The 72,089-nt window shown below is 39.5% G+C and overlaps 2 protein-coding genes and 4 long non-coding RNA genes across 8 annotated transcripts; 5 read left to right on the forward strand and 1 right to left on the reverse strand.

The window, feature by feature from the left end:
* The first annotated feature begins 8,774 nt into the window (after nt 1-8,774).
* LOC143885426 (geraniol 8-hydroxylase-like) lies at nt 8,775-10,724 on the forward strand. Its single transcript, XM_077389593.1, has 2 exons — nt 8,775-9,777; nt 9,918-10,724. The coding sequence occupies exons 1-2, from the start codon at nt 8,896-8,898 to the stop codon at nt 10,521-10,523; spliced, it is 1,488 nt and encodes a 495-aa protein (XP_077245708.1). The 5' UTR covers nt 8,775-8,895; the 3' UTR covers nt 10,524-10,724.
* A 7,355-nt stretch (nt 10,725-18,079) lies between these two features.
* On the forward strand, nt 18,080-19,997 carry LOC143883703 (uncharacterized). 2 transcript variants are annotated; one of them, XR_013252486.1, is made up of 3 exons: nt 18,083-18,915; nt 19,115-19,394; nt 19,543-19,997. It is a non-coding gene; the product is annotated as an uncharacterized LOC143883703 (long non-coding RNA). The 2 variants fall into 2 exon arrangements; XR_013252485.1 differs by having other exon boundaries at nt 18,080-18,915; nt 19,115-19,674.
* Nucleotides 19,998-21,213: 1,216 nt separating this feature from the next.
* Nucleotides 21,214-23,164, forward strand: LOC143885427 (geraniol 8-hydroxylase-like). Its single transcript, XM_077389594.1, has 2 exons — nt 21,214-22,234; nt 22,375-23,164. Exons 1-2 carry the CDS (start codon nt 21,290-21,292, stop codon nt 22,978-22,980), a joined length of 1,551 nt encoding a protein of 516 aa, XP_077245709.1. The 5' UTR covers nt 21,214-21,289; the 3' UTR covers nt 22,981-23,164.
* Nucleotides 23,165-30,014: 6,850 nt separating this feature from the next.
* LOC143883704 (uncharacterized) lies at nt 30,015-31,251 on the forward strand. The gene is made up of 3 exons (XR_013252487.1): nt 30,015-30,780; nt 30,894-30,989; nt 31,076-31,251. It is a non-coding gene; the product is annotated as an uncharacterized LOC143883704 (long non-coding RNA).
* Nucleotides 31,252-42,789: 11,538 nt separating this feature from the next.
* On the reverse strand, nt 42,790-45,385 carry LOC143883705 (uncharacterized). The gene is made up of 2 exons (XR_013252488.1): nt 44,951-45,385; nt 42,790-44,847 (listed from the first exon to the last, which is right to left on the reverse strand). It is a non-coding gene; the product is annotated as an uncharacterized LOC143883705 (long non-coding RNA).
* Nucleotides 45,386-45,599: 214 nt separating this feature from the next.
* On the forward strand, nt 45,600-48,907 carry LOC143883706 (uncharacterized). 2 transcript variants are annotated; one of them, XR_013252490.1, is made up of 4 exons: nt 45,600-45,987; nt 46,065-46,617; nt 46,876-47,289; nt 47,402-48,040. It is a non-coding gene; the product is annotated as an uncharacterized LOC143883706 (long non-coding RNA). The 2 variants fall into 2 exon arrangements; XR_013252489.1 differs by lacking the exon at nt 47,402-48,040 and adding an exon at nt 48,626-48,907 and having other exon boundaries at nt 45,612-45,987; nt 46,876-46,918.
* The last annotated feature ends 23,182 nt before the right edge of the window (nt 48,908-72,089 follow it).

The following is a 72,089-nucleotide window of genomic DNA, read 5'->3' on the forward strand; positions in this document are numbered from 1 at the left end:
AACATAGATGCTTAGGACTTGGAAATTTATCGAAAGTCATGCACAATGGATTCTCAAACATCTAAAAGACTTTTGTTTTGCAAATCAGGTACATTGTTCATGTTCGAATAATAGGAAAGCTTGCTTTGAACTATCATGCTTCATTATGCATGGGAATTTATTATCATGCTGTGTTATGCATGGAATTTGCTATCATGTCCCGTCATGCATGGGGTCCATTTATATGCTTTCACTCCATGGGTTTTATGTAATGATTGGAAATGAAAAAGATCGGTTTTGAGATTGATATCTATTAGGCTATGATCTGAACTAATCCTGCCATTGGGAGGTTAAATTTTGACCTTGTCGACTTGTTTCCTCAGAAATTGATTTCCACCTGAACTGCCGTACAATGGCAGGTAATCATTTGCAGTACCATAAGGTATCCCTGAGCTACTAGCTTAATAGAAGTTCTTACCAGATTTGTAGCACCGCGGGGTGTCCCCGAGCTGCCTGCTTAATGGCAGTCGTATGGTTCAACAAGATCTATAGCATGTGTGCATGGGATGGTTCATTGCATTTTTATTTGTTGATTGCATTGTCTATTTACTATTTTTCCGGGTTAGGAAAATAAGAGTTTTTATGTCATGCTGATTGTGGATTCATCTATACATCATGTTGCATTTAATCAATTGTGTTGGCATCTTGGTTTTTCGGCATGGTTACACTTGCTAAGTGTCTCTTGTGAGACTTGCTGAGTATTAAGCTCACTCCACTTCACGACACGTGCATGTAGACAAGATTGGTGTTGGTTGTGTATAGGAGGAGATGTACAATCTCGACCCCAATCAGGAACTTTTAAGGTCTGCAAAGGACCGGGATATCATATCTCCCTGCTCCTTAAGATCTGTGAATCCTTGAGCATGGTATTCATACTTTGCTAACTAAGGACTAATATGTAACGAATAACATCACATCACACATATTCAATCATTTATTACCCATTAGATATCATGAAATTAAACCTTTATTAATATTAATGTGACAAGATATACGAAATTTACTGGCTTTTAGGACACTAACTATAACAAAAAATACAATGAAAAAAGTCCACCCAAATAACTTTGAAGAAAAGGAAACTCCGACATCTCTCCCAACCCATCTACAATCAAACAGAACAAAAAAACCAAAACTGAAAAGAAGGATCAGCTCAAAGGCAATGAAAAACTAACAAAAAGACATTACCTCCTCCTTCTTCTTCTTCTTCATATGTCTGATGGACGGTGATCTTTCCCTTTCTTCCTAGCGATTCTTGCCAGGTTTCCAACAACCCTAACCCTTTCTTGCCAGGTTTCCAACAACCCTAACGCTTTCTTGCCAGGTTTCCAACAACCCTAACCCTCAGTGATAAATGTGGAGTGAAGTCGTTGCAATGGGAGAGATAGAGAGTTTGAGGGAGAAAATCCAGAGGAAAATCAAGGATATAGTTCCAGAGAGAGGGAATTTAGGCCTTTTTATGGATTTTCATTCCTTTTTTAGTTGATGCGAGATTGTCGATATGAGAGGCCATTAGGGATTTGCAAAATCTCACCAAGATTTCGGGGTTTATTCTCGCCCAAGGTTTTAAATTTCGGTTTCGGTACCGGTTTCGGACCCCACAAAAATCGAAATTTCAACCGAAATTTTGAAATTTCGGCCGAAATCCGATGAAACCAAGAAAATAGTATTTTACTCAATATAAATTTTCGGTAATTTCGGTCGAAATTTCGGTAAACTATTAAATTAATTAAGAAAAAACCAGGTTCCCATTGAGTTTGAGTCCTTTTTTTTCGTTATGCCGCTCCGCGAGCAGAGCGATAGAATGAAGTGGGTTGTGGTCATGGTTTTAAATTTCAACTTAAATTTTGGATTTCGGTGGGGACCGAAACCGAAATTTCCCGAAATTGGAAATTTCGCAAAATTCAAAATTTCGGCAGAAATTTCTGAAATTTCTGTAATTTTGGTCCGAAATTTCGAGAAAATGCCATTTTTTATTTTTTTTAAAAAATTTACAAAATTTCGGTGGGGTTCGAAATCGGTACCGAAACCAAAATTTAAAACCTTGGCTGTGGTGATGTCGGAATTTGCACCTATTTGTATCTATTTAGTTATAAGTCCGCTAGTTTCTTTGATCCCACTTGGGTGAAATTTCGGAAAAATCGAAATTTCGATCGAAATTCCGAAATTTCGGATCAAATAAAATATTGTTTCTGGTTTATGTCATTTCGGTGTCGGTCTCCACCGAAATCCGAAATTGGACCAAAATTTTGGATTAAATTTCGGTCGAAATTTAAAACCATGTTCTCGCCCCAAGATAAAGACGGGGAAATCTGCAACAAAGCGGCAAGATTTTCTCCCCGAGGCGTTAGAAAGCAAGGGATTTTATGGTTTTTTTTTTTTGGAACGAATCGTCAGCGTGTGATATCGAGAAGGGTTATTATTAGAATCTTAACCGAGGGGTGGGAAACGAAAAGCAAATTTAGCAGAGGGATGGAATAGGAAAAGAGGAAATACAGGATATACAGGGCCACGTGGCACACTCCCCTCCATGTGGGCTATTAGCTCAGTGGTAGCGCGCCCCTGATAATTGCGTCGTTGTGCCTGGGCTGTTGATTCATGTAACAGGAGAAAGATTTCTCATTCCTTAGCCGGAAAGATATGTGGCCATGAAAGAGGCAAAACCTACGGGCTTTCGGGGGTGAGTCTTGGCTCGGATGCCCGCCGAAGCTCCGTTTGTGGAGTATGTTATTATTTCAATTTCTTATCAACTTCCATGAATGATAAATCATAGGTCGAACAACAGAATCAGAAAAATTGGGTGCTATCATATACCTTTGTATCGGCTAAGGTCACGAGCTGGTGATAAGCGGACTCGAACCGCTGACATCCGCCAATTCTATTTTCAATGAAAATATTACTATAATCAAAGGGCAACTGGTCCGGGACAATGCCAAATGGAAAGAAGCGCATCTGTCCCAATGATCCGTCACTTACTGAAGAGATTTTCTCTCTCGACGCCAAGAATGATTTATGTGTCCAGGTCGATCAGAGCTTCGGCTTGCTTCTCCCCCACCTTTTTTGCGTTCTGGGGCCCGAGGTAAGCATCTGAACGAGAGGAAGGGTAATCATCGGAACCAAGAACGCCCAATTTAATGGAGGAATATGATACAATTCTAGACAATTTAATAGCATAAAAGGAAATAAATACCATTAGTTGCATACAATTTATTCCGATTTTACATCTTATTTGAATCGCCACATCATAAATTAGTTGCCACGTAGACCTGAGGAAGGAAGGGGAGGGCTGCCACATCACCTTGAACATTGAAACAACCCTTCCTCCTTATAATATATAGATTAGATTATTAGATTTATAATTAAATATTATAAAATTTTAATTATTTGCTTTGGGACAGGTGTTGCACTTAGAGATAAATATGGGAATAAATAAAGATAAAATTTGGGGAGAGATAATCCTAATCGACTATGCTGCCTAATTTAGGCCACTACCTAATCGACAACCCAGGCCAGTAATCCGATGAAGGGATGGATCTGATATATTCTAACAGGAACATGCATGCCTGTATAATCCATGCCATTGATCTCATTTCTAATGCCAAATTGACATCCCATTCATAAGAGATTAAGGCCAAGAAAAATCAACGGGGTTCGATGGACTAATGGGCTTGGTTCATCTGATGAAGGTGGGATCAAGAAAAAAAAAGGGTTACACAAGTGGTTGCCGAACGGATCAATGGACAACAAGTTGTGGATCATATCAACGGGCCTGATTATATCCACGTGGCACATGGTGGCCCAAAAGGTATCCTTAGGGAAAGAAACAAAATCCATTGTCTTTTTTGGCATTTTCCTACCGGAAATTGGAGTCTCAAAAAGTGACTTCAAGTAAAGAAACAAAAATCCGTTGTTTTTTAGCATTTTTCGGAAGCAAATTGGTACCAAACAGCAATGGGAGTGGATCCCGTGAACGTCCATTAAAAGTCCGCATTAAAAGTCCATAGTCCATGTTTGGCACGGAGTACGATTTTAAGGGGATATTTGTCTATTATAGCCACTCAAAGTGTCCTTGGATGCTTCAACTATGAGATGAGTGACTATTCATCTCTCTCGGGCCAAGCCCCGAAGGCTAATCATTTAAAGAACTAAACAGGAGGACAGTCTGACTAATAGAGTCGTGTGGTGTTGGCATACACTTTAGGGTTTGGATTTTTTCGGTCGACCAGCGAGAGATGAGCTGAACTTGGCTAAGGAGACAACATGCCTCTATAGGACATTGATTGAGAGAAGTAAGTATCGATATTGTTAATTTTTTTTATTTCATTTGTCAATTGATTTAAGACATTATGCTTTCTTTTTATACGTAGGCTCTTCTTCAAAGATGGCTCGAGGGCCTACTGCCGCGGCTTCGACATGTGGAGATTAGAGAATCGTGTCATGAGAGTCTAAAAACACTATCTTCAAACTCTGTCCGATGTAAATATAATCTGTGAGTTTTTGTATTTATTATAAGTTATTACTGCGTGCATATTTGTTTAACTTGAATCGAATTTTTGTTCAAAAAAAAAAATCAATGAATGACTCAGGAAAAGCATATGTTCTTTCTAAAGTCAACAGTGCTAGAGAAAAAGAAAGAACAAGTTAAAGACGTTAGCCAAGGCAGCGGGTCATACTCCAGCGGCTCAGGCTGGTGTTCGACTAGATTACATACCTGTGAAACAGTACTAGTAAATGTCCTAGTACCGATGCTCGCATACGTGAATTTAATGTACTTATTTCCTTACCAATTGCTTTAAAAATACCATATAGATACAATCCAAGGAATCAGTAAGACTAGTAAACAAAATCGGGCAAAGAATTAGATGCCCACCACTGTAAGCTCGAAGTCTACTGCATGGTTGAACGAGAAACAGGTAATTTAACTTTTTATGGGATTTGTTAGCGTCCATTGCAAAAGGCTTTTCGCGGATGGTCTGTTGCATCTAATAGCAGCCACAGAGTGAATGAAGATAAAATCTGCAGAAAAGTGAGCCTCTGTGGTTGCTGTCAGATGCAATAGACCTTCCGCGAAACGCCTTCAGCGATGGACGCTAGCAAATCCCACTTTTTATTGTCCGACTTTTTTACATACTTCAAAATTTGATGGTAAAATATTAACTCAAATGTCGGACGGAAATAAAAGGGGGGACCAAACCAGTAGTGCCATCAATACGTAAGTTTTATAAATATATTTGTGTGTTAGGGGCAGTGTAAGTTTTATAAGTTTATTTTTCCGTGGCCAAATCTTTATAATTAATTTATTTAATATGTATAAAGCGTGAATCATGGGTTATTTTCTTCCTCCCTTCTGCCTATATTCCATCCACGTCCCATTTGCATTATCACTATGCTTTCAATAAGACCTTATGACATTATCTATTTTCTTTAGCCTATTTCTGTCCTTTTAAGCAATAAATAACCCCTCTACAATTGTCCAAAATATCATTAGCACAATGTTTTTGTTAGTTTTTCTAAGATGAATACTTCATTCCACTCTACAGGTATCATTCCCCCCCACCACCACCTGTCTTCCAGTTTAAATATGCTGCTTTCATCTCTATGCACACCTGTCCTTCAGTTTTTTCTCTTGTTGTTCTACCTGTCGCATATCATCAACCCTTCCATACTATCCAAAACCATCTGTCCATCAGAACCATCCTTTATGTTGACTGGCCTACAATCAATCAAATCTAATCCTAAATTGGTAATTTATATTTAAGAGGAAATGACATCAGCACCACAATGTTTTGCACTAAATAGTCTTGTCTTTTATTATATAAAGTGTTTTAAAGGGTTATTTCACTTCCCAAAAGGTTCTGATGGGCTAATTGCAAAATAAAACACACGCTAAACTTCTGCAGTTATAAAACGGAATTACATTATGGACATTTCTATAGACCAGAAGGCTGGGATCATTCTAAGGAAATGATTTTTGAGGCACAACCTATGTACATTGTGGCCCATGCAGCCCAACAATAACAATGCCGCCTGCATGGTTTGGGTGATCTAAACCATTCATTTGTTGGGTCCTAGAGTAAATAGGTTGTGCCTTGAAAATCTTCTCCATTAGGTTGATCCCAACCCTCCGAGCTGCTGAGGTCTAATTCCTCTTATAAAAAAATGCAACGTACATTTCTATCTTATTGAATACATTTGCAGCAAAGAGTGGTTAACTTTTTTTCCTTTAGGATAATATAAGATATGAGACTTAAAAACTTTGAGAGTGTTACTTTTGGGAAGTGAATTCTTCCACTCTACCCCTCATGATACAGCCCCAAATATCATTTCCATAGGTTGATCCTTACCATCCGATCTATGATCAACCCTCTAATGTGCGGTCCTCCTATAGATCGGATGTTTAGGATCAACCTACATAAATGAATTTTGGGGCACAACCTCTTTAGGTTGTGTCCTATCTTATGGACGGTTTGGATCATCCTATTGTGCGGGCCATACAGAAAAAAAAAGGACTCTTAAGGCCTTTCATCAAAACATGGGAAAAGAGGTTTACTTGTTTGTGGAGAAACTGAGAAGGTATATTTTATAGTTTACATTGACTTTCTTCTTAATTTGTTAGCTTCAGATTATTACTATTTTTCATAGATGTAGATGTATTTAAGTTTAATGGCTCATTCCTTCTTTACAGTTTCTGGCCTCTTCTATTTGATGTGACCTTTAGAATCAAGAGCAACCATTCATCAACAAAAGTAACACAAGGACAAGTTTGAATTTGCAAGGGGAGGTTCATTCCACTCTGACATGATTATTAGTTGATATGGAAGCTCATATTGGAAGAAGTTTTGACCTTACAAAGATGAGGGGGATCTTCAAGTCAGGAGATGGTTAGCTTTGTGTGTACACATCTGAATGTTATGCAGTGATGTTCCATAATTTAGTTTTAGCCTTAGAGCCATGTGGGAGGCAATGCCTAGGCAACATGTGTGTATGTACATAAATGTGTTTAATATTTGCAAGCTCGAAAAGCACTCTTTACATTGTAGAAGAGTCATATGAAAATATAGATAGGTTACAAATCAAAGATTCCAACCAGTACTTCCGTGAAATGATCCATTGCCATCAATTGAGTTCAACCGAGTTCAACTAGACATAAGTAATTAAGTACATAGACATAATTATAGGAAATGGATTGCAATGCATTGCACGTGCATTTAAATATTCATGAACTGACTTAGTACAAACTCCGAATAACAAAACTATAGAAAAATTATATTCAATAAGAATATGAATATAAAGACATGGCTAATTCGCCTCTTTTCTTGATTGTTCATTATGGTTTCTATAGTGGTTATGTGTCTTATGGTTTTTTTGTTTTGATCTTGATTTGCCTAGGATACAAATGGTTTTCATGCTGAATATGATTAGTTCATATATGATCTTATTGTTGCAGACATTTGGGATCTTTTTTGGCCTAAAGTCATTCCAATCAAGCTATGTTGCCTTATCATCTAAGTTGTAGGAATATTTTAGTACTGACTATGATTGGGTGATCCCACCTTTGATTGTTCAAAACTAGGGCTGCAACTCGAGCCGGGTTTTACCCGACCCGAAAATAGCCTGGGTTGGGTTCAGGTTTCATGGGTTTCGGGTCGAGCCGGGTTGAGCATTCAAAAGCCCGCATGAATCTCGGGTCGAGCCGGGTTTGAAGGGGCCCGACCCGAGTTACATAAGTTATAGTATGTACATTTTTTTCTATTGTTAGTTAAAAGTTAAAAGTGAAAACCCATGCACCCACTGTTACTGTATGTGAGTGTAATTTCTGCTTCTATGAGTTGAGTTGATTCAAGTGTTTGATTCACCATAGTTTGATTGTAATTACAACATTGTTTAATTACAGCATTGTTTGATTCAAGTGTGATGTGAGTATAATTACATCATTGTTTGATTCAAGTGTGAGGTGAGTGTAATTTCTGCTTCTGTGAGTTGAGTTGCCTTGCCAAATAAGAATTTTCCTTAAAAAATTTAAAAAATTGCGTCAACGTGAAAAAACCCGACCCGACCCGAGATTTATCATGGGTAGGGCCGGATTTGGGAATCGTGGGTTTTCCGAAAAAAAACCCGACCCGACCCGACCTGAGATATTTCTCGGGTAGGGTTGGGTTCTCCAAAACCAGACCCGCCCGACCCGAGTTGCAGCCCTAGTCAAAACCATTCATTTTATAGACCTTGCTTTCTTTAGGCCCTGTTTGTTTTTTGTTTTGAGAATTGATTGAGAGTCAAAACTAACTATTAGAGTCTCATTGTGGTGGCAGAAGCTGAAGTCAAAGTTACATCGAAAGCCACACTTACAGGTTTGTCAATCTTGATTATACACTATTGCAAAACAGGGAAATGAAATGCACGTACATGCGTGTGATTAAATGGTGACAGAGTAGCAGCCACATGCGATGGTAATACCGATGGAGTACTTTCTAATGGGATATGGGCTCTACCGTATCCCATTAAATGGTGACAGAGTAGCAGCCACATGCCAGCTGAATTTTTCCTGCCATTTTTTTTCTCTTGGCAATAAAAGTTTTGCTAACCATGGTGGCATGATGCAGACACATTGTAAGAGAATAGGTTGATTCATTGAACAGAGACAAAGAGGATAATTCAAGCAAATCAAATAAGATAAGTAACTTGGTTGCCTCTCGTTTCCTATATTAATGATGTGTGAGCTCCATAATTCAAGGAAATTAAGGCATCATTGAGAGAGAGAGAGAGAGAGAGAGAGAGAGAGAGAGAGAGAGAGATTGTATGCCAGTAGGAGGAACTGAAGAGTCGGTTTGAGGAGAGAGAGGGGAGAGCCAAAAATAGATAATGGATTACTCAGATTTAGTGCTATGGATTTCATTATTGTATTCATGCATCCATGTTCTTCTTATTCTTGCAAGAAAGCAGTCTGGCAAAGGGAAGCTCCCACCAGGACCCGTTCCTCTCCCTATCATCGGAAACCTTTTCAAACTCGGTGACAAACCCAACGAGTCACTCGCCGAGCTGGCCAAGACATATGGCCCTCTAATGACTCTCCGGCTTGGCTGTATAACAACTGTTGTTGTTTCCTCTGCCAACATGGCCAAAGAGATCCTCCAGAAGAATGATAAGGCCTTTGCGGGTAGAACTGTGTTAGATGCAGTTCGGGCACTTGACTACAATAAGGCATCGATGGTATGGCAACAACCAAATTCTTGTTGGAGGCAACTTCGGACGATGAGCAATACACAGATTTTCACCACTCAAAGGCTTGATTCAAACAAGGAGCTTCGATGGAAGAAGGTGCAACAGCTCATCGATCACATAGGCAAGAATTGTAAGACAGGACAAGCAGTAGATATTGGTCGAGCTGCTTTTGCTTGTACCCTTAATTTGTTATCGAACACAACATTTTCTGTTGATTTGGTTGATCAAAACTCCGAATCTGCACAGGACTTCAAGGCTTTAATTTGGGATATAATGGAAGAGGTTGGAAAGCCCAACTTTTCTGATTACTTCCCGGTTCTTAGGCTGATGGATTTGCAAGGGATAAGGCGCAATACGACAGCTCATTTTAAGAAACTCTATGTGCTTTTTGATGGATTGATAGAAGAACGTCTACTTTCTAGAGCCTCATCTAACTCTACAAGGATGAACGATTTTCTCAACACACTTCTTGACTACAAGCAAAATAGTGATGACAATTTTGATATCAAAGCTCTACTTCTGGTACGTTTTTCATTCCATTGCATTTATTTCCTCATGAGAATGAGCAATTTGATGTGTCCATATTTAAATCCTACTATCACCACTATTTGCTAATATAAGTACTCTAAAAAGAGCTTCCTAACCATAGATTCAACCAGCAGGATATATTGGCCGCGGGGTCTGAAACTAGCTCAAACACCCTAGAATTTGCGATGGCAGAGTTGCTCCGTAACCCACATACCATGGCAAAGGCTAAGTCCGAGCTCTTGCAAACCATCACCTTAGAACAGCAGGTGGAGGAATCGGATATTGCTAGGCTCCCTTACCTACAAGCTGTGGTGAAGGAAACCTTGCGTCTTCATCCACCTGTTCCCCTCATGATACCCCACAAAGCTGAATCTGATGTGGAAATTTGTGGCTTTACCATACCAAAGAATACCCAAGTCCTAGTGAATGCTTGGGCTATCGGTAGAGATGCCGATATTTGGCCAAATCCGAATGATTTCATTCCTGATAGGTTCTTGGACTCTCAAGTGGATTTCAGAGGCCAAGACTTTGAGCTTATCCCATTTGGCTCAGGTCGAAGGATCTGTCCTGGCTTGCCTCTTGCGTATCGGATGGTGCACCTAATGCTAGCTTCTATTCTTCATTCGTTTTCATGGAAACTTCCGGATGGGATGACGCCGGAGGACATGGACATGCAACATAAATTTGGGGTCACACTACAGAGGGCTGTCCCTCTTCGTGCTATTCCCATTCAAGATTAGTATGTGATGTTGATATTTCTGTTCTTATTCTAGATATTGCCAAGATTTCTATTTTATTTAATCAATGTTGTACTCTACTAGTGCCAACTAGAAATCATTGGCCCATGTTGTAGTTTCGTAGTTTGTATTTTGCCATTTTGGACATGGGAGCTTCTACGCGCGTAATATAAATATTGGTGAGTATATAAACAATTTCTCAAATGCAATTTAACTGTTTCTGATTTATCTCTGGTAGATGGAAGAATACATTTCTAAATTTTCAGTAGCTCTTGCTTCTTGAAAGTAAACGCTAGTCAGGCTCATAAGTTTTGAATGAGAGATGAAACAGTGCCATTATCCGCTAGGTGAAACATACACTAGCGGTCCAAAAAAAAAACTAGCGGTCCCATTATCCTGTAAAGGTCTTTACAGGCGGATTAGGAGCGATCACGAGGTGTCCAACGAGTACGGCCTTGGTCTATTCGGAGATGAAATGGACGACCTAAGAACTAGGGGTGGACATGGTTCCGGTTCGAACCGAGGAACCGAACCGAACCGGCACATATGGTTCGGTTCGGTTCGGTTCCATATTTATATGGTTCGGTTCCGGTTCTGATATCCTGGAACCGATGGAAATTCGGTTCGGTTCTGGGTTTGGGATCCCGAAACCGAAAACCGAGAACCGACCCTCACCTTAAAACCCAATGCCTCATCGCTTGATAAAATCACCCCACCCCCTTTTAATTCACCCATCTTTAACGTGTTGCTTTGCCTTTAAATTTTTAATTCACCCCCGAAATTTGTGCTTGATTATTCCAAATTTGTGCATGTTTGTAGGTCATATATAATTTTTGCATTGCCCAAATTTGTGCAAATTTGTGCGCAAATTTGTGCCTGATTATTCCAAATTCGTGCATGTTAGTCTTTGTAGTTCATATATAAACAGGACCGAATCGATTATAAATATGTTTAGGCAAAATATCTACATTTCGTGAAGGTCCAGTAAACCCAGAACCGAACCGAACCGAACCGATTATATATGGTTCTGGTTCGGTTCGGTTCCAAACATATATGGTTCGGTTCTGGTTCCAATTTCAGGGAACCGATTATATATGGTTCGGTTTTGGGTATGCCCCAAAACCGAACCGAACCGAACCATGTCCACCCCTACTAAGAACCCTCATAAATTGAGAAAAACAGAAGAAACTGCGTACTAGGGAAATACTCGATCGTGATGCACCAATGACTGTCTTAGTCAACAGTCAGATCCGAGAGAATTGTGATTCCGTCAATAGGGGTGTAAACGAGCCGAGCCGAGCCGAGTTTGGCCAGGCTCGGCTCGGCTCGTTAAGCTCAAAAGCTCGGCTCGGGCTCGGCTCAGGCTCGAACCAGGCTCGGGCTTGGCTCGCGAGCCTTAGCGAGCTCGGGTTATATTAAGTTCACACCCCTCATCTTCCCTGGACAGCCCTATCTAGTGTAATTTGACTACAATTTTTACACTATGGGGGGTGGTCCAAGTAACAAATGTGGTTCCAAAAATGAAGTGACATATTTTGCCTCCCCCTTTCACTACCCGGACCTTTTAGTGTTTATATTAATATAATATATATATATATATATATATATATGAGGAAACTGTTGGTGAGCTTAAGCTCACCAAACTTATGGTGAGCTAGCTTGCCCAATCACATGGGTCCCACATTTTGGGGAGTGATCCAAACCATTCATTTGCAAGGCCTTAACGAGCCAAGCCGAGCCGAGCCTGGCCTAAATCGGGCTCGGCTCGGCTCGTTAAGGATTCAAGCCGAGCTCGAGCCGAGCTTTTTTCGAGCCGAGCTCGAGCCAAAATTAACACCCTTATCTGTCAAGGTAAGCAATATGACTGATCCTTAGTGTTTTACTCCTCAGAACTAGTTAAGGTGTATTCAGATTCTATACATTATGTTTTCAAGCAAGTATTTATTGTGACAATAGTAATTAACTCTTGAGAATTATGTTAATATTATATGATATCCCTGTATTTAAAAAAACTAGGGTCTTGCATGCCCTGTTTAAATTGTTTTCTGTTCTTTTACTAACATAGATGCTTAGGACTTGGAAATTTATCGAAAGTCATGAACAATGGATTCTCAAACATCTAAAAGACTTTTGTTTTGCAAATCAGGTACATTGTTCATGTTCGAATAATAAGAAAGCTTGCTTTGAACTATCATGCTTCATTATGCATGGGAATTTATTATCATGCTGTGTTATCCATGGGTTTTATGTAATGATTGGAAATGAAAAAGATCGGTTTTGAGATTGATATCTATTAGGCTATGATCTGAACTAATCCTGCCATTGGGAGGTTAAATTTTGACCTTGTCGACTTGTATCCTCAGAAATTGATTTCCACCTGAACTGCCGTACAATGGCAGGTAATCATTCGCAGTACCATAAGGTATCCCTGAGCTACTAGCTTAATAGAAGTTCTTACCAGATTTGTAGCACCGCGGGGTGTCCCCGAGCTGCCTGCTTAATGGCAGTCGTATGGTTCAACAAGATCTATAGCATGTGTGCATGGGATGGTTCATTGCATTTTTATTTGTTGACTGCATTGTCTATTTACTATTTTTCGGGTTCGGAAAATAAGAGTTTTTATGTCATGCTGATTGTGGATTCATCTATACATCATGTTGCATTTAATCAATTGTGTTGGCCTCTTGGTTTTTCGGCATGGTTACACTTGCTAAGTGTCTCTTGTGAGACTTGCTGAGTATTAAGCTCACTCCACTTCACGACACGTGCATGTAGACAAGACTGGTGTTGGTTGTGTATAGAAGGAGATGTATAATCTCGACCCCAATCAGAAACTTTTAAGGTTTGCAAAGAACCGAGATACCATATCTCCCTGCTCCTTAGGATCTGTGAACCCTTGAGCATGGTATTCATACTTTGCTAACTAAGGACTAATATGTAACGAATAACAAGCACATCACACATATTCAATCATTTATTACCCATTAGATATTATGAAATTAAACCTTTATTAATATTAATGTGACAAGATATATACTGACTTTTAGGGCACTAACTATAACAAAAAATACAATGAAAAAAGTCCACCCAAATAACTTTGAAGAAAACGAAACTCCGACATCTCTCCCAACCCATCTACAATCAAACAGAACAAAAAAATCAAAACTGAAAAGAAGGGTCAGCTGAAAGGCAATGAAAAACTAACAAAAAGACATTACCTCCTCCTTCTCCTTCTTCTTCTTCATATGTCTGATGGACGGTGATCTTTCCCTTTCTTCCTAGCTATTCTTGCCAGGTTCCCCACAACCCTAACCCTTTCCTGCCAGGTTTCCAACAACCCTAACCCTCAGTGATAAATGTGGAGTGAAGTCGTTGGAATGGGAGAGATAGAGAGTTTGAGGGAGAAAATCAAGGATATAGTTCCAGAGAGTGGGAATTTAAGCCTTTTTTATGGATTTTCATTCCTTTTTTAGTTGATCCGAGATTGTCGATATGAGAGGCCATTAGGGATTTGCAAAATCTCACCAAGATTTCAGGGTTGATTCTCGCCCCAGGTTTTAAATTTCGGTTTCGGTACCGGTTTCGGACCCCACGAAAATCAAAATTTCGGCCGAAATCCGATGAAACCAAGAAAATAGTATTTTATTCAATATAAAATTTGGTAAATTTCAGTCGAAATTTCGATAAAATATTAAATTAATTAAGAAAAAACAGGTTCCCATTGAGTTTGAGTCTATTTTTTTTCGGTATGCCGCTCCGCTAGCAGAGCGATAGAATGAAGTGGGCTGTGGGCTGTGGCCTGTGGTCATGGTTTTAAATTTCAACTGAAATTTCGGATTTCAGTGGGGACCGAAACCGAAATTTCCAGAAATTGGAAATTTCATGAAATTCAAAATTTCGGCAGAAATTTCTGTAATTTTGGTCCGAAATTTCGAGAAAATGCCATTTTTTATTTTTTTAAAAAATTTTACAAAATTTCGGTGGGGTTCGAAATCGATACCGAAACCAAAATTTAAAACCTTGGCTGTGGTGATGTCAGAATTTGCACCTATTTGTATCTATTTAGTTAAAAGTCCGCTAGTTTCTTTGATCCCACTTGGGTGAAATTTCGGAAAAATCGAAATTTAGATCGAAATTCCGAAATTTCGGACCAAATAAAATATTGTTTCTGTTTTATGTCATTTTGGTGTCGGTCTCCACCGAAATCCGAAATTGGACCCAAATTTCGGATTAAATTTTGGTCGAAGATAAAGACGGGGAAATCTGCAACAAAGCGGCAAGATTTTCTCCCCGAGGCGTTAGAAAGCAAGGGATTTTATCGTTTTTTTTTTGGAACGAATCGTCAGCGTGTGATATCGAGAAGGGTTATTATTAGAATCTTAACCGAGGGGTGGGAAACGAAAAGCAGATTTAGCAGAGGGATGGAATAGGAAAAGAGGAAATACAGAGGAAATACAGGATATACAGGGCCACGTGGCACACTCCCCTCCATGTGGGCTATTAGCTCAGTGGTAGCGCGCCCCTGATAATTGCGTCGTTGTGCCTGGGCTGTTGATTCATGTAACAGGAGAAAGATTTCTCATTCCTTAGCCGGAAAGATATGTGGCCATGAAAGAGGCAAAACCTACGGGCTTTCGGGGGTGAGTCTTGGCTCGGATGCCCGCCGAAGCTCCGTTTGTGGAGTATGTTATTATTTCAATTTCTTATCAACTTCCATGAATGATAAATCATAGGTCGAACAACAGAATCAGAAAAATTGGGTGCTATCATATACCTTTGTATCGGCTAAGGTCACGAGCTGGAGATAAGCGGACTCGAACCGCTGACATCCGCCAATTCTATTTTCAATGAAAATATTACTATAATCAAAGGGCAACTGGTCCGGGACAATGCCAAATGGAAAGAAGCGCATCTGTCCCAATGATCCGTCACTTACTGAAGAGATTTTCTCTCTCGACGCCAAGAATGATTTATGTGTCCAGGTCGATCAGAGCTTCGGCTTGCTTCTCCCCCACCTTTTTTGCGTTCTGGGGCCCGAGGTAAGCATCTGAACGAGAGGAAGGGTAATCATCGGAACCAAGAACGCCCAATTTAATGGAGGAATATGATACAATTCTAGACAATTTAATAGCATAAAATGAAATAAATACCATTAGTTGTATACAATTTATTCCGATTTTACATCTTATTTGAATCGCCACATCATAAATTAGTTGCCACGTAGACCTGAGGAAGGAAGGGGAGGGCTGCCACATCACCTTGAACATTGAAACAACCCTTCCTCCTTATAATATATAGATTAGATTATTAGATTTATAATTAAATATTATAAAATTTTAATTATTTGCTTTGGGACAGGTGTTACACTTAGAGATAAATATGGGAATAAATAAAGATAAGATTTGGGGAGAGATAATCCTAATCGACTATGCTGCCAAACAGCAATGGGAGTGGATCCCGTGAACGTCCATTAAAAGTCCGCATTAAAAGTCCATAGTCCATGTTTGGCACGGAGTAAGATTTTAAGGGGAGCTTCTACGCGCGTAATATAAATATTGGCACAATAGGAGAGGACCAATACTGCAAGAACTTCATTCCCTTGGCCATTTCAAAGAGAGAGAGAGAGAGAGAGATCTGAAGGCTTCTCCACCATCGTTTCCTTCCAATCCAAAAACCCTAAAGTCCCATTTCAAACAAAACCCTAATGTCGAGGAATATAGTTCGGATGAGAAAGAGAGGGAGAGAGACAACCTGCTGTTTTTGGATGGAGGCAAGGATAGAGGCCACCGAGCACAAAGAGGAAGAGGCCTTGCTAGCTAGGGCACATAAGAAAACACTAATGAGAGAGGTTTTGACAAAATAAAAGAAGCGGAAAAAGTGAGCGCGCGACAAAATAAAAGAAAAGGGAAAAGTGAGCACGCGACTAAATTTTAAGTGATTTCCGTATGGAAAATAAAAAAAAGCATACCCCTACAGGATTGGTTATTTTGTTGTAGGCAAATATACCAATTTCCCTACGGACACATATTAATATCCGTGGGTAAAACCATATCGTAGGCATATATAAGAGGCTTTGCTTACAGATTACTATACCAATCGTAGGTAAAAGTTTTATCCCTATGGAAAATTAAGCAACCGTAGGGAGATAGTGTATATCCCTATGGATTTAGGATCCGTAGGTAAAAACAAAGCTTATCTCTACAAACGTAATTTAAGTCGGTATTGAAAGCCCAGTTTTCTTGTAGTGGACTATGTTTTGTGTTTTGGAATTGTGCTAGTCATTTACTTTTCATGTAATAGTGTGTTAGTGGTGCTTAGGAAAGCTAATAGTAATTAAGAAAAGTTAATTTCGGATTTGTAATGAGGGCTAAGATTTAGACCTTGTATCTTCTTCATTTGTAAGTTCTTTTAGTAAAATTTGAAGGGTTTTGAGCAGTACAACAACTTGGTTTACTTTTTTTGTGTGTTTGACATCAAGAGAACAATCTTCTTCTCTTGAAACTCATCTTCTCCCTCCAACCTCATTGGTTTCATTCCAATAATCCCCTTACATTGTTTGTACGAGAAAATGGAATTTATGTCTGTACAATATCCGCTTTACATTGTTTGTATATTAATACGTGATATGGTTTGGTCGTTTGATGGATCTAATGTGATCACGTTGCAGATGCAGATGAAATTACTCTCGGTCGATCACCATCTCCTCATTGTGAAGCCGAAGCCACAGTCACCATAGTATTTGGTTTCCGCATTATATTGATGCTTCAGTTGAATTTTTAAAACTATTTGGTAGGAGGATGCCGGTGAAAGTAAGAAGAGCATTTATATGTGGTGAAGAACTGCAATGTGACTGTAATTTTGTTGTTGAAAATATAAACAAGTTATTACAATTTTGTGGTTCCTCCACTATGAACTATATTTAAGGCTTTTACCGTTTCTTTTTCGAGGCAAGGTGGATAGTCCTTGTGCAGCTCATTTCTTTTTAGAGGCAAGAAAAGAGTTGGGTGCAGGCAAGAAAATCATATTTGCATCACTAAGTCGAAGAAAATGGTAATTTGACATTATAGCCCAAAGAGCGGGTGTAGGCCGATGTTCTCTATGGAGAGGTGATTGTTTAATGCCACTTTCGTGATTAATTCGTCCAATGATATATGATTAAACACGTGGTGATTATTTAAGAATTCGTCCTATGATTAAACATAATAAATAAAATTTGTAGCAGTTGGACAACATGATGATGACATCCTGATTCGTTGGGTCGGCCCCCGTGATTTATTAATCCAATTGGAGACAATTTTTTGAAGAATGACGTTTCAAACGGAATTATTTTAAAAGAAAATGCATTGCAGTGCTTATCGTTATCGCAAGAAAACAAAGCAGAGATCACGAATCTGCATGAAAGGTTTATCTATATATGTAAAGTTGGATGTGACATTTCGTTTACTATTCGGACCAAATGATTTGCATTTTTTTTTTTTTTTGAAAATTGACTTTTATTAATAAAAACTATAACAAGGGACAAGATGTCCCTGAAATAGTAGATATAACACCCAATTACATCATGATGATTCCGTTAGTCTATAGACAACTATTCCTGAAAGCCTCAGATACACAGTGGATGACCATGTCGTCTGATGTTACACCCTTTTTCGCCAATTCGTTGGCCATTTCATTAGCCGAGCGCCTCCTATGCACTACCCTCGGTCCTAACCATGGTTTTATATTTCGACCGAAATCCGACCAAAATCAAAATTTCCGAAATTCAATTTTTTGCCATTTACCAAATTTCGGATTTCGGTAATTTCGGTCCAAAATTTCGATTTAATGACATTATTTATTATATAAAAAAAAGTGTTACAAAATTTCGGCCGAAATTTCAAAATTTGGCTCCGGAATGTGGAACCAAATTACCGAAATTTCGGGAAATTTCGGTTTTTGGTGGGGTCCGAAACTGTTACCGAAACCGAAATTTTAAACCATGGTCCTAACCCACGCACCAGAAGATTTGCATACGACTCGGGTTTCAGAAAAAAGGTTTCCCTCTCTCCGCCATGGCCTCCGAATGGGGCAATCAAGGCCTGCAAGGTGCAACACAGATTGGGACTCGCCTCGCAACGCCCTCCTTGCAGTGGCAGTCCAACGCCTGTCTTTGATTCCAGGCAGACGATATGGCGACGCCTTCAAAGGGAAAAGCTAGGAAGGCTGGAAGGGCCACGCCCATCTTGAAAATTTCTCATTTCTGCTTTCTGTTATCTCTGCTTCCTTCTGTACTTTTATTTTTCCCTTTGATGTTGTTTGGGGATTTTAGTCTCCATCTAAGATATAAAATGTTTTGATTCAGGTGTTAAAGTTGTTGCTGGTGAAATAGAGGCTCTCAAGGAGTTACAGTCCTGTGGTAAAAGAATGTTAATTTCTGCATTTTAATTAATATGAGTTCCTTAAAATATTCAATATCGTGTTGTATCAGTCTAAAATTCAATGTTTCTTACGATGTATATCAGTTGTTTGATTGAATGCTTACAAGAATTTAGATAGAATGATATTATATTTCTTGATATTATCATTGCTATATAAACTAACAGTATTCTTTTCAGCTGTCTTAGTTCATGGGAAATGCTTCCAGAGATAAGAGATGATAGCCCATTGATAAGTCAGATAAAGAAGGCATCTTTTTGTACTCTAGATCTGCAACACATAAAGCCATGTTTCTTCTTCTCAAGTCGTGGCATCACTTGGTTTGGTATGGTGGATCCCTTGGGCACGGCGGCTGGAAGAACCTGATGCTATGGCGATTGAGGGTGATGCCCAACAAGATCTCAACCGATTGATGGCTTTGATGTGCAGCAACCGCCGCAGCTCCACCTCCATTCCTACGTTGATAGTTCATCCCACATTTTATCTCTCTCTCTCTCTCTCTCTCTCTCTCTCTCTCTCTCTCTCTCTCTCTCAAGTTGTTCTCTAGCCAGTATTAGCTTTTTATTATAAATGGTTTTTAAGACATCTCATTCTCTTCTATTTTCAGGCTCAAATCCTTGCTCCTCTTCCGTCTTCCATCTTCGATATTTTACCCTTTTTGAGGCATATCTCTCAACTACATTGTCTGAAGAGGATGGTTTCACTTTGCTTATGAATTTAACATCTCCCTTTGTATTAATGACTCCAATGCTTCTAAACCCACTAGCTTGCGTCTTGTTTTTCTATCTACTTCTTCTTCGTGGGCCACTGGGCTCAACTGATTTATGTTGTTCAGAAATAGAGTCTGACCCGTTTGGGTTAGAACGTGACTCTGAAAAACCAATGGTATTATAGTCCAGGTTCTAAAATTGGAGTCACAATGTTGTGTTTCTCTGGAAATGCTTTGTACACTTGGATGTTAGCACGAACTTTGTTCCCGGGGAATACAAGGCCAAGTGATGTGGCTAAAACTATGACAACTTATATTCTCAAATTATTTTCAATCACCCAACTTCAGTATTATCATTTGGTCTTCTGATCTATGTTCAGGAATGTTACCTTCTCTAGATCTTGCAATCTGTTCTTCTGGCTTTTTTCTTTTTTTTAAAAAATCAAGCCTACCTATGCCCTTTCATTAGACATACTGTTCAGATTTCATGTGGAAGTTCTCTACTAGGATTGAAAATTCAGAGTTCAGGACTTGGACATGACTTCTTCCATATGCGAGAAAATGGAATTTTTGGTTGATTCTTTATTTTTCATTCTTGTGCAACGCACGGGTCTGCAACTAGTAAATATGTGTTACATGATGTCTGTATGTAAGTGCACATATTATTTTTAAAAAAATAAAAATAAAGTGGAGCCCACTTTGTTAAAAGATCTAAACCATTCAATTATTATGCGCCAACGTACTATGACAATCATCTCCATTGGATGATCCTAACTCTTTGATCTATAGAGATCTCTCTGTGGTGTAGTTTATCTACAGATTAAAGAATTAGAATCGTCCAATGAAGATGATTTTTGGGGCACATTGGGACCCAAAAACTGAATGGTTTGGATCTTAAAATAAGGTGGGCTTCATTGTATTTTTGAAATTATATGCCCACTTACAAATGGACACAATATACACTGGGGTCACCTATTATATGCAATGCACCTACGTGGCGTATTTTTATAGGAAGTACATCGGGGCCTCTTTGTTAGAACTTCCAAAGCATTTATCTGTTGAGCCTCAACGTATAAATAGGTTTGGCCCCAAAAATCATCTCCATCGAATGATCCTAACCATCCAATCTAATACAACGACGCCATATAAAATCTGTACGAATCCAAGAGTTAGTATCATCCTAGGGAGATGATTTTGGGGGCAAGGCCTATTTACGACAGATTGGATCTTTGAACAGAGTGAGCTAAAGTGATTTTAAAAAAAAAACACTTTTTATGTCCCCCACCATCATCAAAGATCTAAGCCATTCATTGTTAGACCCCACTAAGGTTTCGTGTTCAAAGAGAGAAAAGAGATTACTGGTTGTGAGAATAAGTATGGGTGGGGCCACCTTGTAAAAATATCTAAACAAATGAACGGTTTAATCTAGACCCGAATTTTTCCTGCCATTTTTTTCTCTTGGAAATAAAAGTTTTGCTAACCATGATGGCATGATGCAGACACATTATAAGAGGATAATTAAAGCAAATCAAATAAGATAAGTAACTTGGTTGCCTCTCGTTTCCTATATTAATGATGTGTGAGCTCCATAATTCAAGGAAATTAAGGCTTCATTGAGAGAGAGAGAGAGAGAGAGAGAGATTGTATGCTAGTAGGAGGAACTGAAGACTCGGTTTGGGGAGAGAGAGGGGAGAGCCAAAAAGAGATAATGGATTACTCAGATTTAGTGCTATGGATTTCATTATTGTATTCATGCATCCATGTTCTTCTTATTCTTGCAAGAAAGGAGTCTGGCAAAGGGAAGCTCCCACCAGGACCCGTTCCTCTCCCTATCATCGGAAACCTTTTCAAACTCGGTGACAAACCCAACGAGTCACTCGCCGAGCTGGCCAAGACATATGGCCCTCTAATGACTCTCCGGCTTGGCTGTATAACAACTGTTGTTGTTTCCTCTGCCAACATGGCCAAAGAGATCCTCCAGAAGAATGATAAGGCCTTTGCGGGTAGAACTGTGTTAGATGCAGTTCGGGCACTTGACTACAATAAGGCATCGATGGTATGGCAACAACCAAATTCTTGTTGGAGGCAACTTCGGACGATGAGCAATACACAGATTTTCACCACTCAAAGGCTTGATTCAAACAAGGAGCTTCGATGGAAGAAGGTGCAACAGCTCATCGATCACATAGGCAAGAATTGTAAGACAGGACAAGCAGTAGATATTGGTCGAGCTGCTTTTGCTTGTACCCTTAATTTGTTATCGAACACAACATTTTCTGTTGATTTGGTTGATCAAAACTCCGAATCTGCACAGGACTTCAAGGCTTTAATTTGGGATATAATGGAAGAGGTTGGAAAGCCCAACTTTTCTGATTACTTCCCGGTTCTTAGGCTGATGGATTTGCAAGGGATAAGGCGCAATACGACAGCTCATTTTAAGAAACTCTATGTGCTTTTTGATGGCTTGATAGAAGAACGTCTACTTTCTAGAGCCTCATCTAACTCTACAAGGATGAACGATTTTCTCAACACACTTCTTGACTACAAGCAAAATAGTGATGACAATTTTGATATCAAAGCTCTACTTCTGGTACGTTTTTCATTCCATTGCATTTATTTCCTCACGAGAATGAGCAATTTGATGTGTCCATATTTAAATCCTACTATCACCACTATTTGCTAATACAAGTACTCTAAAAAGAGCTTCCTAACCATAGATTCAACCAGCAGGATATATTGGCCGCGGGGTCTGAAACTAGCTCAAACACCCTAGAATTTGCGATGGCAGAGTTGCTCCGTAACCCACATACCATGGCAAAGGCTAAGTCCGAGCTCTTGCAAACCATCACCTTAGAACAGCAGGTGGAAGAATCGGATATTGCTAGGCTCCCTTACCTACAAGCTGTGGTGAAGGAAACCTTGCGTCTTCATCCACCTGTTCCCCTCATGATACCCCACAAAGCTGAATCTGATGTGGAAATTTGTGGCTTTACCATACCAAAGAATACCCAAGTCCTAGTGAATGCTTGGGCTATCGGTAGAGATGCCGATATTTGGCCAAATCCGAATGCTTTCATTCCTGATAGGTTCTTGGACTCTCAAGTGGATTTCAGAGGCCAAGACTTTGAGCTTATCCCATTTGGCTCAGGTCGAAGGATCTGTCCTGGCTTGCCTCTTGCGTATCGGATGGTGCACCTAATGCTAGCTTCTATTCTTCATTCGTTTTCATGGAAACTTCCGGATGGGATGACGCCGGAGGACATGGACATGCAACATAAATTTGGGGTCACACTACAGAGGGCTGTCCCTCTTCGTGCTATTCCCATTCAAGATTAGTATGTGATGTTGATATTTCTGTTCTTATTCTAGATATTGCCAAGATTTCTATCTTATGTAATCAATGTTGTACTCTACTAGTGCCAACTAGAAATCATTGGCCCATGTTGTAGTTTCGTAGTTTGTATTTTGGACATGGGAGCTTCTACGCTCGTAATATAAATATTGGTGAGTATATAAACAATTTCTCAAATGCAATTTAACTGTTTCTGATTTATCTCTGGTAGATGGAAGAATACATTTCTAAATTTTCAGTAGCTCTTGCTTCTTGAAAGTAAACGCTAGTCAGGCTCATAAGTTTTGAATGAGAGATGAAAAGGGTGTAGAATTCAAGAACTTAAAGAAAAAGAGATAGAAAGGGATAGAAGAAATAAAGAATATACCAAAGTATAGAAGAGGAACACAAAGAACTATTTATTATTTTCTCTCACTGTCTATTTCAAAAACCTAAAAGATAAACTCATCTAACAGCCCTTCACACGATCTAATACCATTTGACTAAACAAACGGACTAAAACCTCTCTAAACAAGTCTTCTTCAAAAAAAAAAAACCTCTCTAAACAAGTAACCAAACTGACTCAAACTCTAAGGATAAAGATAAGGATGAAAGTTTGAATTAATTACGCAATCTAACATTTTAAAAAATTCAACGTGGAAAGTTAACTTGGGTGGGACCCAACAAAGGGTAAGTTGAAAGAAGACCCTACTATTAAAGGGGTAAATAGGAGGCAAAACCGTAAAACATTCATCTACCCCCTACGTGGGATAAGTCACTTATGACCACTAGAACAACTGTCACATCATTTAAAAAGTTTCTTTGTCATTCTAAATAGTTCTTTTACTGCCCAAAACATAACAACTACCGCTATAGACATTTTTACGGATTTATTTTTTGAATCTTTACAATTTAGTTACTGCTTTTTTTTTTTTTGCGACCGTCACTGCAAGAAAGAAGGTCTTTACCTAGGATCATGACCTCGGGTAACAGTGCCATTATCCGCTAGGTGAAACATACACTAGCGGTCCAAAAAAAAAACTAGCGGTCCCATTATCCTGTAAAGAAGGTCTTTACAGGCGGATTAGGAGCGATCACGAGGTGTCCAACGAGTACGGCCCCTTGGTCTATTCGGAGATGAAATGGAGGACCTAAGAACTATGGGTGGACATGGTTCCGGTTCGAACCGAGGAACCGAACCGAACCGGCACATATGCTTCGGTTCGGTTCGGTTCCATATTTATATGGTTCGGTTCCGGTTCTGATATCCTGGAACCGATGGAAATTCGGTTCGGTTCTGGGTTTGGGATCCCGGAACCGAAAACCGAACCGAGAACCGACCCTCACCTTAAAACCCAATGCCTCATCGCTTGATAAAATCACCCCACCCCCTTTTAATTCACCCATCTTTAACGTGTTGCTTTGCCTTTAAAATTTTAATTCACCCCGGAAATTTGTGCTTGATTATTCCAAATTTGTGCATGTTTGTAGGTCATATATAATTGGGAAATTTGTTAGGAAAATGCAAAGATTTCATGATATTGTGAAGTAAGGGTAGAGTTGCAGAATTTGTAAAAGAGGGGTTGTCAGGTTTTTAAAAGACGAAAATACCCCTCTTTAGTTTTACTTTTAACCCATGAGTTTTTACTTTTAACCCTTATTTTTACGTTTTAACCTTCTCTCTGTTTCTCTCTTCCCAAACGACTCGCCGGAGAAACTCGCCAGAGAAACTCGTCTCCGATGTCGCTCTCGACGGCCGTTGTCCTCGCCGGAAGCAGGAGTCCCATAAACTTTCACCGTTTGTCACTTTTCCCATTCTCTCTTCCGAAAAGACGATTTATCTCGCCGGAGAAACTCCCCGTCGACCTCGTACGTCTCTCCCGAAGCCCGTTCTACTCGCCGGAAGCACGACATAGTCGGCGGAAACCACCCCCTCTTGCCGAAATTCAGTTTCCTCCCCTACAGGAAGGTAATTTTCAAATATTTCTTCTAGGGTTTAGTTTATTTTGGGTTTTTTTTTAGGGGTTGGATCTCACACACTTTCAACAATGTATGTTGCTCTACATTGCTCTCTGAAGCTCTTTTAAGTGCCTCTTGACAAGTGTGTGAAGCGGATATGCATTAGTATGTAATTTTTAAGGCTTGGAAATGGTTTCGAAGGGGTTTCATTTGGAGGGTTTCGGAATTTTGAGGGTTTCAATGGGCTGGAACTATTAATTGTTAGGAAGAAAATATCTTGATATAGGGTTTGTAGGTTTTCAAATGTTGGGCATTGATTTTTGGTTTGAAAGGGTTTGATTTAGGGCTTTAAATGGTTTCAATGATCTCATTTAGGGTTTCAATGGGTTTGAACGGTTTAGGGTTTGTTGTAGGGTTTTTCAATGCTTTAATTTAGGATTTCAATGGTTTCAGTGGTTTGAATGGGTTAATTTAGGGTTTGGTTTCAATGGTTTCAATGGTTTGAAAGGGTTTCATTTAGGGTTTGAAACAGCATTTTGGGATTGAAAGGGTTTCATGTAGGGTTTCATTATTTTCATTTTGGGTTTCAAAATATTTCAATGGTTTAGGGTAAAATTTAGGGTTGATTTAGGATTTCAATAGTTGTCAATGGTTTGAGTTAGGGTTTTAGTTGGGGTTTGAATTCTTTCATTTAGGGTTTCAATGCTTGCAATGGTTTAAGGGGTTTCAGTTAGGATTTCAATGGGTTTCAATGGTTTGAAAAGGTTTCATTTAGGTTTTCAATGGTTTCGGCATATTTCATGTTGGATTTCACTTTAGTTCATAGGGTTTCATTTAAGGTTTGAAAAGGTTTCAATGGTTTATGGTTGCATTTATGGTTTCATTTAGCTCTGTATGGTTGCCGGGTTATTTTTGTTCCTGGGAGTTATGTGGGAGAAAAAAATACCCTGGGAGATAGGTCGGAAAAAAAAGTCGTAGAAGTATCCTGGTAAAATAAAAATCCCATGTTTGGTTATGTGGGAGAAAAAAATAGCCTGGGAGATATGGTGGGAAAAAAATAACCTTTGTTTGGTTGGTTGAACTGTTGGGTAGAAAAAAATTCTTCTGAAGCTTATTATTGGTTCCTGAGTTTATTTTAGTTCCTGGGGTTATGTTGGGATGGGATGAAAAGGCAATCATTACAAAAGTGGGATTAAAAAATTCACCCCACAAGTAATCATTACAAGAGTGGGATTAAAATAAACCTAGTGTTAAAAGGCAACCAAACATGGGATGGGACCAAAATTTAACTAACTCTCCCACATAACTCCCACGAACCAAAAAAAACCAGGCAACCAAACAGAGCATTAGGGTTTCAATGGTTGCATTGGGGTTTGAAAGGGTTTTATTTAGGGCTTATGAAATTTGAACCAGTATTCCATGGAAGTTGGATCCATGGAACCAAATATTAGAAAGTTGGAAGCAGTATTCGATGGATCCTCTATCTAGTAATATTGGTTCCAACTGTGTAATTTAAGGTTCCCTGGATGCGCTAATCAGTAATCTGTTCCAACAGTCTAATATGTGGTTCCAACTGTCGAAATTGTTGTTCGAAAGGGTTTCATTTGACTTGGTATTTCAGCATTTTTGATTTTCGGTGTGAAAGGGTTTCATTCAATGCGTTTCATTCACTTGGGGTTTCAATGGTTTTGAGTGGTTTCAATGGTATGCATGGATCTTCTCTGCGGTAAAGAGTGGTTTTGTTTGAAGTTTGTAAATGTTTTTAAATTCAAGTATCTATATAGTGTTCCATGTGTGTAATAGTAATTAAATGTGGTTTGAAGTGTGTTATACTGCATCGTACTTTGGTGAATGGAATAATAGTGTGTTTGAAGTTTGTTTTCGTTCAAGTATCTTGTCCTGGTTTCTGCAGAGAAGAAGTGGAAGTGGTTCCCTTTTTCGTATTTGCAACCCCCTAAAAGCGTAAGCCAAAACCCCAATATAGAGATCATGCCGCGCACAAAGAACGCGAAGAAGACTGCCACTGTGCCCCAACGCTCTTCCAGCCGCAAACGGAAAGGGAAGGCTGTCCGTGAGCCCTCCCCTCCCTCACCTTCCTCCGAGGAAGCCGAATATATGGACGAAGGAGAGGAGGATGTCGAGGTCGGCTCCGTAAAGGCGGCATCCTCCGTCCGTCGTATAGAAAGGAAGGGCATATTGCGAGGTAGGAAAATCGTCTTTGAAGATCTTGTCGCATATGATGTTCGATCCCTTTTTGTGGCCTTTGGATTGGTCAATTTTCTCGGAGTACATTGCGATTTATACCCGACTCTTGTGAAACAATTCTATGCCAATTATAGAGTCGACGAAGATTATAAGTTCTTCCAGTCCACAGTCAATAATAAAACCTTTCGCATGACCATGGAGAAGTTTTGTGAAGTCGCCTCTCTTCCCACCACAGGCGACGAGAGCTTCTTTTGGCCCAGTACCATGGATGACTTTGATCGTTATATGGTTGATCCTGTCACTGCTTATGGGGAGCTTGGTTGCAGACCTCCACCTAATGACAGGTCAACCAACGTGTCCTACAATTCCCTTAGCCGTAGGTGCAAAGTCCTACACAAGATTCTGATCAGCAATATCACGCCTCGCGGAGGTAATAGTGACATGGTCCGGCCTTTTGAGGCGTTTATTATGTATCGACTTCTAAAGGGCCAGCCCCTTCACCTTGGCTATATCATACTTAGCTTCATGGAGGACACGAGGACAAAGGCCTTGGCTAGTCTACCATTTGGGATGCTTCTGACACGTATCTTCCAACATGAGAAGCTGATCGAAGGTAGCGAAGAACGCGTTCGTCCTTCTAATCCAATGAATCGTACAACTATAAAGGCAATGCGACTTGATGACCAGAGGCCCGCTCCACCACCTCGTCCGCAGGCTCAGCGTGTATCGGCAGAGGAGCTCGTTGCACATCGTCAGTACTTTGACGAGAAGTTTGCTGCGCTTTCTCAGCTCCTTGCATCTCATCATGAGGACCATGTCGCGACACAGCAGGCTGTGAGCGCCCTACGCATCGAGGTCTCCACCCTCCGGTAGGAGTATGGGACATCATTCAGCTCCCTCACTGAGCAGGTTTCTTCACTCAGCGAGTTCGTCCGCCGCCTTCTGCCCCCAGATCATTAGGTTGTTGCTGCCGATGAGAACTGTACATGATCCCTATGTAGTTATTTACTTTTTGGTTTACTTTTTTTGGCATGTATATGGATGGTATGTTATTATGGTTGATATTATGGATTAATGGATGGTAGGTATGTTATATTTGGGTTTGATATGTTATTATGGATGGATGAATGGATGATATGTTATTATGGTTGTTCAATTTCTCTGTCTTGGATGACTGGTATGTTTTCATGGTTGTTATGAATAGCAATGGTCCTACTAATCCAATGAATGGTACAACTCTAAAGTGACTTGGGGATATTTGTGAGGCCTTTATGGATAATTTTGATTCTGTTTACCTGTGCATGGGACTAACACTGTGTTTCAAGTGGTTGTCGCTGCTTTGTACAGACTGTGTTTAACTTAAGGATACAAAGGTTCCCATTTCTTTCGTTGCGGCTTCGTCATGGTGATTAACTTCTCCATTTCCATTTGCATCTCCTTAACTTTCTACCTCAACTGTTTCCTAATAGCTTTTTTTGCAGGCCAAATATGTCTTCTCTAGATGCTGTCCTTCCCGCTTCCAGGAGTCCTTCAAAACGTTCCGGTTACATGATGCGCATAAGAATTTGATAAATGAGACCCCATTCAGAGATTTGGTACTACACAAGAACCTCGAGGATGTGGAGTTGCGCAAGAGGATTTTGTCGACATTGGTGAGAAAGTGGGATCCGAAGCGGAAAGCATTTAGATTGGGGAGCATTGTAGTTCCTTTTCTAGTTAGTGATGTAGCCAAAATATTAGGCTTAACTATGAGAGGGGAGAGGGTGCAACTAGATTGGGATAGCATCACAACGGTGGATGGTTGGAGGTTTGGGCTTCCAACAGCCACCTTTGAAGAGGTCGTAAATGTTATTCATGCGGAAATGGATTCAAATGAAGAAGAGTCGATAAAGTCCACAGTGAAACATTTGATATTTTTATTTTGCAGTACTGTCTTGTTCGCACAGAGGGATCACAAGGCATGTTCTTGTCTGTTCCCTTATATTGATATGGGGACTATAGGAGATGTTGCGTGGGCTGATCTCGTTCATGAATTCTTGGTCCTGTCCTTAAATTCACATGCTGCACTTGGTGGGAAGGGGCATATATTGGGTTGCTCTATCATTTTACAGGTAATTTTCCATTCATGCCTTATAGTTACTTGTTTCTAAATTATTAGGAGTGCGTAAATAATGTAGCCGCATTTCAGGTATGGGTATTTGAGCATACCACGTTCCGGGTACCTGATTACCCTGATGCTTATCCACGTCTATTTAAGTGGATCGGTGAGGATACGAAGAAGACGGAGCATAGAAAGTTAATTGACCGTGTTCGTGATGGGATGGTAAAACCAACAGAGGTGAGAGATTAATGTTAATTGGTCGTTGTATGTATGTCTTGCGTGTTGTTTTATTACATTCGTATTTGTAATAATAAAAATATGACATTTATTTCAGGTGGTTCTGATGGTTAAAACTATGGCGAGAGAGGAAGCCCTACTGCTCGGCCAGGTTGAGGCCGACGTTGTTAGTGCTGTAGAGGCTTCAGTGGGGGATTCGATTGGGGCAATTGCGCCTACAGTGGGGGATGCGATCGGGCCAATTGTGGCATGTAAGGGGAGAGAACGAAGAAGGAGAGGGATGAAAGTAAGAGAGGGACTTCTGAATGCGATCGGGCCAATTGTGGCATGTAAGGGGAGAGAACGAAGAAGGAGAGGGATGAAAGTAAGAGAGGGACTTATGAAAGAAGTAGAGGAATCTGCATCTCATAGTTCTTCGTTGGAGAGGATAAAGAAACTTGAACGTGAAGTGAGGGAGCTAAAAAGTGAAGTGAGGGAGCTAAAAAGTGAAGTGGGGGAGCTAAAAAGTGAGTTCAGTCAGTTAAAAGGGACAGATTCATTGAAGAAGAAAGATGTACAGTTATCGGGTGAGGAGGAGAAGGTAGTGAAGGATAAAAAGAAATATAGTCGAAGAAAGAAGAAGCAAACAAATGATGATGAAGAAATGGATAAAACAGGACATATTGAAAAGAAAGATGGGGACGTTGGGATAGGGAGTGATAAGGGACGTTCGGAGGGTGGATTAGTAGAAGATCCGAAGACGATGGATATTGTAGAGTTTGGGTATGATGTTGGGAAAGATGTGGTTGTTGATCGAAAAGACGAGATCTATATTAATAGTCAAATTACAGAGGATGACCGAGAGGCTGCAGCTAATATAGTTGCTATCTTGCTTGACACTCCCGAAATGAAGAGTAAACAATGGAGCATTGAAAATAATGTAAAGCAACGTCGAAGGCGAACAAGACCTAGTAGAGCAATGAGATCGCCATATTACATAGGCCAGCGGAAATTCAAGGATGCTCTTGCCAAAGTCACCGGGCCTGCAGCGACCAAGGTGGATGCATTGGCAGCGCTACAACCTTGGTAAATTCCTTATAACTTAGATTGTGTTGGAAAGCCCGTTTCATTTTTTGGAACTCTATCTTCTCCGATCAAATTCATAGATAGGTTGTTTCAGTAGAATGATCTGAGCTAAGGTCCATAGAGGGAGATGACTTTTTACTGGATTTGCAGTGACAAAGTCATTCAAAGTGATGGGTACTACATGTGTAAAGAAGACTTGCTTCTACTAAGCGATCGTAGAGGGTGGTTATCATCTCCGGTAAGATTTTATGTTATTTCTTAGATATGGTTCATTGAGTAACATAAAACGTAAAGAGTGAGCGCACATTTCTTATTAAGTTCCTTCTCGTTGACCAATGGTCTGTTTTGTAGATCGTTAATGTATATACAGACTACTTGAACTCGCGGGACGAATGTTTGCGAAAAGAACAAAAGGGAGCATGCATTTCCCTGACTACCCATCTAGCTGTGAGATTCAAGTGACTTACATTACAAGTAATGATTTCTATATTTGAAGCTGCCGGCAATTATAACATTTCTTTTCGTGGTTGCAGCAACTTATAATAACCGATAGATGTGAAAATCCCGAAGTATGTTCCCGATTCGTACAGCGTCTAGAGCATATCTCAGTTAAAGAGCTAAGAAAAGTACTCATTCCAGTCAACATAGATTTGGTTCATTGGGTTCTTCTACTCTTGGATATGGGTCAGTGTACCTTCGCTCTTTACGACTCGCTAGTCGCTCTCACGGATCCTACAAGGGTGCAACCCCTTGTGAGTACTACCCTAAGTCCAATTTCGTAAGCCAAATATTAATTTCTGCTGACTACTGGCATAACGTACTGAATTATTGATTTGTAGGTTGATTACCTTGTTGAATGGTTCAAAAGGGTGAAAGACATTGATATCAGTGCATTCCTCATTGATGAAGTCGTTGTTCGGCCCATACAAAATAACGGGTGATGTAACTTCCAATTACTTGAGTTAGGGAAACCTACGTAAACGATTAATTCTAATTCTTATTGTTGCATATTCTTCATGTTTTGCAGCTACGATTGTGGGCTATTCGTTTTGAAAGAGATGGAATACCTCAGCCGTGACGCTAGTTTGGATTTCACGCAGAAAGATATTACAGCTATGCGAACTTCTCTATTTTCTGAAATGTTAAATGGGGTGCATGGGAAAGTATCCATTTAACTTTTGGGAGGAACTGATGTTGTAACTTTATAGCAGGCACTCAGGTGTAAGTAATTTTGGGACAGTGAGGTATGGATTGCCTCTGGAAACCAATTTTTGACTCTTTTGTAATTTTGAAATCTCATTGTGGGTACCAAACTAATTCATCTGATTCATCCGTTTAAAACAGTTGTGGAAATTTGTTAAAAAATTTTTTTTATTGCACTCCATTTTATTACATGTGGGATGTCATAAGCTAGTTGGTTGTTACGAACCCAAATCCATTCCCAATGTGATTGGTTTTCTTAGAGCGAAGATCAACCTCTTCTCCCATGTCGAGGGATGAGTCAGCCCTCCTTTCTACTGAAATACACAATTCTTGGGTAAATTTCATCATCGATTTGAAAAATGGAAGATTACAAGGTATTTATATCAAATAAAACCACTTAAGAGCTAAGGGACCTAATCTTATAACTGTTCTAAAGATAGGATCAACTAACATTTATAACTCCACTGACAATTAAAAGCAACATGAGATCATTCGGGAGTCCGATTGTACCGTCGGAATTCCGCGTCGGATGTCCGACGATGCTTTCGGACTCCCGAGTGATGGCCAGTGAACCCAAAAAGTACTGGACATCCTTCGGGAGTCCGATTGAACCGTCGGAATTTCGATTCGGGAGTCCGGTTGAACCGTCGGAATTCCGAATCGGATGTCCGACGATGCATTCGGACTCCCGAATGATGGCCAGTGATACCCAAAAAGTACTGGACATCCTTCGGGAGTCCGATTGGACCTTCGGAATTCCGAAGCGGAAGTCCGACGATGCATTCGGACTCCCGAAGGATGTCCAGTGAAACCAAAAAGTACTGGGCATCCTTCGGGAGTCCGATTGGACATTCGGAATTCCGAATCGGGAGTCCGACGATGTATTCGGACTCCCGAATTATGCCCAGTAGATACCATAAACTACTGGAGATCCTTTAGGAGTCCGAAGGAACTATCGGACTTCCGATTCCGAATTCCGACGACGCATTTGGACTCCCGAATGATGCCCAGTTGGAACAAAAAAGTACTGGACATCCCCGATGATGCCCAGATTGGATGGCAATTCTACTTGCATGAATTCGGGAGTCCGAATTAATCGTCGGACTTCCGGATAAGACTTCCGAAGGTTGTTTCGGACTCCCAAATAAACCCAGATTGGAGACCAACTCTATACACAGAGTGAGAAAGAGAGAGAGGATAGAGAGATAGAGACATAGAGAGAGGTCAACATAAACATGGCAATAACGAAACAAAAGTGTTGAAGCAGTTGTTCGAATATGAACAGGGTGTATCCAATAGCAATTAAAATTGTGGTTCCAAACAAAATTATTCAACCAGGTGTTCCAAAATTGTGGTTCCAAAAAATGTACAGTTCCGGGCAACTAGTAGATACAACAACGTATAAATTGAACAATTTTCGTGTGAGTAAGTATCATGTGTAGTAACAAGGTTCCCAAAATCATTGCCACTTTTTACAATTTTCGTCTGAGTAAGTATCATGTGTAGTAACAAGGTTCCCAAAATCATTGCCACTTTTTACAATTTTCGTCTGAGTAAGTATCATGTGTAGTAACAAGGTTCCCAAAATCATTGCCACTTTGTACAGAAAAACCAACAACTCCATCCCTAAGTAAAGAAAGGAGGTGCGAAGGACACTCCCGACCTACAAGAGAAAGTTGGTACAGTCAATAACAATTATGGGTTTAATATGAAAATCATATCGAGTGCGTAATAATGAAACATACCTGTTCTGTGTAGGTGCGGATGGACCGATGGGAGTCATATTTAACTGACGATTTACGAGGGGAGGATTTTTACACGTTCTTTTGTTATGTCTAGGTTCCCCACATGATTTGCAGTTGTGATGTTTTCCAAATTGCAGCCCTCTCTCTATTCGTACTTTTTTGGGTCGTCCGGGCTGTCGTCTTACTCGCGGTGGCAATAGTACTACTAAATCATTGGATGGCTCGGGCCATTGTGTTCGATCTAAAGTTGGATGAATCACCTCCTCATACGTACTCCGATATGTTGAAGCCAAAAACCAATCCTGGCAGTATTTATATCGGTCAAGCTTATTTAATCCCATAGCTGCTATGGCATGCCCACACGGCAATCCCATCGTTTGGAAAAGACCACACGTACATGTTTTCTTCTCTAAATCCACACTATCCGTATGAGTGGATGAGAGCACTTCATATTCATTCCAACTACACGCGCGGGGTAGAAACTTACTGCCAAACGAACATGATCTGTCCAACCACTTTTCTGCTCTATGAGTTAAATGCGTTTTCCATGTAGCCGCAGCTTTCCGGCGAAACTGGAAGAAGTCTTGTACTTTCCATCTAGTGTGATCAACTAGAGCAGCAATCGGCAACTCCCTTGCGCCCTTCAATACGTTGTTGAATCACTCTGCTGCATTAGTGGTGAGCACATTCCACCTGGTCCCTTTAAAATTTACATTAGCCCAATTTTCTTTAGGAATCTCAGATATCCATTTCTCTGCTTTTTCATTCTTTGCTTTTATGAGTTCCATCGCCTCCTTATGGTCACTCTCCCTTAAGGCATATGCCGCTCTCAAAAATAGTTTACAAAGTTTTTGACTCTTAAAGGTCTTCAACAGATTGGCATTGAGGTGACGAATACAGTAGCTATGGTATGATCCCGATAATGCTTCAGCAACAGCTCTAACCAGACCCTTCATCCGATCGGAGGAAATCGTAAATTCATTGCTGTTTTTTTCTACTGGCATCACTCTCTGGCGGAGTAAAAGAAGAAACCATAGCCAACTGTCAAAGTTCTCGTTCTCAACCACAGCAAAAGCTAACGGAAATAATCCACCATCACCATCTAGAGTTGTCGCAGCTAATAAGATTCCTTTATATTTCCCCCGCAAATGTGTCCCATCAATTAGTATCAGGGGTCTAACTGTTCGACTGAACGCACGGATGCTGGGGCCGAATGACCAAAATAAACGACCAAATGTGTTATCTCCACTAGCCCATAGCTGCCGGGTTCGGTATACACGCATAATGGTGCCGGGATTACATCTCTCCATCTCTTGAGCATATGTAGGAAGGATGCGGTAAGAAGCCTCCGCATTTCCACACATAATTTCGTGTATAATGACCTTCGCATTGAAAGCCTTCGTATAGCTTAAGGTTATACTCCACTTATCCTTGACGTATGCTCTTATCAAACTAGGTGTCACGTCTCCTGGACGGGGAAATAACCCTAGGCAGGTTTCAGCTGCCCAAGATGCTGTGGCAAGGGGATGATCATTACCACTCATCGTACTTGAGCATGTATGCTCTGGCACAAACCTGTTCACCCTGACTGAATCCAGGTAATTTGTCCCAGTAATTCTGAAAGGACAACTTCCATTCTTGCATCTAACAGCATACTTTGTAGGTTTTGAGTCTACTAGGATGAATACAAAACGCCTATCAATTGCATACTCTCTAACTTTGTTCTTAAATACTTTAAAATTCGGGAAGATTCCCCCCACCTTGAACTCCTCAAGTCCTATTCTCCCCACATTTAATTCATCTACAACCATTTCATCTACTTCCATCGGCTCCCTTGTATACGTATTACCGAACGGGTCGCCGATAATGTTATGTACACCATCCTGGTCTCCGATAATGTTATCTACACCATCCTCGTCCCCGATAATGTTATCTACACTATCCTGATCATCTACACCATCCTGCTCTACACCTTGGCTGTCATCGTCCTCATCAAAGTCGTCATTGTCCTCATCAAAGTCCTCATTACCATCCTCGCAAATGGCATCATTAACATGCATATCACTATGAAAATCCCTACTGAACCGTGCATCGTGCCTGTATGGTAAGGAAAGGACTAGGTTAGAATGAAATTCAATGAGAGAAAAATATAACCTCCCAACTAAATATAATTTCTTTAATTTATTACATGGAAGTGCTCTTATGTTCAGTTGTATCTTCCTCTGTCTCATTAAAAATTGGATCCTCATAATCTTCATCCAAGTCTACTGAATATCTGCCAACCCGATCAACAATTATAGTAACAATAATGGAATCATAAATTCATCAATGGAATCACAATTCAATACACGGATAGTACCTATTGTTGGTATGTCCTACGCCATGTCGTCTTCGTTTGCTGGGAGCTTCAGCTGCAATAGGTGTTGCTGACACTGCACGAACGGAATTATTTTTGGGACTCAAAGCGGGTTCGATTGGAGTAGAAGCTTCATAATGTTCATTTATCTGAACTACATTTCTGAGCAATGAAAATTTCCACATGAGATAATATTCTAATGGAATGAGAATTTAAAGAATGCCAAAGTCCAGCTGAGTTAATATTTTACCTCTTCATGGGTGCAGATATAATTTCTCCAACTCTGTACTCTTTACGTATGTACAGGCTGATAGAATTAAAGAGGCTATTCTCAAAAATCATCATCACCATACCTAGGTCATGATCATTTCGAATGTCGCATAACACGATTTGATATGGATCCATGACATATCGACATTTTATAGATAATGACACGCGACATCCAGTGGTCCCAACCTTTGGTGAATTAGAGACTGAAATTTCAGAAAATTTATATGGCGATTCACAGTTAAACACATTTTCGTCCCGCCAATATATTCGAATGATACTTCATCCTTCAAGTACCCATCAACGTGTAACATAAAAGAAGCCCTGTTTTCCACCATTTTTGCACACCCTGTTTCGATCAGAACCATTATTAGTACACTTATCATATTAATTGGACCAAAACATAACTATTACACTTTTCGAACCACATTGTATAAGCCGAAACCACTACGGAACCACATTTTCTATGGCAGAACCATTACGGAACCACATTTTACACCCCGAAACCATTAGGGAACCACATTTTTCACAACGGAACCAGTAGGTAAGCACATTTTATAAGCCGAAACCACTACGGAACCACATTTTCTATGGCGGAACCATTACGAAACCACATTTTTCACACCGAAACCATTAGGGAACCACATTTTTCACATAGGAACCAGTAGGTAACCACATTTTATAAGCCGAAACCACTAGGGAACCACATTTTCTATGGCGGAACCATTACGGAACCACATTTTATACCTCGATCCCATTAGGGAACCACATTTTTCAACCCGGAACAAATAGGGATGCCCATTTTATAAGCCGAAACCACTACGGAACCACATTTTCTACGTCGGAACCATTACGGAAACACATTTTGCACCCCGAAACCATTAGGGAACCACATTTTTCACCCCGCAACCACTAGGGAACCACATTTTTCATCCCGCAACCACTAGGGGACCACATTTTCTAAGGCGGAACCATTACAGAACCACATTTTACACCCCGAAACCATTAGGGAACCACATTTTTCACAACGGAACCAGTAGGTAAGCACATTTTATAAGCCGAAACCACTACGGAACCACATTTTCTATGGCGGAACCATTACGAAACCACATTTTTCACCCCGAAACCATGGGAACCACATTTTTCACAACGGAACCAGTAGGTAACCACATTTTATAAGCCGAAACCACTAGGGAACCACATTTTCTATGGCGGAACCATTACGGAACCACATTTTATACCTCGAAACCATTAGGGAAAAACATTTTTCAACCCGGAACCAGTGGGATGCCCATTTTATAAGCCGACACCACTACGGAACCACATTTTCTACGTCGGAACCATTACGGATACACATTTTTCACAACGAAACCATTAGGGAACCACATTTTTCACCCCGCAACCACTAGGGAAGCACATTTTATAAGCCGAAACCACTACGGAACCACATTTTCTATGGCGGAACCATTACGGAATCACATTTTATACCTCGAAAACATTAGGGAACCACATTTTTCAACCCGAAACCACTAGGGAACCACATTTTTCACCCCGAAACCATTAGGGAACCACATTTTTCAGAACGGAACCAGTAGGGAACCACATTTTATAAGCCGAAACCAATACGGAACCACTTTTTCTACGTCGGAACCATTAGGGAACCACAGTTTTCACCCCATTAGGGAACCACATTTTATACCTCGAACCCATTAGGGAACCACATTTTTCAACCGGAACCAGTACGGAACCACATTGTATAAGCCGAAACCACTACGGAACCATATTTTCTAAGGCGGAACCATTACGGAACCACATTTTTCACAACGGAACCAGTAGGGAACCACATTTTATAAGCCGAAACCACTACGGAACCACATTTTCTAAGGCGGAACCATTACGGAACCACATTTTTCACCTCGAAACCATTACGGAACCACATTTTTCACAACGGAACCAGTAGGGAACCACATTTTATAAGCCGAAACCACTACGGAACCACATTTTCTATGGCGGAACCATTACGGAACCACATTTTTCACCCCGAAACCAATAGGGAACCACATTTTTCACAACGGAACCAGTAGGGAACCACATTTTATAAGCCGAAACCAATACGAAATCACATTTTCTACGTCGGAACCATTACAGAACTACATTTTTCACCCCGAAACCATTAGGGAACCACAGTTTTCACCCCGGAACCACTAGGGAACCACATTTTATAAGCCGAAACCAGTACGGAACCACATTTTCTTCGTCGGAACCATTACGGAACCACATTTTTCACCCTGAAACCATTACTGAACTACCTTCTTCACCCCGGAACCCAGAATGATGCCCATTTTATAAGCCGAAACCACTACGGAACCACATTTTCTACGTCGGAACCATTACAGACATTTTTCACCCCGAAACCATTAGGGAACCACATTTTTCACCCCGCAACCACTAGGGAACCACATTGTATAAGCCGAAACTACTACGGAACCACATTTTCTATGGCGGAACCATTACGGAACCACATTTTATACCTCGAAACCATTAGAGAACCACATTTTTCAACACGGAACCACTAGGGAACCACATTTTATAACCCGAAACCACTACGGAACCACATTTTCTACGGCGGAACCATTACGGAACCACATTTTTCACCCCAAAACCATTAGGGAACCACATTTTTCACAACGGAACCAGTAAGGAACCACATTTTATAACCCGAAACCACTACGGAACCACATTTTCTACGTCGGAACCATTACCGAACCACATTTTCTACGTCGGAACCATTACGGAACCACATTTTTCACCCCAATTTAGGTTTAGTAATTAGGGTTGATTTCTTTCTAGTCTCTTCATTAAACAAGCTACTAGTAACTTGACTCATGGTAAGAGCACCATCTGGAGCAGAGTTACTAAGTGAAACCAGCAAAGTTTCCCAACTATCAGGTAACGAGCTCAAAAGTAACAAAGCCTACAACTCATCATCTAGCACCATCTTCATTAAAGACAACTGGTTCACTATGCTCTGAACTTCATTCAGATGCTTTGCAATCAAACCACCATCTTTGAACTTCAAGTTTACAAGCTTTTTAATTAAGAAAGCTTTGTTCCCAGCAGTCTTTCTCTCATAAAGACCCTCCAACTTTGTCCAAAGTGAACGTGCAGATGTTTCATTAGACACATGATGGAACACACTGTCATCTAACCATTGCCTAATATGTCCAACAGCCTTTCTATTCAATTTTTACCAATCCTTATCAGACATGCCAGTTGGCTTGGCCTTATCACCTTCAATGGGTTCATGCAAATCCTTACAAAATAGAATATCCTCCATCTTTGGTTTCCAAATCATCCAATTTGATCCAGTCAACTTTATCATAGTTCCTGAAGAACTCTCCATCTCAATCCACACAGACAACTATGCTTCCAAACAACCACGGCTTTGATACCACTTGTTGGGTTTTTTGCCAAAGAAAACCCACTTAAATTACGAAGCAAATAAATATGTGGATAAAAGAACACTAAACAATCAAGAGAGTAATATCACAAGAGAACACAAAGATTTACGTGGAAAACCCTCTAACGAAGAGGGAAAAACCACGGGGCGAAACCGACGAAATATCCACTAATCAAATAAGTAATACAACGTCTCTTTCTCAAGTTCTCACCCGAAATTTGAGACCATACAAGAAATAAGAGATATAAAAGGTTAACTCGTTGCAAACAACGAAACCCACTTTCTCACAAAAAATTACCCACTTCGATCTTCAACTCGAAGAAGCCCAAATCCTAACGAAGTCTCCGTGCAACGAGAGGATTCAACGGTGCGGTGAAAAGCTTCAAGAAGAAACGCTAAAAAAAACTGGGTTTTGATTCCGCACAAAACCTCCAAAAAGAGCACCCAAGAAAAACCCTTGTTGTCTTTTTCTTCTTCTTCTTCTCTTCCCTCTCTCTTTCTTTCTTCCTTTTAACGTTTTTGCTAAAACGTCAACACCCACCAACAGTCCCTTTTTTTCCCTTTTTGGGTTTTCTCAAAAACCCTCACACACACACGGCCACACATCCCCCACCGACTCTCTCACTTTGCCTTTATAATTGGGAAACATGGGTATCCTCTTTTAATCGGATATGTGACGTGGGTGTGAGGCCTACATATGGGCTGGACCCACGACACTTATAAGAGGTTTCGAGACTGTTAAACATGGTTCCAAGTGTTTCAGATCCAACCCCTCCACAAGAAAATGAAAAAAATTGAAACTCTAACTGTATAGATTTCAAAAATACCTTCTCAGGATTGCACCACAATTTCCGACGAGAAGGGGAAGAATTCCGGCGGCAAACGGACTGATTCCGGCGACAAATATGTGCGTACCGACGAGAAATGTGATATTTCAGGCGAACGGGAGAAAGAAGAAAGAGAGAGAACGGTGAGAAAGATGGGTAAAAGCCTTGTTTTTAAAACATAAGGGTAATCTTGTCATTTCCCCTCCATGACCGTACCTGACTGCCCCTCTTTCCTTATTTTGAAATCTTTACCCTTTATTCACAATATAACTAAAACTTTGCATTTTTTTAATAATTTTTCCTATATAATTTTTGCATTGCCCAAATTTGTGCAAATTTGTGTGCAAATTTGTGCCTGATTATTTCAAATTCGTGCATGTTAGTCTTTGTAGTTCATATATAAACAGGACCGAATCGATTATAAATACGTTTAGGCAAAATATCTACATTTGGTGAAGGTCGGGTAAACCCAGAACCGAACCGAACCGAACCGATTATATATGGTTCTGGTTCGGTTCGGTTCCAAACATATATGGTTCGGTTCTGGTTCCAATTTCAGGGAACCGATTATATATGGTTCGGTTCTGGGTATGCCCCAAAACCGAACCGAACCGAACCATGTCCACCCCTACTAAGAACCCTCATAAATTGAGAAAAACAGAAGAAACTGCGTACTAGGGAAATACTCGATCGTGATGCACCAATGACTGTCTTAGTCAACAGTCAAATCCGAGAGACTTGTGATTCCGTCAATAGGGGTGTAAACGAGCCGAGCCGAGCCGAGTTTGGCTAGGCTCGGCTCGGCTCGTTAAGCTCAAAAGCTCGGCTCGGGCTCGGCTCAGGCTCGAACCAGGCTCGGGCTTGGCTCGCGAGCCTTACCGAGCTCGGGTTATATTAAGTTCACACCCCTCATCTTCCCTGGACAGCCCTATCTAGTGTAATTTGACTACATTTTTTACACTATGGGGGGTGGTCCAAGTAACAAATGGGGTTCCAAAAATGAAGTGACATATTTTGCCTCCCCCTTTCACTACCCGGACCTTTTAGTGTTTATATTAATATATAATATATATATTTAAATATATTAAATTCTTAACGAGCAAAGCCGAGCCGAGCCTGGCCTAAATCGGGCTCGGCTCGGCTCGTTAAGGATTCAAGCCGAGCTCGAGCCAAAATTAACACCCTTATCCGTCAAGGTAAGCAATATGACTGATCCTTAGTGTTTTACTCCTCAGAACTAGTTAAGGTGTATTCAGATTCTATACATTATGTTTTCAAGCAAGTATTTATTGTGACAATAGTAATAACTCTTGAGAATTATGTTAATATTATATGATATCCCTGTATTTAAAAAAACTAGGGTCTTGCATGCCCTGTTTAAATTGTTTTCTGTTCTTTTACTAACATAGATGCTTAGGACTTGGAAATTTATCGAAAGTCATGCACAATGGATTCTCAAACATCTAAAAGACTTTTGTTTTGCAAATCAGGTACATTGTTCATGTTCGAATAATAAGAAAGCTTGCTTTGAACTATCATGCTTCATTATGCATGGGAATTTATTATCATGCTGTGTTATGCATGGAATTTGTTATCATGTCCCGTCATGCATGGGGTCCATTTATATGCTTTCACTCCATGGGTTTTATGTAATGATTGGAAATGAAAAAGATCGGTTTTGAATTGATATCTATTAGGCTATGATCTGAACTAATCCTGCCATTGGGAGGTTAAATTTTGACCTTGTCGACTTGTATCCTCAGAAATTGATTTCCACCTGAACTGCCGTACAATGGCAGGTAATCATTCGCAGTACCATAAGGTATCCCTGAGCTACTAGCTTAATAGAAGTTCTTACCAGATTTGTAGCACCGCGGGGTGTCCCCGAGCTGCCTGCTTAATGGCAGTCGTATGGTTCAACAAGATCTATAGCATGTGTGCATGGGATGGTTCATTGCATTTTTATTTGTTGATTGCATTGTCTATTTACTATTTTTCCCGGTTAGGAAAATAAGAGTTTTTATGTCATGCTGATTGTGGATTCATCTATACATCATGTTGCATTTAATCAATTGTGTTGGCATCTTGGTTTTTCGGCATGGTTACACTTGCTAAGTGTCTCTTGTGAGACTTGCTGAGTATTAAGCTCACTCCACTTCACGACACGTGCATGTAGACAAGACTGGTGTTGGTTGTGTATAGGAGGAGATGTAAAATCTCGACCCCAATCAGGAACTTTTAAGGTCTGCAAAGGACCGGGATATCATATCTCCCTGCTCCTTAGGATCTGTGAATCCTTGAGCATGGTATTCATACTTTGCTAACTAAGGACTAATATGTAACGAATAACAGCACATCACACATACTCAATCATTTATTACCCATTAGATATCATGAAATTAAACCTTTATTAATATTAATGTGACAAGATATACGAAATTTACTGGCTTTTAGGACACTAACTATAACAAAAAATACAATGAAAAAAGTCCACCCAAATAACTTTGAAGAAAAGGAAACTCCGACATCTCTCCCAACCCATCTACAATCAAACAGAACAAAAAAACCAAAACTGAAAAGAAGGGTCAGCTCAAAGGCAATGAAAAACTAACAAAAAGACATTACCTCCTCCTTCTTCTTCTTCTTCATATGTCTGATGGACGGTGATCTTTCCCTTTCTTCCTAGCGATTCTTGCCAGGTTTCCAACAACCCTAACCCTCAGTGATAAATGTGGAGTGAAGTCGTTGCAATGGGAGAGATAGAGAGTTTGAGGGAGAAAATCCAGAGGAAAATCAAGGATATAGTTCCAGAGAGAGGGAATTTAGGCCTTTTTATGGATTTTCATTCCTTTTTTAGTTGATGCGAGATTGTCGATATGAGAGGCCATTAGGGATTTGCAAAATCTCACCAAGATTTCGGGGTTTATTCTCGCCCAAGGTTTTAAATTTCGGTTTCGGTACCGGTTTCGGACCCCACAATAATCGAAATTTCAACCGAAATTTTGAAATTTCGGCCGAAATCCGATGAAACCAAGAAAATAGTATTTTATTCAATATAAATTTTCGGTAATTTCGGTCGAAATTTCGGTAAACTATTAAATTAATTAAGAAAAAACAGGTTCCCATTGAGTTTGAGTCCTTTTTTTTTCGTTATGCCGCTCCGCGAGCAGAGCGATAGAATGAAGTGGGTTGTGGTCATGGTTTTAAATTTCAACTTAAATTTTGGATTTCGGTGGGGACCGAAACCGAAATTTCCCGAAATTGGAAATTTCGCAAAATTCAAAATTTCAACAGAAATTTCTGTAATTTTGGTCCGAAATTTCGAGAAAATGCCATTTTTTATTTTTAAAAAAAATTTTACAAAATTTCGGTGGGGTTCGAAATCGGTACCGAAAGCAAAATTTAAAACCTTGGCTGTGGTGATGTCGGAATTTGCACCTATTTGTATCTATTTAGTTATAAGTCCGCTAGTTTCTTTGATCCCACTTGGGTGAAATTTCGAAAAAATTGAAATTTCGATCGAAATTCCGAAATTTCGGATCAAATAAAATATTGTTTCTGGTTTATGTCATTTCGGTGTCGGTCTCCACCGAAATCCGAAATTGGACCAAAATTTCGGATTAAATTTCGGTCGAAATTTAAAACCATGTTCTCGCACCAAGATAAAGACGGGGAAATCTGCAACAAAGCGGCAAGATTTTCTCCCCGAGGCGTTAGAAAGCAAGGGATTTTATCGTTTTTTTTTTTGGAACGAATCGTCAGCGTGTGATATCAAGAAGGGTTATTATTAGAATCATAACCGAGGGGTGGGAAACGAAAAGCAGATTTAGCAGAGGGATGGAATAGGAAAAGAGGAAATACAGGATATACAGGGCCACGTGGCACACTCCCCTCCATGTGGGCTATTAGCTCAGTGGTAGCGCGCCCCTGATAATTGCGTCATTGTGCCTGGGCTGTTGATTCATGTAACAGGAGAAAGATTTCTCTTTCCTTAGCCGGAAAGATATGTGGCCATGAAAGAGGCAAAACCTACGGGCTTTCGGGGGTGAGTCTTGGTTCGGATGCCCGCCAAAGCTCCGTTTGTGGAGTATGTTATTATTTCAATTTCTTATCAACTTCCATGAATGATAAATCATAGGTCGAACAACAGAATCAGAAAAATTGGGTGCTATCATATACCTTTGTATCGGCTAAGGTGAGCTGGAGATAAGCGGACTCGAACCGCTGACATCCGCCAATTCTATTTTCAATGAAAATATTACTATAATCAAAGGGCAACTGGTCCGGGACAATGCCAAATGGAAAGAAGCGCATCTGTCCCAATGATCCGTGTGACTGAAGAGATTTTCTCTCTCGACGCCAAGAATGATTTATGTGTCCAGGTCGATCAGAGCTTCGGCTTGCTTCTCCCCCACCTTTTCTGCATTCTGGGGCCCGAGGTAAGCATCTGAACGAGAGGAAGGGTAATCATCGGAACCAAGAACGCCCAATTTAATGGAGGAATATGATACAATTCTAGACAATTTAATAGCATAAAAGGAAATAAATACCATTAGTTGTTAACAATTTATTCCGATTTTACATCTTATTTGAATCGCCACATCATAAATTAGTTGCCACGTAGACCTGAGGAAGGAAGGGGAGGGCTGCCACATCACCTTGAACATTGAAACAACCCTTCCTCCTTATAATATATAGATTAGATTATTAGATTTATAATTGAATATTATAAAATTTTAATTATTTGCTTTGGGACAGGTGTTACACTTAGAGATAAATATGGGAATAAATAAAGATAAGATTTGGGGAGAGATAATCCTAATAGACTATGCTGCCTAATTTAGGCCACTACCTAATCGACAAACCAGGCCAGTAGTCCAATGAAGGGATGGATCTGATATATTCTAACAGGAACATGCATGCCTGTTAGAAAAAAAAAAGGGGTTACACAAGTGGTTGCCGAACGGATCAATGGACAACAAGTTGTGGATCATATCCACGTGGCACATGGTGGCCCAAAAGGTGGCCTTAGGGAAAGAAACAAAATCCATTGTCTTTTTTGGCATTTTCCTACCGGAAATTGGAGGCTCAAAAAGTGACTTCAAGTAAAGAAACAAAAATCCGTTGTTTTTTAGCATTTTTCGGAAGCAAGTAGGAATGGGAGTGCATCCCGTGAACGTCCATTAAAAGTCCGCATTAAAAGTCCATGTTTGGCACGGAGTAAGATTTTAAGGGGATATTTGTCTATTACAGCCGCTCAAAGTGTCCTTGGATGCTTCAACTATGAGATGAGTGACTATTCATCTCTCTCGGGCCAAGCCCGAAGGCTAATCATTTAAAGAACTAAACACGAGGACAGTCTGGCTAATAGAGTCGTGTGGTGTTGGCATACACTTTAGGGTTTGGGTTTTTTCGGTCGACCAGAGACTAATCATTTAAAGAACTAAACACGATGACAGTCTGGCTAATAGAGTCGTGTGGTGTTGGCATACACTTTAGGGTTTGGGTTTTTTCGGTTGACCAGAGAGAGAGGAGCTGAACTTGGCTAAGGAGACAACATGCCTCTAAAGGACATTGATTGAGAGAAGTAAGTATTGATATTGTTAATTTTTTTATTTCATTTGTCAATTGATTTTAGACATTATGCTTTCTTTTTATACGTAGGCTCTTCTTCAAAGATGGCTCGAGGGCCTACTGCCGCGGCTTCGACATGTAGAGATTAGAGAATCGTGTCATGAGAGTCTAAAAACACTATCTTCAAACTCTGTCCGATGTAAATATAATCTGTGAGTTTTTGTATTTATTATAAGTTATTACTGCGTGCATATTTGTTTAACTTGAATCGAATTTTTGTTAAAAAAAAATCAATGAATGACTCAAGAAAAGCATATGTTCTTTCTAAAGTCAAGAGTGCTAGAGAAAAGAAAGAACAAGTTAAAGACGTTAGCCCAGGCAGCGGGTCATACTCCAGCGGCTCAGGCTGGTGTTCGACTAGATTACATACCTGTGAAATAGTACTAGTAGATGTGCTAGTACCGACGCTCGCGTACGCGAATTTAATTTACTTATCTCCTTACCAATTGCATTAAAATATACCATATAGATTATAATTTTTACAATCCAAAGAATCAGTGAGACTGGTAAACAAAATCGGGCAAAGAATTAGATGCCCACCAGTGTAAGCTCGAAGTCTACTGCGTGGTTGAACGGGAAAAAGGTAATTAACTTTTTATGGGATTTGCTAGCGTCCATTGCAGAAGGCTTTTTGCGGATGGTTTGTTGCATCTAATAGGAGCCACAGAGTGAATGAAGATAAAATCTGCTGAAAAGTGAGCCTCTGTGGCTGTTGTCAGATGCAACAGACCATCCGCGAAACACCTTCTGCGATGGACGCTAGCAAATCCCACTTTTTATTATTGTCCGACTTTTTTACACTTTTCAAAATTTGATGTTAAAATATTAACTCAAATGTCAGATGGAAACAAAAGGGAGGACCAAACCAGTACTGGCGTCAATTCGTAAGTTTTATAAATTTATTTGTGTTAGGGGCAGTGTAAGTTTTTTAAGTTTATTTTCCCGTGGCCAAATCCTTATACTATATATAAATCGTGCATCATGGGTTATTTTCTTCCTCCCTTCTGCCTATATTCCATCCATGTTGTTAGTTTGAGAATGAATGAATTAATGTTAAAAGTAATGTTTTTGCTTTTGCAAATTAATGATACTGTCATTATATGCGATACACTTGTGTTATGTTCTTCAAACACCACTCTCAAGGTTCTTCGACTTCAGACATGGTTTTGTTTTTTTTTTTTCCATCTTATTCTACTAACTGATTTAATCTATTGAGTCAAAACGAGGTCTACTTGTTTCTGGCGAATCTGAGAAGGTATATTTTATAGTTTACATTGACTTTCTTCTTATTTTGTTAGCTTCATATTAATACTATTTTTCATAGATGTAGATGTATATAAGTTTAATGGCTCATTCCTTCTTTACAGTTTCTGGCCTCTTCTATTTGATGTGACCTTTAGAATCAAGAGCAACCATTCATCAACAAAGTAACACAAGGGAACCGATCAAAAAAAAAGTAACACAAGGGCAAGTTTGAATTTGCAAGGGGAGCTTCATTCCACTCTGACTTGATTATTAGATGATATAGAAGCTAATATTAGAAGAAGTTTTCACCTTACAAAGATGAGGTGGATCTTCAAGTCAAGAGATGGTTAGCATTGTGTGTACACATCTAAATGTTATTCAGTGATGTTCCATAGTTTAGTTTTAGCATTTGAGCCATGTGAGAGGCAATGCCTAGGCAACATGTGTGTAAGTACATAAATGTGTTTAGTATTTGCAAGCTCGGAGAGCACTCTTTACATTGTAGAAGAGTCATATGCAAATATAGATAGGTTACAAATCAAAGATTCCAACCAGTACTTCCGTGAAATGATCCATTGCCATCAATTGGGTTCAACCGGGTTCAACTAGACATAAGTAATTAAGTGTATAGACATAATTATAGGAAATGGATTGCAATGCATTGCACGTGCATTTAAATATTCATGAACTGACTTAGTACAAACTCCGAATAACAAAACTATAGAAAAATTCTATTCAATAAGAATATGAATATAAAGACATGGCTAATTTGCCTCTTTTCTTTGTTGTTCATTATGGTTTCTATAGTGGTTATGTGTCTTGTGGTTTTTTTTGTTTTGATCTTGATTTGCCTAGGATACAAATGGTTTTCAAGCTGAATATGATTAGTTCACATATGATCTTATTGTTGCAGACATTTGGGATCCTTTTTGGCCTAAAGTCATTCCAATCAGGCTATGTTGCGTTATCATCTAAGTTGTAGGAATACTTTAGTATTGACTATGATAGGGTGATCCCACCTTTGATTGATCAAAACCATTCATTTTATAGACCTTGCTTTCTTTAGGCCCTGTATGTTTTTTTATTTTGAGAACTGATTGAGAGTCAAAACTAACTATTAGAGTCAAAATAATGTTTAATTTTCAGTCCAATAATTACTTTTGCTGTCACATTCGGTTCTGAAAATCTAAAACTACAAACTGAAACTAAATTGAAACATTTTTTGTACAATATTATACTGAACACGTCGATTGTTCAATAATTGGTCTGCTCTACCAATCCATTGATGGATAACCATCCGAAAATCACACTGGCTAGATAACATTATGCTTTCTTTTTAAACGCAGGCTTTTCTTCAAAGATGGCTCGAGGGCCTACTGCCGCGGCTTCGACATGTAGTTGGACTCAATCTTTCCACAACTTAGCGTTCAACGAGTACAGCTAGACAATTAATGTCTGGACGAAGAATTTATCTACCTTCGTAGGGACATTGGTCAAGACGGGGGAAATTATTCCCTTATTTACTAGAGATTAGAGAATCGTCTCATGAGAGTCTAAAGACACTATCTTCAGACCCTGTCAGATGTAAATATAGTCTGAGTGTTTATTATAAGTTATTACTGCGTGCATATTTGTTTAACTTAATCGATTTTTTGTAAAAAAAAAAAAATCAATGGATGACTCAAGAAAAGCAAACGTTCTTTCTAAAGTCAACAAGTGCTAGCAAAAAAGAAAGAACAAGTTGAAGACGTTAGCCCAGGCAGCGAGTCATACTCCAGCGGCTCAGTCTGGTGTTCGACTAGATTACATACCTGTCAAACAGTACTAGTAGATGTGTCAACATTGGGCTACTACCAACGCTCGCGTACCTGAATTTAATTTACTTTTTTCCTTACCAATTGCATTAAAAAAAACCATATAGATTATAATTTGGAAAAATTATTAAAAAAAATGCAAAGTTTTACTTATATTGTGAACAATGGGTAGGGATTTTAAATTTATAAAAGATGGGCTATCAGGTATGAAATTTTGGGTTTTAGGACAAATATACCCCCTTGCTTTTCCCACCACTTTTTGAGCTCTAATCCCTATGTATTCTCACCCTACCCATTTGACCTTTTTGTTTTCTTTTTTCCTAAGCTTTTCCAACGTGAAAACTCCATTGGCAAGTTATCTAAGCTCCATTGCCATTGTAGTTTCCAAAAAAAAAAAACTCCATTGCCAACGTTTCCAAGCTCCATTGCCATTGTAGTGTTGAAAAAATACTCCATTTGCAACGTGATAAAGCTCCATTGCCATTTTAGTTTTGGAAAAAAAAACTCCATTGCCAACGTGATAAAGCTCTGTTTCTACTGGTTTCCGTAGGATTTCCGATGTTTGTTTCGGACTTCCGACTCGGAAGTCCGAACCAACCTTCGGATTTCCGATGGAAATCAGTCAATTTGCCATTTCTACTGGCTTCCATTCGAAAGTCCGACCATTGGTTCGGACTTTCGACTCAGAGTTTAAGGTAGGGTTCCCTAGTGGTTTCGGGGTATAAAACGTGGTTCCCTAGTGGTTCCGGCGTAGAAAATGTGGTTCCCTATTGGTTCCGGGGTATAAAATGTGGTTCCCTAGTGGTTCCGGGGTAGAAAATGTGGTTCCCTAGTGGTTCCGGTGTCGAAAATGCGGTTCCCTAGTGGTTCCGTGGTACAAGATGCGGTTCCCTAGTGGTTCTGTGGTACAAGAGTTGTTCCCTAGTGGTTCCGGGGTATAAAATGTGGTTCCTTAGTGGTTTCAAGGTTTAAGATGTGGTTCCCTAGTGGTTCTGGGGTATAAAATGTGGTTCCCTAGAGGTTCCGGGGTATAAAATCTGGTTCTCTAGTCGTTCCGGGGTAGAAAATGTGGTTCCCTAGTGGTTCCGTAGTATAAGATGTGGTTCCTTAGTGGTTCCGGGGTAGAAAATGTGGTTCCCTAGTGGTTCCGGGGTAGAAAATGGTGGTTCCCTATTGGTTCCGAGATATTAAATGTGGCTCCCTAGTGGTTTTTGGGTAGAAAATGTCGTTCCCTAGTGGTTCCAAGGTATAAAATGTGGTTCCCTAGTGGTTCCGTGGTATAAGATGTAGTTCCCTAGTGGTTCGGGGGTATAAAATGTGGTTCCGGGGTATAAAATTTGGTTCCCTAGTGGTTCCGTGGCATAAGATATGATTCCCTAGTGGTTTCGGGGTATAAAATGTGGTTCCCTAGTAGTTCCGGGGTAGAAAATGTGGTTCCCTAGTTGTTTCGTGGTATAAGATGTGGTTCCCTAGTGGTTCCGAGGTATAAAATGTGGTTCCCTAGTGGTTCCGAGGTATAAAATATGGTTCCCTAGTGGTTCAGGGGTATAAAATGTGGTTCCCTAGTAGTTCCGGGGTATAAAATGTGGTTCAGAAGTCCCCGTCGGACTTTCGAATATTTATTCGGACTTCCGAATATAATCAAGAAGCATAACCCATTCTAATGTCTCTGTTCTTCCGAACAATTATTCAGACTTCTGAATTTAAGCCAGAAGGATACCCCATTGTTCTGTCTCAGTTCGGACTTCCGAAATTCGGTTCGGAAGTCCGAGTCGGACTTTCGAACAATGATTCAGACTTCCGAATCAAAGCCAGAAGAATACCCCATTCAACTATTTCCCTTTGGACTTCCGACTTTTGGTTCAGAAGTCAGATTCGGGCTTTCGAAACTATATTCGGACTTCCAAGCGAGTTCAAAAATGGCAAAAATTAATTCCCATGTGCTTAGAAAACCAATGACACAGTCATGAGCACTTTTACAAGCAATTTCATACTATTAGAATACTTGAACCACAAGTAGCACTCTTGGAACCATAATTTAGACTCTTGGAACCACTTAACACCTCAGAACAACTATAATAGGGTTCTGAAGTAGTTCGGGGGCCAATGTAATGGTTCCAAAAGGTTTAAAACACTCATGATCAGGTTCAAAACCAATGTCATACTATTAAAATGTCTCAATCACAAGTAGCACTCTTGGAACCATCATTTAGACTATTGGAACCACTTAACACCTCGGAACAACTATAATATGGTTCCCAAGTGGTTTCGGAGCCTATGTAATGGTTCCAAAAGGTTTAAAACACTCATGATCAGTTTTAAAATACTATTAGAATGTCCCAATCACAAGTAGCACTCTTGGAACCATCATTTTGACTCTTGGAACCACTTAACACCTCAGAACAACTATAATATGGTTCCCAAGTGGTTCCGGAGCCTATTTAATGGTTCCAAAAGGTTTAAAACACTCATGATCAGTTACAAAATACTATTAGAATGTCTTAAACACAAGTAGCACTCTTGGAACCATCATTTAGACTCTTGGAACCACTTAACACCTCGAAACAACTATAATATGGTTCCCAAGTGGTTCCGGAGCCTATGTAATGGTTCCAAAAGGTTTAAAACAATCATGATCAGTTTCAAAATACTATTAAAATGTCTCAATCACAAGTAGCACTCTTGGAACCACCATTTAGACTATTGGAACCACTTAACACCTCGGAACAACTATAATATGGTTCCCAAGTGGTTCTAGAGCCTATGTAATAGTTCTAAAAAGTTTAAAACACTCATGATCAGTTTCAAAATACTATTAGAATGTCTCAATCACAAGTAACACTCTTGGAACCATCATTTAGACTCTTGGAACCACTTAACACCTCGGAACAACTATAATATGGTTCCCAAGTGGTTCCGGAACCTATGTAATTGTTCCAAAAGATATAAAATACTCATGATCAGTTTCAAAACCAATTTCAAACTATTAGAATGTCTCCATCACAAGTACCACTCTTGGAACCATAATTTAGACTCTTGGAACCACTTAACACTTCGGAACAACTATAATATGGTTCCCACGTGGTTCCTTAGACTATGTAATATTTTCAAAATATTTAAAACACTCATGATCAGTTTTAAAACTAATTTCATACTATTATAATGTCCCAATCACAAGTAGCACTCTTGGAACCATAATTTAGACTCTTTGAACCACTTAACACCTCGGAACAACTATAATATAGTTCCCAAGTGGTTCCGGAGCCTATGTAATGGTTCCAAAAGGTTTAAAACACTCATGATCAGTTTGAAAATACTATTATAATGTCCCAATCACAAGTAGCACTCTTGGAACCATCATTTAGACTCTTGGAACCACTTAACACCTCGGAACAACTATATTATGGTTCCCAAGTGGTTCCAGAACCTATGTAATGGTTCCAAAAGGTTTAAAACACTTGTGATCAGTTTCAAAACCAATTTCATACTATTAGAATATCCCCATTACAAGTACCACTCTTGGAACCACTTAACACCTCGGAACAACTATAATATGGTTCCCAAGTGGTTCCGGAGACCATGTAATTCTTCCAAAATGTTTAAAATACTTATGATCAGTTTTAAAACCAATTTCATACTATTATAATATCCTAATCACAAGTAGCACTCTTGAAACCATAATTTAGACTCTTCGAACCACTTAACACCTCGGAACAACTACACTATGGTTCCCTAGTGGTTCTGGGGCCTATGTAATGGTTCCAAAGGTTTAAAACACTCATGATCAGTTTCAAAACCAATTTCATACTATTAGAATGTCCCCATTACAAGTACCACTCTTGGAACCATAATTTAGACATACTTGGAGCTATGTTTATCACCCAAGTAGTTTAGTAAGTAATGGTATTTTTTTCCAAAGAACAATGGCTGTTTTTTACGTTGGCAATTGCTGTTTTTCATCAACCCAGGTATTGGCAATGGTTGTTTCTCACGTTGGAACTTGCTTGGCGAAGAAGAAAGAAAAGAAAAGGTGGTAGGTGAAATAGCTTAGGGATTAGAGCCTACATAGTTGGTAGGAAAAGCAAGGGGGGTATTTTCATCCTAAATGGTCTATTTTCGTACCTGACAGCCCTTTTTATAGATTTGAAATGTCCACCATTTGTTCACAATTTAGCATAAACTTTGCATTTTTTTAATGATTTTCCCTTATAATTTTTACAATCCAAATAATCAGTGAGACTAGTAAACAAAATGGGGCAAAGATAGATGCCCACAAGTGTAAGCTCGAAGTCTACTGCGTGGTTGCAGGAGAAAAAGGTAATTTAACTTTTTATGGGATTTGCTAGCATCCATCGCCGAAGGGTTTTCGCGGATGGTCTGTTGCATCTGACAGCAGCCACAGAGTGAATGAAGACAAAATTTGCTGAAAAGTGAGCATCTGTGGCTGCTTTCAGATGCAACAGACCATCCGCAAAATGCCTTCTGTGATGGACGCTAGCAAATCCCACTTTTTATTGTCTGACTTTTTTACACTCTTCAAAATTTGATGTTAAAATATTAACTCAAATGTTGCAAAGGTGAATACAGAGGCGGGAAGATGGAAGTCTTCCCGATCGGATGGAAATAAAAGGGGGGGGACCAACCCAGTACTACCATCAATTCGTAAATTTTATAAATTTATTTGTGTGTTAGGGGCAGTGTAAGTTTTATAAGTTTATTTTTCTGTCGTCAAATCCTTATATACTTATTATATATAAAGCGAGAATCAGGGTTAATTTCTTCCTCCCTTTTGCATTAATTCCTTCTGCGTCCTGTACATCTTCTGTTCAAACTTTCGTCCTTATTTGGTCTCTACAATTCCTCTTATATCCAATTCCAGCAGGGCTTTTTTGTCATTGCAACATATATTTACTTTTTGTACATGCGTCCAAACAAAACGACAGTTGTCATCTACCTTGTCGTTTACTGCAGGAAAAAAGTGAAAAAAGAGAGAAAACAATTCCGAAAAAACAATAGACAACTAAAAAAGAAATTTTACTCAATTTTCGCAGCAAAATATAGGAGAAAATTTCGCGATATTTTTTGAAAAGGAAAATCTCTCTCTCTCCCTCTCTCTCTCTCTCTCTCTCTCTCTCTCTCTCTCTCTCTCTCTCTCCATATTTTCGATTTCACGAACCTTCGATTGACCTTTAACTGAATCAAGTACTTAGGTAGTGGAGTAGGTGAAGTTGTGACCGAACCACTGTACATCGTTGCGTAGTCTCCTTACTCTCCCTCTCCTCTCTGATGGTGTATTGATAATCTCTTTCGTTTACTTGAGTATATTTTGAACAAGGATTATAAATAATTAGATTAATTTCATATCTACTTGTAGTTTAAAAGAAAAGTTTTTTAAAAACACCCAATTCACCCCCCTCTTGCGTTGCCCTTTGGGATTTCACTTGGTATTAGAGCACTAAGCTCTTATAGAGATTTTTTATCCAAAAATATATAAGAGAAAGATCAATGGCAACTAATAGCCCCTCTACATCCAACCCCTTTCTGGTAGCTCCTCCAGGTATGCCGAATGTCAAACTTCAAATAGACCCCCATATTTTAATGGACTAAACTATGTATATTGGAAAATTAGAATGTCATTTTATCTTAAATCCATTTATTTTGAAATATGGGGACTAATTGAAGAAGGGTATATTGAACCTACGACGGAAAGAAAAACTTGGAGTACCGCGGATAAAAAAAAGGCTACATTGGATGTTAACGGAGTGACACAACTCTTTTGTGCACTATCTCCCGAGGAATTCAATAGAGTCTCAAATTGTAAGACGGCAAGAGACATATGACCACTCTTGAGACAACCCATAAAGGGACAACTCAAGTTAAAATGTCTAAGGTTAATATGTTGATTAGTGATTTTGAAGCCTTTGAAATGCATGAAAGTGAATCTATCTCCGATATGTTCACTAGGTTTACTAACATTATTAATGAGTTGAATGCATTAGGAAAGACTTATACAAATTATGAGTTGGGTCAAAGACTTCTTAGATGCTTCCTGGATACTTGGGATCCAATGATCGTGGCAATTGAACAATCAAAGGACTTGGATACCCTACAACTTGATGACCTCATGGGAAACCTCATCACCCATGAGATGAAGATGAAAAAGAGGGAAAGCAAAAGAAAAATCGAGAAAGAAGAATCAAGGAAGAAGGATGTAGCTTTTAAGGCTAAGGTGGATAGTGAGGATGAAGAAAGAGACAAAGAGTTAAGTCTTGAAAACTTAACTTCAGAGATGGCTCTCCTCACCAAAAGGATTAGTAGATTTGGGAGATTCAATTGAAAGAATAGAAATGCTAGAAGGAGCAAATCCCCAAAAAGAGACAAAGATAAAAGAAGAAGAGATAAAGATGATGATCCGGTCCAGTGCAACGAATGCGGCAAAGAGGAAAACATTCGTCCCAAATGCCCTCTTCTAAAGAAGGACAATGATAGAAGAAGAAGAAGAAGAGCTTTAGTGCAAATTGAGACGGCTTGAGTGATTCATCTGAGAGCTACTCAAGTGGAGATGAAAAGTCAAATTATGTTTGTTACATGGCAAGCGATTCCTCAAAACTAAATGTAAGTCAAATTTGAGATTCATTTCTTCAAAATAGTGATAGTGATAGTAATAGTGGTAGTGAAAATGATGATGAAAATGAAAAACCTACCATGGAAGAATTAATAGAAACATGTCAAGAAGTTAAGGAAGCATTACTTCTTGAAGTTTTCAAAAGTCAAAAATTGAAAAAGTCTCTTGAAAAGATAACCAAGGACTTTGGGAACTTGAAGAGTGAACTTGATGAGAAATCTTTCTTAAATGATAAACTTGTTATGAAAAACACTCTACTAAGTGAAAAATATGAAAATCTTAGTTGTAAATTTGACCGCTTAAAAGAGGAAAATGATAAACTTTATGTTGATATTGAAAAACTATGTATTGAGAACAAAACATTAAATGTTGATTATGATAAACTTGTTCTCAAGCATTCATGTGGAAAGAACAAACTTGATGAGATCTTAGAGAGCAAGATTTCTATTGGAAAACGTGGTCTTGGCTACCAAGATTCCCAAAAGAAGGTTGCTCAAAAAAATAAGTTTGTTAAGTCCAAAACTTCATACACTAGTTTTAGATCATTTTCTCCTACATGTTGTTTTTGTGGATTACTTGGACATTATAACTATGCATGTAGATTTAGAAGGTCCTCTCACCTTGTTTGGGTGAAAAATAATAAGTCTTGTGGCACTAACATTGAAGGACCCAACATAGCTTGGGTACCTAAAACCAAGACTTAAATCCTATTTTGTAGGGGTGCTTGAGCTCAAGATCTACAACGGATAAATGGTACTTGGATAGTGGATGCTCAAGGCACTTGACAAGAGACCCCACAAAATTCTCTAGCATTGTCATGGAAGACATGTCACATTTGGAGACAATGGCAAAGGAAAAATCATGGCGGAAGGTACTATCAAATTCAAAGGCCTTAGTATTAAAAATGTTTTTCTTGTTGAATGACTTTATTTAAACTTGCTTAGTATTAGTCAACTATGCGATGTTGATTGTGAAGTTTTGGTTAAAAATAACAAGTGCATAGTTAAGAAAGAAAATGAGAGCAAAGTTAAATTTGTAGCGGCTAGAGATGGAAGTGTATATTCATTGGTCCTAGAAGAGCTTGATGACCAAAAAGTGAAATGTCTTTCTACCTTGGAAGACAATTCATGGATTTGGCACAAAAGGCTAGGCCATGCTAATATGGACTTCATGTCTAGGCTTGCTTCTAAGGAGATAGTTAAAGGACTACCTAAGTTGAAATATGAAAATAATCTTGTATGTAGAGGTTGTCAACTAGGTAAACAACATAAAGACTCCTTTAAGCCTAAGAATATCATCTCTACTTCTAGGCCATTACAATTATTGCATATGGATTTGTTTGGTCCTATGAAGATTTGTAGTCTTAATGGTAGAAGATATATTTTTGTTATTGTAGATGATTATTCTCGATTTACATGGATTTCTTTTCTTGCATCTAAAGATGAAACATTTAAAAAAATTTGTACTTTGTGTAACAAATTGCAAGTAGAAAAGGGATGTAAGATTTCCAAAATTAGAAGTGACCATGGAACTGAATTTGAAAACATTCACTTTAGCACATATTGTAAAGAGCATGGAATTGATCACAACTTGTCCACTCCTAGAACCCCACAACAAAATGGTGTAGTTGAAAGAAAGAATAGGGTTCTTCAAGAAATGGCTAGGTCTATGCTTCATAATAAAAATTTGCCTAGAATCTTTTGGGCCGAAGCCGTTAATATGGCTTGCTATGTAATTAACAGAGTCATGATTAGGCCCCATACACATAAGACACCTTGTGAGCTTTGGAATGATAGAAAATCTAATATTAAGTACTTTAAGGTGTTTGGTTGTAAATGCTATGTATTGAATGTCAAAGATAACCTTCACAAATTTGATGCCAAATCCGATGAAGGTATATTCCTTGGAGACTCAACAAGAAGTAAATCATATAAAGTATTCAATAGGAGAACACTTTGTACTGAAAAAGTCATTCATGTGAAATTTGATGAACTTAGTGAAGAAATAAGAAACACACATGATGATGATGATGATGATGATTATGAAGTAAACCCCCAAAACACAAACCAAAATGAAGATGAAAATGAAGTGCAAGTTGAAAATATTAGTGAGACTTTAGAGACATTAGGATTAGAAAGTCCTCCTAAGGAGATTGATGATCAAGGGAAAGGGAAAAGGATTTTATCCAATCACCCAAGTACCCAAATCATTGGTGATACCTCTCAATGAGTTAAAACTAGGTCCCACTATAGGAATGTTTGTGAGTTTGCCGCCTTTTTGTCAAACATTGAGCCCAAAAATATAAATGAGGCCGAAAAAGATGAATTTTGGATTATTGCCATTGAAAATGAACTAAATCAATTTGAAAGAAACAAAGTTTGGAAATTAGTTCCTAGACCTAGAGACCACCCAGTAATCGGTACTAGGTGGGTCTATAGAAATAAGTTAGATGAATAAGGGGAGATACAAAGGAATAAAGCTCAATTAGTAGCCCAAGGTTACAATAAAGAATAAGGTATCGATTATGATGAGACATTTGCACCTGTTGCCTGGTTAGAGGTCAGGATGCTTCTTGCATTTGCTTTTCATAAAGACTTCAAGTTATATCAAATGGATGTCAAGAGTGCATTCCTAAATAGGTTTATCAAGGAGGAAGTTTATGTTCAACAACCTCCCGGTTTTGAAGATTTTAAATTCCCTAACCATATCTATAAGTTGGACAAAGCCCTATATGGACTAAAGCAAGCTCCTAGAGCTTGGTATGATAGGGTTAGTTCCTTCTTATTAAACAAGGGCTTTGATATGGGCAAGTTTGACAAAATCCTTTTCATCAAAAGAGAAGGAGATAACATACTCATTGTGCAAGTCTATGTTGATGATACCATCTTTGGATCAACAAATGAGAGTATATGTAAAGAGTTTGCTTAATGCATGCAAAATGAATTTGAAAATAGCATGATGGGAGAACTCAAATATTTCCTAGGTATACAAATTCATCAATTGAGAAATGGCATATTCATAAATCAAGAAAAGTATACAAGAGAATTGCTTAAAAGGTTTGGGATGGATAGTTCTCCAACAAAGGCTACACCCATGAGCACATCCACCAAACTGAGGAAAAATGATATTGGCCCATCTGTTGATCAAAAGAAATATAGGCGCATGATAGGGAGTTTACTGTATTTGACTGCTAGCCATCCTAACATTATGTTTAGTATTTGCTTGTGTGCTAGATTTCAGTCCGACATTAGGGAATCCAATTTGCGTGCTGTCAAAAGAATATTCAAGTATCTTAAGGGGACTCCTAGTCTAGGTTTATGGTTTGAAACTTCTAAAGAATTTAACCTAGTAGGGTATCCAGATGCTGACTTTGCCGGATGTAGAGTTGATAGGAAAAGCACTAATGGCACTTGTAATTTTTAAGTAGATCCCTTGTATCTTGGTTTAGTAAGCAAAATTCAGTTGCCCTGTCTACCACTGAGCTGAATATATTGTAGTCGGGGCGTGTTGCGTACAAATCCTTTGGATGAGGAACACCTTAGAAGACTATGGTCTCAAATTTGATTGTGTTCTAATTCAATGTGATAATACAACTGCAATCAATCTAACCAAGAACTCAATCCAACACTCGGACTAAGCACATTGAGATTAGACATCATTTTCTTAGAGATCATTCACAAAAATGAGATATATCTATTGAATACATTAATACAAATGATCAACTTGCCGATATATTCACTAAACCACTAAGTGGAGAAAGATTTTGTGATCTTAAAAGTGGTTTGAACATATGGACACTTAATCAAGTAAAAAAATTTGAATGAACTATTGAATGTCTATATATATATATATATATATATATATATATATATATATATATATATATATATATATATGACATTCAATATATATAGACATTCAATATAGACATTGAATTGTGTTCCAATTCAATATATATATATATACTATGTACTTGATTGAATGTGTGATACTGAATGCATGGTTATGATGTCAACCATAAACTTAAAAGCTACTCAATTGGTACTCTAAGCCTTTTTACTTGTTAAGAGGGAGACAGTACCTTCACTTGTTAATTAAAACATCTAATCATTTGGCTATATGCCTCAAGACCATGAACATGTCTACTTGCTTCAGTGTGCTATACTTATATAGGCATGTAGTTAGTTATTTAGGGGGAGAAAAGATTTCAAAGAAGAAAGAACAAAAGAAAGGAGAATTTCCATATGTAATATCTTTCCCCATTCTTTTTTATGTGACTAAAGGGCGAGAAGTATGATAAATTAATTATGTTCATGCATGCACATAATCACATCTTATGAACCATGCATATGATTCCTCTAAGTCAATATACATAGCTCTACATATGCTTATCTCATGCTAAAGGTTATGTTCTAAACTCATGCATATTTTCTTGAAAAATTAAGATTATAATAAGCATATATTGGGGGGAGGCACAATTTACATATTTGTTTTATTAAGGGGGAGCCTCCACCCCCATAATCAATTTAGGTTTCTCATCATCAAAAATGGGGAGAATGTAAGCCCAAGGGTACATCCCACTAAGGTTTTGATGATCAACAAACTCAAATTGATGGTAGTTAGCTAATGGCTTCTCTAGTGTTGTGATTTAGATAGGATACATCAATATCAACACTCGAAGCTAGAAGATCGAGGGCTCACCTTGGAGAAAGTCAATAATTGGTGGTGCTCCTACAACTCTTAAAGTTCATCAAAGAATCGAGGGATCCACAAGTGAGAGAGTGTAGACACCCCATTTTGACTGTGCCCTGCAACTCCATGTTTTGTGCTTAACTTTTCCAAATCAGTGCGTTAGGACCCCAAATTACACCCTAGGCTAGCTTAGGGTCCCACCAAGGTCCCTGTGAATTTTCGTTAAGATCCAAGTACATTTTCTTAGCAAACGAGTGAAGACAGTGTCGTGGTACAAGTTCAGAGGGGGAGGGGGGTGAAATATGTCATTTCCCATCTGAAGGAGGGCACTCTTGGCAATTTTATGTTGCTTCCTTCACAAGCAATATTTTATGGCCATTAGATCAAATCAAAGGGTTTAGATTAAGAGAGAGAAGAGAAGTTTTTTGCCCTCATTTCCTACTTGGCCCCCCCTACTAGTATAAAAGTTATTGTAAATGCACTTGCAAGTGGCTGTCTAGGGAAGAAATGGGGGGTAGAAAATATCACCTTTTTCTTCTAAAAAGCCCATCAAGTTAGGGTTTTCGGGAGGAGGGATTTTTTTTTTCCGCAGCCGCAAGGGAGAAGAGAACGAGAGAGAGAGAGAGTTGCAGGGAGCTCCCTCTTCATTTTTGGAGAATATATAGAGGGAGAGGAGAGGCCATCACCGACGATCATCTTTGGCCGTCAATCTTTTCTTCTTCTTCTTCCTCCCCACCTCCGACTTCATTCCTGCCGGAGCTCCGGCCATTTTTTTTTACCATCCTCCTCTACCTCCACCTCCAATCGGGAATCCGACCATCACAACCATTGAAGACCACCACCCATACTCTTCTCCTCCACCATCTCCGACCCCACCCAAAATCCGAAACCCCATCTTCCACCTCCACTAGACCCATATATACCAAACCCTCTCTTCTTCTCCACCACCTCATTCCCCCTCTAACCATCACTCCAAGCCACCACCAACCACCATCTTCTCCGGTGGAAAATCCCCAAACCCTCTCAAACCCACCTCCAAAATCCGACCCAAGCCATCATCTCCCATCCTCTTTTTCCTCCACCCTCTACACCATTGTTACCTCCACCCCATCTTCTCAGGCTAGCCACCATTAGATCTGCCACCTACCACCTCCGTTTGCCCTAGCTCCGACGAGCTCCATTAACTCCGGCAATGCTTTCCTCTAAACTCCAACCAAACCCATTTTCCCCATTATAAAAAAAAGAGAGCGTCATTTTCGTGGGAGGAGGCAAGAAAAACAGAGGGAGAAGAGAGATTGCAGAGAAGAAGTTTTTTTTTTTTTTTTTTGGGTTTCTTCTCCGGCACCACCTCTAGCCGAAGCTCCGATCGGCCGCGACCACGTTCTTCTTTTTCTTCATATATATTTTCGCCATCATTCAAGCCACCATCATCATCGTCTTCATTCTCCTCTACCCCACATCCACCATCGTCAAACCCATCTCCATTTTGCCCAAACCCACATCAGCCGCCACTAATCCCATTCAATTTCAACCTCCATTTTCACCCTCACCCCCAATTGCCACCACATCACCACCCCAGCCATCACCAATTTCAGCCGCACCCCAAACCCACTTCATTTCCTCTAACCCCATTTCCGGCCGGAATCCGATCTGCGGTCTCCCCATTGCCGCCGGCTAGTACCGCCATCTTCCTTGATCTTTGTCGGGGATTCCGCCATTGCTAGCGAATTTTCTAAGGGATCAGGGATTTGCTGTCCAATAGTTTAATTCACTGTAAGTGTGGATACTTCTCTTAAATCCTTGTGCCTTATTCATTATCTATGATGTTTGAGTATGCAAGTTGTTGCTTCTATGATGATGCCATAATTTTCACTGTTTTGTGCTGAATTGGAGGATTCTCGATCAGAAAGAAATTGCTGAATCTCTTTACTATCATTTTCTCTTGATAAATAATAATTTTTCTTTGATCAAGTTGATTGTGTAGGTATCTTTGAGGTCTGTTGTTAGCATTGTCATATTCTCTGAAATTCTAAAAAAAAAAAAAAATGAATGCTAGCATCTGGAAAATGTTTTGGACAATTTTGTTCTTTTGATTTTTATTCTTAGCATTCCGAATTTAGAAAAAATCAGAGGATTACAATCTGTCCTCAAATTCTATATTTGGTTTTGTGCTCTTTGATCATTGGAATGCTTAAGATTTTATTTCCTTGGTTGCTAAAGCAGGTGCACATCATCTTAGTAAGAGCATATTTAATAGTAGGTCATTGGAAAATCAGGAAATTCTGTTTGTGTAGGGGCTATACAAAAATTCATTGGTCGCATTTGATTAACAGGTGCATGTATGGGCTCGGATCATCTTTTCATCCTACTCTAGCAGAATTCATTCCTTGTAGAACAGGCCGATCGGGATAGTTGATCCCTCTTAGTCGAGTTGAATTCGTTTCCTATGGAACAAGTCAATCAAGGCGGCAAGCCCCTCGCCTTTTCCTCTTCGACTCTCTTTCAGGCCTTGCCTCGGTGTTTGGGGTTATTATAAGGTTCTTGTAATCTTCTCGGATTCATGGTTTCTTAGGATTTTTAGGATCATCCCTGTCTTTTTCGATCTACCTCAGTTCTTTAGGATCATTCTTTGTGCGTTTTCAGGTTTCATTGATCAAGGGATTCCATCGATTTTTTAGAACGTTTCTCTCGAGTTTAGGCGATGACGGAATATTTCTTGAGCCAGCCCCTTGCCCTTCCTATCATTTTCTCCATCTTAGGGTCTTCACAGGGTTTGAGGGGTTTCTTTCTTTTTCGGGACTATTCTTTGCACGTTCCTCGGGATCCTTTTTGAGTTTCGGGATTCTCTCGATTTTGGAAACACTTTGTGGGGTCGGGCGATGAAGGCGCTAGCCCAAGCCCATCCTTAGGGGAGTTGCTCAGTCCAAATAGCATACCCCTCATTTGTATATAGGAGACTTGCCCAGTCTCATCAGAGCCCTTGTTTACGTCATCTGTGTCTCAGAGACAAGCCTTGTCTCGTATAGAGAGTTTCCCCTTTAGGAGGCTTACCTAGCCTCATGTTAGAGTGGCCTCCTCTTTTAGAGCGAGTCTTTGCTTTGGTAGTATTATTAGAGAGTCTCCGACTCATTTGTACTCCCTCCCTGGTGTCATTAGTTAGGGGTATTTCCATTCAAGACTAACTCAGTCTTATTGGAGCCTTCCCTGCTTGGGCTCTTAGATTGTTTTCTCTGTTCTTGGGGCACTATCTTTCTTGTTGTGGTCCGTCTCTTTGAGACGCTAATTGCTTGTTGTTTGTTCGGGGTTTTCCCTTTAGATTTAGGGCTTTGCCCTAGTTTGTGGTATTACTTGCGTGTTCCCTTTAAAATTGAAAACATTTAAAGGTCCAGAGCATTGGAAAAACTTTAAAATCCAAAAACATTAGAAATTTGAAACTCAAAAACATTTGAAAACTTTAAAAATATCAAAAACATTTGAAAACTATTAAAAAACCCTTAAATCATTTTGAGTGTTATGTTTTAGTTAGGAGAGTTCGATTTTCGAACTACGTTGGCTTGATCCTCTTCCACGAGGTACGTAGTGCAGTTTGGGATCTTCATCCCAAGTCCAGCCAAACTTTTGTAAATAAACTTTGAAAATCTTTCAAAAACCTTTGAAAACCTTGTTTTCCAAAGATCTTCCTCTAGAGTTAGGAGTTTGTCCTAGATAGAGAGTTTTAGAGTTAGGAGTTTGTCTTTTGTTGTGTGTTTGTGTTAGAGTTAGGAGTTTGTCCTAGCTAGGAGCGCCTCCGTCCGGTCAGTTGGCGATTCACATCGCCGACTGATGACTAGGTCTAAGATGCGTTAGTGATCCCATTTGTTTTCCTTAGGACGCACATCCTAGTTACACATAGGTTGTAGGAACCACCTGCATTAGCTTAGGGCTAACCTGCATTTAGTTAGGGCATATATGGTGTCCTAAAATCTACAATTCACTGGAATTTAAATAATTGTTCAAGAAGCTTTAATAATTAGTCTGGTCTTTTAGATCGAGTCTAAGATAGAGGTCTAGGTGTCTTAGGCATCCTAGCTTAGAATAGACGCGAAGAACTACGTTGCCTTGATTCTCGTGGAGGCGGAGATACGTAGGCTTCTTTGGATGAATACCAGACCATCCGAGGACTCGGGCTAATCATTTAGAGTCTTAGGATTTGTTGTGTTGTGTTATATTGTATATTTTGTTGTGTTTTCTTACTTTCTTGTGCAGACCTATACCTTTAGCTGTAGCATGCATGTGTTCGTTCACCAGAACTTAGACACATGTTAGGCATGTCACTCATAACCTAGTTGTCATTAGGTGACACATCTTTTAGGTTCTTTTGTGTGTGCTTATTTTCATCTCCGAGACATGCATGATTAGATAGACGTTTTCTCGGAGATGCGTGTTCCCATTTCACATGATTTTTGCTTGAAACTCTTCCAGGTTAATAATAAATGGCATAAGAGACCAAGTGTTCGCACTCGGGCGAATTGGGGGCGCTCTTCGGACCTTCTCCATTCGTCATCAAGCACGGACCTTTTGTATCTCTGGTTATCCATTGCAAACAGAGCATTTGTTTTGGTTCCATGGCGCATCCATGGATGGCGACTCTGAGTTATTTCTAGATATATCTCGGTTTCGAGCCCTGGCTCCGAATCAGGATGTATCTCTTTCTTTTTTATATCGCCACTCATTCTATGCTGTGAGGGTGGCATCCGTTTCGAGAGTTCCTTGGTAGAGCTCTCCTTCACTTTGTGGAGATCTTTGAGGATTGCAGGAGGGATCTCGCGTCCCTCGGCACTCGTCCTCGGATCGGGGTCCACAGGCTGGCGACTCTGCTGGGGAGTTTTTGAAACATTGCCTAACTCTTTAAAAAATGCCATTTTTATTAACTTTGGAGAAATTTGAGTTAAAATCATTTTAAATGGGAATTCTATCGTTAGAATCCAGGGGCACCAGATAGGTGCGTAAATAAAACGAGGGATTCACACGCCACTTTCATCCATGCTTGTATTATCTGTTTTGTGGTTACTTTCTGCTATGGTTTGCTGTGTATATACTATCAGATGACCTATTCGAGATACTATGAGTAGGAGCCGTGAGGGCTATACCCACCTTCTAGTGCCACCGCACCAGTAGTATACTCAGCACCTGGACACTTCGTGTGTAAAACGGACATAGTTCGTACACTGGACTCTATGTCACAGTGTACAAGTAACTATGCACCCGGCCAGGTGGACCTCGCAGCGGTACCCCTTCTATATATTGCATTGTTTTTTTTATTTTTTTATTTTTTTATTTTATTTCTTTCATTGTTTTTCATTATTGGCTCCACGGGATAGATTCAATGCGTGCCCGACTGGGATGTTATTACACCTTGATGGTACTATTGAATCTATTTTCAAGCTATGCGCCGGAGCTGCAGCCGTAGACACTGGGTGTGCTGGTGTTCTACAGCAGCCGATGAGCGGTGAACATACTATGTATAATGCTGGGCGTGCTGGCGTTATACATCAAGGGTATGGTCATATGCATAGTACCCATTAGATTGAGTCCGGAGCCCTACTTTGTTTAATATATATTATGTATATACTTACTGACTTAGTGAAACCCAACTAAGAAGTACCTGTGTTTATATACATCTGTATTGCATTCACATAGGGACGAACATGTGTTGCTTACACATGTAAAGCCTAGAGTTAGGAGCCTTGTCCCATTTATATACTAGGGTAGCTCATTTTATATGGCTACAACGCGGTCCTTGCACACTCACTGGTCTGTCGCGAGTCGAGACTTTCTCGACTCCGTTAGATAGATTAGGGCTGGTGCCCCTGGTTAGGGTATATGTATATGTGTGTATATATATATATATACTGATTATATATATTAGGATTTTCCTCTTAGTTAGAGTTCCTTATTCATTTCAATTGGTTATATCCATTCTCTGTTCAGATCTAGATCTAGTCAGTGGCTTTTGCTTGCCATTACCTTGGCCATGATCTGTCCTTCGATCTGTTGTTTATAGGATTTGACCCGTTGTCATATGTTCTCACCTTTGGTCAGTCCTTCGTTTGCTTATCTTTCTTTGGTAACCTATTTTCGTTTACCGATTATGAGTTGATTTTGCCACCGTTATTCATATACCCTTTTGTTTAGTCGTGGGGATCCCTTGTATAGCCGTTATGCTGCCGAATTTTATCCAGAACATTTTTTTGGGCATGACCGCTATTTCTTAGAGTTAGGAGAACCATGAGTTTACCTTATCTTGACTTTCTTGTCTAGCGTTGTTACGCTGCCGGATTTTATCCAGAATATTTTTTAGCATGACGGCTATCCTTTAGAGTTAGTTAAACCATGAGTTTACCTTACCTTGGCTTTCTTGTCTAGTCATTATGCTGCCGAATTCTTCGCAGAATATTTTGAGCATGACGGCTATCCTTTAGAGTTAGTTAAACCATGAGTTTAACTTACTTTGACCTTCTTGTATAGCTGTTATGCTGCCGAATTTTACCTGGAACATTTTGAGCATGACTGCTATTCTCCAAAGTCGGGGATAAACCATGAGTTTGTTATATCGGGATCATTTTGTTTATTCCTATTTATCCATTTGTGGATTATCATCAGATTCTTGACTTTAGTCATAATCTATTTTTTGATCTTTTGTACATATAATTGATTCATATTTTCCATCATGGATTTACCTTTCTTATACCATGATCATTGGTGGATTAGCTAAATCTTGCCTATCTGTCGCAAGTGCATGATTATTGCTGAGGTCTAAACTCATTTAGATTAGGGGTGTTTATCATTTCTAACTTTTTCATACCCCAAAAGAGAGCAGCCATATCCCAAAAAGACTTAAAGGGATAAATTGAAGATTCCTTGAGATCCTGTTGGTGTAGGCCATGTTATCAATGCCTACCTTTCTTTGACCTTCATAGATTGACTTACCTGTTTTGTAATTCAAACAAGTTCAGGACTGCTTTTGTGTCTATTTGTACAAGATATTTTATCTCCGTTATCGTCCATTTAATCTAGTGTTTTAACCTCCATTTCAGGATTCTAAAGAGTGCAAATCACTGTTCCTAAAAAGACAATCCTAGCCAAACCTGCTTGGTCTAGATCATCTTCGATATCTAGACTCAGTTGATCCTCCCATTACATCGAGAATACCTTTACTCTCTTTGTCTTAACTGTTTGAATTACCAGAGGTTCATCCAATGGCTGACCCAGTTGATCCTATGATAGCCATTCAGGAGATGCTGAAAAATCTCACTCGCGACATGGCGAGCATGAAGGAGGAGATTACCCATTTAAAAGTTCAAAGTACTGACAAGGCCCCCGATTCTAGAGGGCTAATCCCCCAATTTCCTAAAGTTGCATCTCCAGATTCGAACAGACCAGCTGTTTCACCATTTGAAATCAATTTAGAGGATGAACAGTATGCTGAGGAATATTGTGTACCTATGGTCAATAAAGAAAAAGAGATGTATGACAAGTTAGAGAAGGAGATGTACGACAAGTTCAAAAAGTTGGCTCAAGATGTAGAGAATATGAAATTTCAGGGACCAAAGAAGTTCGATATTTCTGAGTTTATGATACCTCCTGAGGCTATTCTGCCACCCAAATTCAAAACCCCTGACTATGATAAATATGATGGGACTGGGTGTCCTCGGGGTCATGTAGGATGGTTCATAAAGCTTTCCCAACAATATGGACTCAACCCCGAGCAGATGGCACAACTATTCCCTGTGTCCCTTGTGGGAATCGCAAAACAGTGGTTCTTGCGCCTGAAACCCGGGGAAGTTAGAACTATGGAGGCCATAGCAAACAAGCTGGTCGAACAATTTTCAATGGAGGACAGGATAGAGGTTACGAAGAGGGATTTGAAGCAGTTGAAACAAGGGCCGTATGAGACCTTTACCTCTTTTATCCGGCGATGGAAAAGAAAGTTAGCGCAATTGAGTCAAGCACTCTCAAAGGCAGATTAAATCAAACTGATAGTAAAGAGCCTATTCTCCGAATATTTTCATTTCATGGCACCTCAGCACTACCCAAGTTTTGACCATCTGATAAAGACGGGAACTCAAATTGAAGATGCTTTGGTAAAAGTCCTGAGGTCCAAGACTTTATCTGATATCAAAGAAGGGAAAAGACCTATGGTCGAGCCAAATGAGGTACATAACGTCAATTTTGTTAGGACTCCAGTTAAAACAGTATTGGAAGGGGAAGAATCAGCAGAAAAGAAAACCAGAAAATTTACTCCGCTTCCTTGCTCGTTATCCTACATTCTCAGGAGATTGATCAAGGACAACAAGATCGAATTGCCTGAACAAAGGGTCCTACCTAATCCTCTGCCTAAGAATTGGAGAAAGGATTTATTTTGTGCATATCATCGTGGTTCGGGTCATACGACTGATAAATGTTATACTCTGAAGCATAAAGTGCAAGATATGATCGATGAAGACGAGCTCAGTATTGAAGAGCCTTTCGATGCTCATGCTGTCCCGCCGCTAGCTTCGATAAATGTCATTTCTACTGAAGGACCAATCTTGGATCCTGCATCTCTCATTTACCATATTTCTGAGACGCCACTTGTCCCATCAAACACTCGATCTGTAGAAGAATCTGTTGAGAGGACTACACTTGTCAGAATGGAAAACTGGATGGTCAAGCTCTTCGGTCAGATGGCTATGCTAACTGAGGAAGTAAGAGAGATGAAAATTCAGATGCAGCACTTGTCCATTAAATGTGACTCTGTTCCAAAGCAACTTGTTGATATGGGTACTATAACAAAAGAGGCCTCTGTTCAGAGTTTAATCCTTGATAGATATGTTGATTTGCATAATGGGAAAAAGCCTTGCATTGCTCCAAAGGAAGTTAAAAGTGTTGGACCTTCTCGCCAACCTCTTAAGAAGCCTCTCATTGCTCCGAGAGAGGTTAAGAATGTTGGACCTTCTCACCAACCTTTAAAGAAGCCAATGGTAGAGGAAGAAAAGATGGGTCAGAAATGGGAAAGAGAATTCACTCAAATGCCTTGTTCTCTTATAGCCATCATGAAGAAATGGGTCAGTGAAGGTTGTTTGAGACTTCCAGATATTAAACCTGTGCCTGAACCATTCCCCAACAATTGGAGGATGGATCAATACTGTGAGTATCATAGAGGCCCGGGTCACCTGACAGAGAATTGTTTAGCTTTGAAGCATGCAATCCAGAACCGGATAGAGAAAGACTTTTCTGCCCTTGCTGAAATCTATGCTTTTGCGAACCAGGCGTTTGAAAGAACCATTCAACCTCCCAGAGATCCCGTCACTTATGTCACTCCAAAGCCAGGGAATAAGTTGAAGGGAAAAGAAAAAATGTCAGAGTTTGAATATCTTGAGAATGTTCAAGCAGAGAAGGTGATGTCACCAGCCAGTTTTCAAAGACAATTTGGGCCAAGTCAACAGGACTTCAGAGGACCACCCTTTCCAAGGTTTCTGAACCAGGGTCGAACTCCTTAGCCAGCATTAACATAGAGGAAGGCGTGCTACTTGTGAACTTCAGTGCCAAGTCCTCGTCTTTGTTCAACTGTTATGTTTCAAGAGTCATATGTCAAGTATCTTGTTTCAAGATTCGTTTTTTGTCAAGTTTATACCAACTCCTAGGTTGAAAGTTGGTGGGTCTTGTAGTGTCAATGTCAAAAAAAAGAGAAAAAAAAAAAGAATTGTCATGTTTGTCAGTCTTTCTTATATAGAGTCAGTGTTTTGTTTTTTATCAGAACCGATGAAGAGCCCATAGAGGCATGTCTGTGAGTCATCTATGTACTTCAAAGTTTTCAATTCAATATAGCATTTGGTTCTGTATCTTCAATGTTTTTTATTAACTCTTGGATTTAATGTTTAAAACAACTAAAGACGCCCCCTTCTCGGATGAGAATGCAGACGAAATTCACCTCGAGATCTGAAAGATGGTCAAACGAGAGGAAGAGCGTCGAGCATAGCCACTTGAAGAAGAAATCGAAGCCATTGATAGTGGTATCGAAATTCGAAACTCATCTTCTTCAACCATTGATAGTGGTATCGAAATTCGAAACTCGAGAAAGATGGAGTGGTTAAACTTTATCTCCCGAGGAACGCAAAGAATTGATAAACCTGTTTAGAGGGGTTTGAGGTAGTGTTTCTTGATCCTATAAGGATAAACCAGGGGAATGCCCTGTCGTTGAGCAAAGCAAGACTTCATTGTCTTTAGACATCCAGTTGAAAAGTGAAGATTTTAAAGAGTGAAACATCAGACATCCTGTGGAACTGATGAAATATTGAGAGAAGACTTTCTGGCAAGGAAGTTGTATGATAAATTTGAGCCTTAAAAAAAAAAAAAAAAAGAGACAAGGAGTTGTGGAATCTTGAGCATAAATTCAAGATCTTCGAGATGGGAGTAGAGCGCAGCCGTCAGACTCCTCGAAAAAAAATTTCTAAGTCTTTGAACCTTAAGCAAAAGAGCTTGTACATCAAATACATCGGGAGGCCATCCTTGGACGTCTGAACTTTTATGGCCAAAATCCTAGCGTTTAAAAATCCTTCTGTAAACCCTTTGGGCCAAAAGCAAAATTAAACAATTTCTTTTCAAACACATGATAAACCCGGGGCATTTATGCACCCGAACTACGTCGGACCTGATCCCCAACTCTTCAGGGGTACGTAGGCAACTTGATTAATTCAGGTTCGGTCAAATCTTGGATTAAAATCCCTTTCAAAATTTTGAAGCTAAATGCTAAACCATTCTTTGAAAAATCCCAAAGCGAACTACGCGGATCTGATCCTCCATTTTTGGGGTACGTAGGTAGTCTGGCTAGACCAGATTCGGTCCAAATCGTTTGAACTTTAAATATCCCACCCTTTTGATCCCAAGCCTTCCTAGAAAGTCCTTCTAGTGCAAGCGAAAGTTGAGACAAGTGGTCTTTTAGACTGAAAACTTGTAAAGCAAAAGTTGTGACTTCTTTTGAAGAGAGAAATCAAGGAGATGGAGAAGTAGTCTTCAAACAGGACAGGATCCCGGAATCCGAGTAGTGTCAGTGAGACTTGCTTTGATATCCTTTTTAAACTAGGGGCATTAAAACCGAACAATCCGAAGGGGGTAATAACCATGACGGAAATCTTGATGGAGAAAATTATTCGAGAGTACTCTAAGAGTGGCTAGCCTTACCATAATAAAATAACACATTTTATCTAAGGGTGAATCAAAAGTGAGTCAAGTCCCTTGAGTAATTTGAGTCTTCTTTGATTGAGTCATTGGAAGTCTTTTTCTTATTTTTATCATTTTCTCTCTCTCTCAAGGTCCGAAGTGTTTGGCACTGGAAGAGCGAGAGTATACCTTTTGAAATGTGAAGAAAATTCAGAGTAGATCCTGGTTTAGAAATCAAGGAAAAGGCAAGAGACATTTTGTTCAAACTTGCCAGAGACATCAAAGCCTCAAGTAGTGAGCAATCAAAGAAAAAAATTCTCAGACTTATCCATTGTGGATATCCTTTTACCCATATACCAAAGAAAGAACCCAAGCAAACTTGAACTTCTCTTACCTATTCTGGTTTTGCTCTCCAATGAATCCTGTCATGGAAGTAATCATACTAGGGGCATCTTTTATGACTTGCCTCATAAAAGATATCAAATACAAGATAATTGA

This window comes from Tasmannia lanceolata, unplaced genomic scaffold, assembly GCF_043159265.1.
Source record: "Tasmannia lanceolata isolate RefF3 unplaced genomic scaffold, GAP_Taslan_0.1 ptg000008l, whole genome shotgun sequence".
Classification (NCBI taxonomy): domain Eukaryota; kingdom Viridiplantae; phylum Streptophyta; class Magnoliopsida; order Canellales; family Winteraceae; genus Tasmannia; species Tasmannia lanceolata.

What these genes read in the sequence shown, in the direction of transcription:
- LOC143885426 (XM_077389593.1), top strand. Translation starts at nt 8,896, where the DNA reads ATGGATTACTCAGATTTAGTGCTATGGATTTCATTATTGTATTCATGC. An exon ending in ATATCAAAGCTCTACTTCTG is followed by an intron (nt 9,778 to 9,917) that starts GTACGTTTTTCA and finishes TTCAACCAGCAG; the next exon opens with GATATATTGGCCGCGGGGTC.
- LOC143885427 (XM_077389594.1), top strand. Translation starts at nt 21,290, where the DNA reads ATGCTAGTAGGAGGAACTGAAGACTCGGTTTGGGGAGAGAGAGGGGAG. An exon ending in ATATCAAAGCTCTACTTCTG is followed by an intron (nt 22,235 to 22,374) that starts GTACGTTTTTCA and finishes TTCAACCAGCAG; the next exon opens with GATATATTGGCCGCGGGGTC.